The 72089-nt window shown below is 43.1% G+C and overlaps 1 protein-coding gene across 1 annotated transcript; it reads right to left on the bottom strand.

Annotated features, from left to right (window-relative positions):
- Positions 1–21697: 21697 nt before the first annotated feature.
- Positions 21698–47546, bottom strand: chmp1b (charged multivesicular body protein 1B). The gene is made up of 8 exons (XM_067996846.1): positions 47439–47546; positions 41133–41230; positions 38263–38409; positions 33899–33967; positions 31669–31776; positions 29318–29361; positions 26119–26191; positions 21698–22544 (listed from the first exon to the last, which is right to left on the bottom strand). Exons 1-8 carry the CDS (start codon positions 47455–47457, stop codon positions 22500–22502), a joined length of 603 nt encoding a protein of 200 aa, XP_067852947.1. The 5' UTR covers positions 47458–47546; the 3' UTR covers positions 21698–22499.
- Between the last annotated feature and the right edge of the window lie 24543 nt (positions 47547–72089).

Genomic DNA, 72089 nt, shown 5'->3' with positions numbered 1-72089 from the left:
GTTACAGGGATAGGAGGACAGAACGGGCTTGGAGTGAGATGGAACAGAAAGTGATGGGTACAATCCTTTTATTTAAAGATTAGTTCACTTGCAGTATAGCAAGGGTGCAAAAAACCCTGTTTTCTAAAAATGTACTTCTCTCTTTCTGTTGGTGGCACTTTCGCCTCTAAGCCAGAAGTTGTGGGTTCAAATCCCACTCTAGAGACTTGAACTCCCAAGGACACCTACATACTTGCAGGCTGCGCCCATCAGCAAGGGCTGCCTGGTTCCCTAATGGACTTTCACAATGTCCTTCACTCAGCTATTGAATGGTTAGAACACTTAGACTAAGACACATGACAGTCCATGTAAACATGATAAATAAAATATCACATTAAAATGTGAAGACTTATTCAAAATGATTGGGTTTGCTTTCCTATCTTGGGATTTCTGGAGTGGAGTTTAGATCTAGGTCTAGATTAAAGGCAAGTTAAATGCAAGTTGTAGTAATAGTAGCAGCAGCAACCTCAGTAGGAGAATTCTCAGTAGTGGTAAAAGTAACCTCAGTAGTGGAGGTCTCAGTATAGTAATAATAGATCTGTAAGAGGTCTCTGTAGGAGAGGTCTCTGTAGTAGTATTATTTGTAATAGTAATGTATCCCATTTAGAAATGGTCTCATTAGTAGTAATAGTAGTCTCTGTAGGAGAGGTGCCAGTAGTACTAATAGTAGCCTCTATTGGAGGGGTGTCAGTAGTAGTAATAGTATCCTGTGTAGAAGAGGTCTTAGCTGCGTACGTATTAGCATCTTCAATGACCTGGTGCTTTGGAACTGTAATAGTCAGCAGTTGAAGCACCATCAGGGGGACTTGGAATGAAGATTTAAACTATCCATCTCATCCCATGCTGAAGCATGATTTGATGTTACTGTACTATCTTCACCCCGCTTTTTACTGCTGGCAGCAGGAACTTGAAAATTAGCAATGGATCAACTTTGTAAAAAGTATCATGTCTGAATGAATAATAGGTCAAATCCCATTCTTTCAGGTGCCTAGTGTCCCTGGCATTGGCTAGGCATATCTTCCTCATAAAATCTACAAGGAATTAGAATATAACAACTTGCATTTATGTAGTATCTTTAACACAGTAAAACATCCCAAGGCTCTTCACAGGAGCATAATCAGACAAAATAAATTGACACTGAGTCAAAGAAGGAGATATTAGGACAGGTGGGCAAAAAGTTGGTCAAAGAGGCAGGTTTTAAGGAGCGTCTTAATGTAGGAGAGATGGAGAGGCAGAGAAGTTTAGAGAAGGAATTCCAGAGCCTAGGGCCTAGACAGCTGAAGGCACGGTCGCCAATGGTGGGGCGAAGGGGATGCACAAGAGGCCAGAATTGGAGGAACACAGAGTTCTCGGAGGGTTGTAGGGCTACGGGAAGTTACAGAGATAGGGAGGAGCGAGGCCGTGGAGGGATTTGAACACCAGGATGAGGATTTTAAAATCGAGGCGCTGCGGGACCGGGAGCCAACATAGGTCACCAAGCACAGGGGTGATGGGTGAACAGGACTTGGTGTGAGTTAGGATATGGGCAGCAGAGTTTTAGATGAGTCATAGAGTCATAGAGTCATACAGCACGGATAGAGGCCCTTCGGCCCATCGTGTCCGCGCCGGCCATCAGCCCTGTCTACTCTAATCCCATATTCCAGCATTTGGTCCGTAGCCTTGTATGCTATGGCATTTCAAGTGCTCATCCAAATGCTTCTTGAATGTTGTGAGGGTTCCTGCCTCCACAACCCTTTCAGACAGTGAGTTCCAGACTCCAACCACCCGCTGGGTGAAAAAGTTCTTTCTCAAATCCCCTCTAAACCTCCCGCCTTTTACCTTGAATCTATGTCCCCTTGTTATAGAACCCTCAATGAAGGGAAAAAGCTCCTTAGTATCCATCCTATCTGTGCCCCTCATAATTTTGTACACCTCAATCATGTCCCCCCTCAGCCTCCTCTGCTCCAAGGAAAACAAACCCAATCTTCCCAGTCTCTCTTCATAGCTGAAGCGCTCCAGCCCTGGTAACATCCTGGTGAATCTCCTCTGCACCCTCTCCAAAGCGATCACATCCTTCCTGTAGTGTGGCGACCAGAACTGCACACAGTACTCCAGCTGTGGCCTAACCAGTGTTTTATACAGCTCCATCATAACCTCCTTGCTCTTATATTCTATGCCTCGGCTAATAAAGGCAAGTATCCCATAAGCCTTCTTTACCACCTTATCTACCTGTTCCGCCGCCTTCAGGGATCTGTGAACTTGCACACCAAGATCCCTCTGACCCTCTGTCTTGCCTAGGGTCCTCCCATTCATTGTGTATTCCCTTGCCTTGTTAGTCCCTCCAAAGTGCATCACCTCGCACTTTTCTGGGTTAAATTCCATTTGCCACTGTTCCGCCCATCTGACCAACCCATCTATATCGTCCTGCAGACTGAGGCTATCCTCCTCACTATTTACCACCCTACCAATCTTTGTATCATCAGCGAACTTACTGATCATACCTTTTACATTCATATCCAAGTCATTAATGTAGACCACAAACAGCAAGGGACCCAGCACCGATCCCTGTGGTACCCCACTGGCCACAGGCTTCCAGTCACAAAAACAACCTTCGACCATCACCCTCTGCCTTCTGCCACTAAGCCAGTTTTGTATCCAAAGTGCCAAGGCACCCTGGATTCCATGGGCTCGTACCTTCTTGACCAGTCTCCTGTGGGGGACTTTATCGAAGGCCTTACTGAAATCCATGTATACCACATCCACTGCGTTACCCTCATCCACACGCCTAGTCACCCCCTCAAAAAATTCAATCAAATTAGTCAGACATGATCTTCCCTTGACAAAGCCATGTTGACTATCCCTGATTAATCCTTGCTTCTCCAAGTGGAGACTAATTTTGTCCTTCAGAATTTTTTCCAATAATTTTCCTACCACTGATGTTAGGCTCACTGGCCTGTAGTTCCCCGGTTTTTCCCTACTCCCCTTCTTGAATAATGGTATTACATTAGCGGTTCTCCAGTCCTCTGGCACATCCCCTGTGGCCAGAGAGGTTCTGAATATATGTGTCAGAGCCCCCACAATCTCCTCCTTTGCCTCACACAGTAGCCTGGGATACATTTCTTCCGGGCCTGGGGATTTATCCATTTTTAGGCCTGCTAAAACCGCCAATACCTCCTCCCGCTCGATGTTAATATGTTCGAGTATATCACAGTCGCCCTGCCGTATTTCTATGTCTACATCGTCCTTCTCCATAGTGAAAACAGATGCAAAAAATTCATTTAGAACCCCTCCTACATCTGCCGGCTCCACACACAGATTGCCATTTTTGTCCCTAATGGGCCCTATTTTTTCCCTAGTCATCCTCTTACCCTTAATATACTTATAAAACATCTTAGGATTTTCCTTTATTTTGCTCGCCAGTGTTATTTCATGGCCCCTCCTTGATCTCCTAATTTCTTTTTTAAGTATCCCCCTGCACTCTTTGTACTCCTCTAGGGCTTCCTCCGTCTTTAGCCTTTTGTATCTGCCAAAAGCCCTCCTTTTTTTCCTAATCCATTCTCGTATATCCCCTGACATCCAAGGTTCCCTGGAGTTCTTGGAACCACCCTTGACCTTTACGGGAACATGTTGCCATTGTATGGTCTCAATCTCCCTTCTGAAAGACTCCCATTGCTCCGATGCGGATTTTCCTACAAGCAGCTGATCCCAGTCCATTTTGGCCAGATCCTGCCTTATCCTATTAAAATCAGCCTTCCCCCAATTTAGAACCTTTATTTCCGGCCCCTCCCTGTCCTTTTCCATGACCACCTTAAATCTCACCGAATTATGGTCACTGTCACCAAAGTGCTCACCTACTAGCACTTCTTCCACTTGGCCGGCCACATTCCCTAGAATTAGGTCCAGTACCGCCCCCTCTCTTGTAGGACTTTCTACATGCTGGCTCAAAAAGCTCTCCTGGATGCACGTTAAGAATTTTGTACCCTCTAAGCCTTTTACACTCTGAGTATCCCAGTTAATATTGGGGAAGTTGAAATCCCCCACTATTATTACCCTATTATTTGCACAATTTTCTGAGATTTGCCTACATATCTGTTCCTCTATCTCCCCCTGACTGTTTGGGGGCCTATAGTACACTCCCATCAAAGTGCTTGCCCCCTTTTTGTTTTTAAGCTCCACCCATATGGCCTCATTAGAGGAACCTGCTAATATATCATCCCTCCTTATGGCAGTAATTGATTCTTTAATTAATATTGCGACCACCCCTCCTCTTATACCTCCCCCTCTGTCTCGCCTGAAGATTCTGTACCCCGGAATATTGAGCTGCCAGTCTTGCCCCTCCCTCAACCATGTCTCTGTGACAGCAACAATATCATACTCCCATGTGTTTATCAACACCTTCAGTTCATCCACCTTATTCGCAAGACTCCTTGCATTAAAATAGATGCCATCCAGCCTTGCCCTCACATATTTGCCCTGTCTTCCAAGCTGACTTCCAAGCTGACTTGTTTTTTTCTCTATATTTGGCTGCACATCACCCCCTATTGTAGCTCCACTCTGTATCCCATCCCCCTGCCAAGTTAGTTTAAACCCCCCCAGCTAAAGTTCATTGAGCAACTTGCTTGGAAAGTGGAGAGTGGTGGGGGGGGGTGGGGTGGGGGGGGGGGGCAAGGTCAAATATGCTCCACCAGCAGTAATTTTAAGGGTGCAGTGCACCCACAATCTGACTCAACTTGCAGACCCTGATAATTACCTCAGTTAAGGTTATGTTTGCTCCCCAGCACCACTCATATATGAGCTGGAGGGGAAGCCTGAGGAACCAGGAACCAGCCTTCACTGCTCTCTCTCTTTACATTATGGGTGTGGAGGGGGAGCTCCAGAGTAACTTTTATTGGTGGACCTCTCAACGCAATTGTGTCCCTGGAGTCTGCTTACGTGGTGATCCCTCAACAAGGTGAGCAAGTGTCTGAAGCTACTGTAGACCTGCACTGAGAGATCTTGGTATCTCTTTATTTTATGCTGTTGTCCTATTCTGCAGAGAGTTTCAAAGCAAATGTTAGGAGTTGATAAATTAAAAAAAAGTTAATGACAATATATATAAGTAAAACAAAGAAAGACTTGCATTTCTACAGTGCCTTTCATGATTGAAGGATCTCCCAAAGCCCTTTACAGCCAATGAAGTACTTTTTGGAGTGTAGCCACTGTTGTACTGTAGGAAACATGGCAGCTAATATGTGCACAATAAGGTCCCACAAACAGTAATGTGATAATAACCAGGTAACAGTTTTAATGGTGTTTGTTGAGGGATAAATATTGGCCAGGACACCAGGGAGAACTCACCTGCTCTTCTTTAAAATAAAGCCATGGGATCTTTTACATCCACCTGAGAGGGCAGAGGGGGCCTCGGTTTAATGTGTCATGTGAAAGACATAAGTAATTCAGCAATATTTTTTGCTGGTGTTGTTTGGTATTAATATTGAGCTGGGGAGTACGTTTGAATTCATTTCACATAGTCGGATTGATGTTTGGAGTATTTTCTCTTCACCTTGTATGCCACATTTATTGGAGTGGGTCTGATTAATAACGTCTGCTGCTCCAGCATGTACAGCACCTCAATTCTGCTCTCCAATATTGAACACAAGTCAATGCCTTTGCTTATTGTTTGTTCTGGAGGCCTGGTGAGATAGCAGCATCTCAAGAAGCAGAAGAGGATAGAGAGGACATTTTTCCTAAAAAAAATCCAGAAGCCTTACTAATGTACAGCTGTGTGATCCTCCAGACAATCCTGAGGAATGGAACAGAGAAAAAACTGGTCTGGAGCAACAAACAAAAAACCCTGAACTCAATTGGAAAGGAATAACTTGAGCCGAAAAGATAGAGATAGAGATGTTTGAAGATTGTGAGTGGTATTAAAGCTCAGACTGAACTTTGTCCCATCTACATAACCAGAGATTCTACATCTAGTACACATCCATCCCATCACACATTGAAGGCATCACACCTTAAAAGTAAGACAAAAATTAGTGAATGCAAAATGAAGAAATATCCAATTTACTAAACATGAACTAATTAATTAGATTCAGTCAATAACTGCCACTGAGGATAGGTAAACAGGAGGAAACTAAATAGTTAGATTAGTCATTTTTTTTTCAAGGCTACCATTCACTAAGCAGCATGCACCACAAAACAGACTAATCAAATTGCTCAAGTAATTCTTTTGGATTTCATCTGCCATTTTTCTTGCTCACTCAGGTGAGTGATCAGAACTCAATTAAAGGAAGTATAGGTGAGAGCATACAATTAGGAATAATATTAAAAATTCTGCAATTTTCCACTAAACTTACCGATAAAATTGGTTAGTTAATGTTTGAAATGCAGGGTATCAGGGTAACCCCAGCTAGCCCTACCCTTCTTCCTGGAGCATAGGGTTGGAGTTGGAAATTGCTCCTGCACTGAGAGAGATGCACCTTGGGACTTGTTTTAACCTTGGTCCTGTGGAAAGTTCTCGCTCATGTGAAAAAATTCTGTGTGAAAGGCATGCATCACGGGAGTTGCAGTTTTCACCTTACTCCTTTGGCAGTATAATATCCCAGACGCACTGTGACCCAGGAAAAACATTTCAAATAAAAGTTACAAACTGTGGGGTGCAAGCAAAATATTTCATTTTTGGGAGGTTTTATTCATTAAGCCATGAATAAATTGAGTTAACAGTTGATCATACTGAATTTTTTTGTGTCACGAGACAAATTTTTGTACCAGAGAAAAAATTTTAGATCAGCCATGATCTAATTGAATGGCGGAACAGGCTTGAGGGGCTGAATGGCCCACACCTGGTCTTATGTTTCAAATCCTGACCTTCAACACTGCAATTGCAGTCAGTCAGCTAGGCCCAGGCCATGGTGAATGACCACCTGCTCAGATACTGGTCATTGGAGATCCTACTGTGTGAAGAATGTCTTTGAGCAGTGCTACATCAATGACAGCTTCAGCAACAACTCACAGGTCCACCATGGGGTGTAAGGTATCTTTTATACTGAGGTAAATAACAGAGAAGAAGGAAGGTTTTAAAGAGGAAAGAAGATGATGATGTGAAGGAAAAAAAAAATCTTCTCCAAAAATGAAATGTAGGAGGTCCAGGTAAGAAGTAAAGATTACAAAGTGGGTGCTGGCACTGCAACTGATAACATAGTTAAAAATGAGCATTATGATTTGCCTGGAAAGTTATTTATTTGTGGGACTTAAGTGAGTCATGTAGTACAGGGAGAGTCTTGTTCTCAAGGTCACAAGATAATTATGGATAAGGAAGGCCATTTGCCATTAAGCCCATCTTAGTTCATCTATGTAGATAACCTTAAAGTCATCCACTGCAACAACCAATTGGTTCTTAAATGGTCCTTGCTTCCACTATTGTATTCATGAGTCCATTCCAAGTGTTAATCACTCTTTATGTGAAGAATTTCCTGATATCAGTCCTAAATTTTCCTTGTGCTAGTTTGAACCTATGTCCTTGTTCTACTCTTGTAATTTAAAATAATTTTCCAGATTTATCTTTTCCATACTGTTTACTACCTTGTATACTTCTGTAAGATCAGCTCACAGCTTCTTTCAAGGCTGAAAAGCCCAAGTCTCTCTTCATAACTCTAATACTATATCAGTTTTGTGGCTCTTCACTGCACTGCCTCCATCACTTAAATGTCTCCCTTGTGCCTCAGTGACCTGAATGGGACAAGGGCTTCCTCTGACTTGTATTCTAATGTTCTGACAATATAGTTCAAAATTCGATCGGCTTTGTTGATTGCTGCTCTGCATTGGACAGTCATGTTAAGCATCAAGTCTATTAAGACTCTCTGGCCACTCTCAACTTCAGCCGTATTTATTTTAACACCATTCATGTAGTATGTGTGTTGCCCATTTTTAATCCAATAGGTTGTTAGAGAGATCCACTTTTAATACTGACTTTTTAAATCAAACCCAAATTTATAAGAGTAACTAGTCTCATTATGTAGAGCATATATTTCACTCTATAAAATACTGTATATATTTGTCTGTGGGAAATTTGTAGTCACTTTAAAGATTCCTTCAACCACAAAAACTGCTTCTGAGAATTTTTATTTTGACTGACCTGGGAAGGTTGCTCAAGAATTTTCTAGTGTTTTGTTTAAAAAAATAGTTGTGAATGTTGTCATGTTGTTACAGGCCTTATTACCGGGAAAAGTTGGCAGATGGAGCTGTGACTGTGTAACAGAATTAATAAAAACATAACTGCACCACATCCTTAGCTATCTCTGTAGTAAACCCAAAAATGAATACTTCCACCACTGGCATGTTGAGAATATGAGGCTGCAATTAGCATTTGTGAAGAATTCATATCCAAAAGGGAGCGGTAGTGAAGGAAAGAGGGGAGGGGAAGAGGGAAGGAAGGAACGGAAGGCAATGAAGGTAGGAAGGAATTTATATAGTCTTATCACATTTCTCAGGGCATCCCAAAGGATTTCACATTCAATAAATACATTTTTGAAATGGAGTGTTATAGGCAAACAAGGCAACCATTTTGTGCACAGGAAGATCCCAAGACAGTAATGAAAATAATGACCAGTTAATCCAGATCTGCATGTTGGAATGGCCTGTACATATAGATCTGGATTTCTGTAGATCACTATACTGTCCAAGACGTTTTCAATAACAATACTATGTATCAATGTATCCTAAGTATTCCTTTGATCTTTTAAAGTCGTTCACACCACACAACAAACTATGGGAGAACACAGAAATCCAGCCTCCTGTCAAATAGGCATCTGTCATACCGCAAAGAACCATTCATCAAGTCGTTAAAAGATCCCCATGCAGCCAGATCTGCATATTTTGACAACGGGCATCTAAATTTGGAATCAAACTGCCACACGAAAGTTTTTATGGTGTAAATATAGCTTATTTACACTTCATCACTCTGATGTACTTGGCTTTGTGTGTCTCAGAAAAGGGACTCTTTTTATTCCGTATCCATTTGGTACAGCTCATTAAAATCTCTTACAAAAGGTTTCAGTGATGGCTGGTTAGAACTACAAATGTGAAGCTTGAAATACAGGGATTTTATTTATTTATTAACGGTCAGGAGGCAATACAAATAAGGATGGCCAGCTGGAAAGAACATGGCCATGACTTTTATCCGGACAGCAAATAAATAAATGAGAGTCAACACCAAAATATCAGCTTGTCTGCACTTCCGGTTTCAAACCAGCCCATTCATTTGGCAAGTACACATCAGCCAAAGCTCTGAAGATAATATCAGTACCAGGGTCTGGGAAGTGTTTAATGAAAGTTGGCAGTTACTCTAATAGAAGCTTATTATCAGTTACACCCCAGTCCTCATTTTCCATTTTCTACAACCAAGATACATTTCTTAATGTGACATTCTAATATAACATTTGACAAACTGCATCTTAAATCAACCAATCTCAATTCATACATTTTGGAAAGGTTAGATCAAAAATGAGGAAACACGCTGGAGTTGAGCGGCATTCATTTCAAATTTGGTATTAATGTATCGCACAGAAACTCTGAATGAGCAAAGGTCACTCATCAGAAAGGTCACCATATTATTTATGACCTACGTAAAAATACACAGATGTTACAATACAGAAACAGACCATTTGGCCCAACCAGTCCATGATGGTGTTTACCCTCCACATGAGCAAATAGTGTTAGTTATATCGACCCATTATGTTCCCATATCCCTTATCCATCATCCTTCTTGTTCAGGACTTACCCTGTCCAACCAATTTTATCTTCCTCTTGCCCTAATACCAACACTGTACAGTTCCTGAATCAAAAATCTGTCAGTGTCAACTGTAACATTTAGCAGAACTAAATGTGAAGAAATTGCTCTTCAAGTATGATCATCATATTGTTCCCTTAGTTTATTGCATGGCCACCAGTTCCATTTTTATATTGGGTTTCCCTAGTCTCCTCCATCACACATTAACCTTTTTTTCCCTATGGTAAGCCAGCATCACCTTCAGAATACGCATCTTATAAATGAACATTTTCATTATGATATTAATCATAGAGCAAGTGGGTGAATTTCTAATTTACAACTAGTGGCTGTTAATATTCACAGCAAACCTATGGAGTGCTATTTTAGTGGTGGTGTGGGGGGGCTGGGGACATTGCTTAGGTATTAATAGAATTTACATGAATTTTATTTGTGAGGAAAATTTAGCCAAACATAAGAAATTAGATTTATTTTGCAACTTCAAAAATGTTGTAATAACCCAAATACCTCCATATTACCAAATGAACTGATTTTTCACATGACTGCAGGGGAGCTTACAGGGGAACATATTGATGTTCCAATAGCTTGTACCATATTGCTATTTGTGTGCTGCTGCAATGCATGAACATAAATAAATATATATATATCTACACAGATATGGAAATATTACAAAAATATAGTTGCCAAAAACGATATATCTTCAGGAAAAATCAATAGCATTGTGTGCGTGTAGCTATGTGTATAATATATATATATATAATAGATATAGCTGATCAAACTTGTTACGTGACCTTTAACAAAGGTTTACCAAATTTAAGATTTTGTTGAAAAAAATGATCCAGTTCTCGTCTAGTGACTGTAATTTTTTTTTTAACACTTCTTCACACCATCTTATCCCCATTTCTATGATCACCAGAGCATGCTGTTTGGTTCCATAAACATTGCATTAGAATACTGAGTATATCATATGAAAGCATTGCTAAACATGCACGTGTTTAAGACATTTAGAATCATAGAATCATAGAACGGTTACAGCACAGAAGGAGGCCATTCGAGCCCGTGCTGGCTCTTTGTAAGAGCAATGCAGTTAGTCCCATTCCCCGCTATTTCCCCGTAGCCCCCCAAATTTTTTTCCCTTCAAGTATTTATCCAATTCCTTTTTGAAAGCCATGATTAAATCTGCTTCCACCACCCTTTCAGGTGGTGCATTCCAGATCATAACTACTCGCTGCTTAAAAAAGTTTTTCCTCATGTTGCCTTTGGTTCTTTTGCCAATTACCTTAAATCTGTGTCCTCTGGATCTCGATCCTTCCGCTAATGGGTACAGTTTCTCTTTATTTATTTTATCTAAACCCTTCATTATTTTGAACACTTCTATCAAATCTCCTCTTAATCTTCTCTGCTCTAAGGAGAACAACCCCAGCTTCTCCAGTCTATCCACGTAACTGAAGTCCCTCATCCAGGAACCATTCTAGTTTATGCACCCTCTCTAAGGCCGTCACATCCTTCCTAAAGTGCAGTGTCCAGAATTGGACAAAATACTCCAGTTGTGGCCGAACCAGTATTTTGTCAAGGTTCAACGTAACTTCCTTGCTTTTGTACTGTATGCATCTATTTATAAAGCCCACGATCCCGTATGATTATTTAACCACTTTCTCAATCTGTCCTGCCACCTTCAAAGATTTGTGCCCATATGCTCCCAGGTCTCTGTTCCCTCTTTAGAATTGTATCATTTAATTTATATTGCCTCTCCTCTTTTTTCCTGACAAAATGTATCACTTCACACTTCTGTGCGTTAAATTTCATCTGCTCATTCCACCAGCCTGTCTACGTCCTCTTGAAATCTATCACAATCCTCCTCACCATTTACTACACTTCCAAGTTTTGCGTCATCTCCAAATTTTGAAATTGTGCCCTGTCCATCCAAGTCCAAGTCTTTAATATATATATCAAAAAATTAACTGAAAACAGTTAGTAAAAGCAAACAAAAATATGGCAAATCTGGAGTAATCAGGGCTTTAAAAAAAAAATAGGTACAAAGCAAAGTGGTGCATCTAAAGGCAAGTGTAGTAAGGACATTGCTTCCTTAGCTTATGGTCCCAGGTTCAATTTTCATGAGGGTCAAATATATGATATTTTCAAGTTAGTGCACTTGGACTCACAAAACAGTGTTACATATAAACTTTTCAAAAATAAAGTTTTGACCAAGATATTCAAACTTTTACATGATTTTTGTTTGATGATATTCTTCAATCATATTTGTAACAGCCATGTGGGAGTAGACTCGCTTTGTGCACCAGGTGTAATAGAATCTTTATTAAGAATGGGCTCACAACTTTGCCACACAACACACAGATCAAACTGTATAGAGCCTTGTCAGACCCTATCTGTAGTATTGCATTCAGTTTTGGGCACCGCACCTCAGGAAGGATAAGTTAGCCTTGATGGGGGTGCAGTGCAGGTTCACCAGAATGATTCTGGAGCTTAGAGGGTTAAATTATGAGGACAGGTTGCATAAACTTGGCTTGTATTTCCTTGAGTTTAGAAGATTGAGGGCTTTAAAATGTTAAAAGGATTTGATAGGGTAGAGAAACTAAATCCTCTGGTGGGGGAATTAAGAATGAGGGGACATAATCTTAAAATTAGAGCTAGGCCATTTAGAAGGGAAGTCAGGAAGTACTTCTTCCACACAAAGGGTAGTAGAAATCTGGAATTCTCTTACCCAAAAGTTTGTAGACGCTGAGACAAGTGGAGCTTTCAAGACTGAGATCGATAGATTTTTGTTAGGTAAGGATATAAAGGGATTTTGGAGAATTGGCGGGTAAATGGCATTAAGGTACAGATCAGCCATGATCTAACTGAATGGTGGAGCAGACTCGAGGGGCTGAATGGCCTACTTCTGTTCCTATGCTCCTAATTCCATCTGTGGATAATATTTAACAGGAATAATTAAGAATCACTCTTGTGCAACCCCTTTGTGCCTGTCTTGTGTGCGCATTTACCTATCCTAGTGCTCCAATGAAGTTGACCCCATTGACTACAGCTTTGGATGGTGGGATGCCAATGAGCTCCCATTGAGGATACTGCAGATGACTGCGGTAAGCGACCTTGAGCAGCTTTAGGCCTTGACGGCTCAGCGGCAGACTTTTTGTTTTATTCGTTCTTGGGATATGGGCATTGCTTATGGCCCATCCTCAGTTATCCTTGAGAAGGTGGCATTGAGCTGCCTTCTTGAACCACTGCAGTCCTTCTGGTGAAGGTACTCCCACAGCACTGCGAAATAGGGAGTGATAAGGAACGATAATATATGCCCAAGTCTGGAAGTGTGTGACTTGGACATATCTTGGTGTTCTTGTCCTGCTGCACTCGTCCTAGGTGGTAGAGGCCACAGGTGTATGGTGGCATCAAAGCAGTCTTGGTGAGATGCTGCAGCCTTCAGATAGTACACAGCAGCCATACTGCGTCGGCAGCGGTGGGAGTAGATGTTTAGACTACATCATCTGTTTGGTCCAGCTGGCTGTGTGGCACTAACAAGGCCATGGGTGGAGTGGGTGGTGGGGGAGCAGGCATGCTAGCATCCTGAGAGAGGACAGCAAGTGCCTCTCCCATGGAGCCAAGTCTACTCACCTGGGACTACACCTCAGCTCTCCTACAGCTCTGTGCAAGAACAGAGTGTAGGAGTGATGTGATGCTCCGGAAGCCCCTGTCAACACTGGCCCCGAGAGCCAAGTTGGCAACTGTAAGCTTTCATGCAGCAATGTGAGCTGCCACGGAAGATGTCAGAGCTGTTATCGGAGGCTCCATCATGGTGCCCACTGTCGTGTTCATGGAGCTGACCACTCACTCCACGTTGGACAGAATGGTCTCCATGGTCTGTGCGAAGCCCCGACACAAGTTGGAGATGGACTTCTCCATACTCTGAGTCATTGTGGGCATGGCAGGTGTCCCAGAGCACCTACCATTTCCTGCTATATACCAATCAGCCTTCTTTGTTAACCTTGAAGTCAGAATCTGAGTCCTCTGCAGCAGAGCTAGTATGCGCTATCGCCCTCTGGCAAGCTGGCACCTGTGGCGTCCTAGCCTCCTGCCCGAGCTCCTGCACACTTGTGGCCGGTGACGGACGAGGTGAAGACCTATGCTCTAGGCTCCAGTCTCAGATAGGTCCAGATCGAATGATGCTGTATCTGCAATACGGCCCGCCTCCTCTTCCTGAAGTGGCTGGTGAAAGCAGCTACCGTTTGTCATGCAGAGTGTGCAGAATGAGATAGAATAAAGAAGGGAAAGAGGATAAGGTGTGAAGAAAATCTGTCCCAGGTCGTCTCAGGTCCAGTCTGTGATTCTCAACTTCGCAGTAACAACTCAAACAGAACAAGTTTAGGACTAAATAAAGCCAATATTTTGCACTGACTCTCTCCTTTTCAGAAAGGTCTTTTATGTTCCCTTTAATCAACAATATATTAAAGATAATGAATACCTTTAACTTAGATGGAAAAAAACTCAGGATTACACAATACAGCAAAGTGTTGAATCTTTGCTCTCTTCTTTAGCCTTGGTATCTGACCCCAAGATTTAATCATCAATTTCAATTCACCGACTGATATTTGCTGTCGCCTGTACTTGAGTTTTCCTTACGCTACTTTTCATGCCGCTGCAGGACAACATTTCCATCCTACAGGCTTTAAGACAAGAAGGAAAAATTGGGTAAATTCAGCACTCCCAGTGAGGAGCCTTGATAGACGGGAAGATGGGTCGGAAAATCATCATTAGCGTTGTAGCTCGAACTCCGACCTGCACTCCGTCAAGCAGCTTCCCGCAGGTATTGTGGAATTTATCTTAACAATTTATCACTCAATTACTTTATTACACTTAATAATAGGAAAATTCACCACCTTTATGTCATAACCTATTCTTTTTAAAGGAGTAAAACTAATAATGAATTATCTTTGTTTTAAAGTCTCAGTTAAGTAGCTCCCAAAGAGTAAAACTTATATCATGGGAGTTTGTAAATATCCTTCCAATGCTCTACGACTGACATTGTACCAGCTTACAATGAATGATTTGACCACAAATTAGAGCATCCTTCTGAGAACCACAGTTCCATCATTCAAAGCAAGACATTGCGAGCATATTATCAATTAAATTGTCTTTTCACATTAAACAAAGTGTAGGTTATATATAATAAATCAGTTAAAGGGTGTAATCTAGCCTGCAGGTTCAGAGAAAGTTTAGAAGCTGCGTGAGCTTCAGCATGACGTTTACACCATCTAAATCCAATGACTGGTTAAAGTCCTGTAATTCACTCTCCTCCGTCTCTTATTCTAAAGCTTAATAAGCCCTCAGTTGTTGATGCAGTTAGGTGCTTTCTTGTTCAAACAAGGAGACAACTTATCTGTGGTGTTTCAGAAAGATTTCACAATCTCTGAATAAGGCAATTTGGAGTTTTAAAATGATACATCAGCCAATGTAGCATTTTATGTACATTTATAATGCTAAAAATAATGTAGTAGAATCAATTTAAAAGTACCAATTCTTAAATTTCAATAATTTTTGAATTGGAGTTCAACATGTGGTAAAGGTATATTATTACAGCCCTCAACAGGTTAATTGGTTCATTTCCATCTAAATAGCTAAGCAAAGCAAAAACTACCGTTATAAGTGATTCCATGTTGTAATTTGAAAGAGATACAAAAATCATACTTTTAAAATTAAAAGTGTAATAGATGCAAATATGCAGACTTTATACTGCAATACCCCAGCAGTGCTATAATATGTACTTTACTCAGACCACTAAAAGTGCATTCAAGGCTTAAAATTAATCTTTAAGTGAGATTTACATCGTGCTCAGAAAGGCTTTGCATTTGTTTTTGATGTAGCTTGACGTTTTGAAAAATGAAGTACTACATATCAGAAACTGCCAGGAGCAGAAAAGCTGCTTCTTCCAGCCATCTGGTGAACATTTTCTTAAGGAGGGCTACAGTGCAAAGATTACAACTGTCATTTAATCTGCAGCCTCAGGATGTGGATCATGTCTTCCATAGAAATGAAAGGCTTTATTTATTGCCAGCCTATCAGTGCCTACTGTTCACACAAACAGGAACCTCCAAAAAAGCACTAAGGTCTGGGACTGTGTTGACATTGACGAGCAATTGTCTCAAGATGCCATAAACTATCAAATAAGTAGGGGGGGTGGGTGCGGGAAGCAGAGCCTTAAACACCTGACCTCAAAGAAATACATTGGTGACAATTTAGTAATTTTTCAAAGCAGTTTTCTGGCTTCACTGAAAAGCTTTAGAACAAAGACCAGTTCCTAGAGGATGCTGACTCAAGGTGCAAGTCCTATACATTTAAAAAGATATATATCCATCTACAAACAGCTTATAGAATTGCCAATTTAACACTATTATTTGAATAGATGGCTTCTATTTTGAGATCTTTCTTTAAATCCTCTATCAGTTTACCATAAAAGCTACAGACTGATAAATCTACAGTAACAGCATTAATATGCAGACATGCGGACAATTAATATACGGATTTAGTTTATGAAGGGTACAAAACCTCAAATTAAGGCTGCAATATAAATTGAAACAATATACACACACACACATTTACATACCCACATAAATAAAATCAGCTATCTATTTCAGGGCAGTAACTTAATCTCAGGGTTCAGATGACTTATAAACCATTTGAGCTTTGTTTTTGTGGTTCTTGAAGTTATTGGACTCCTTGGATTAGATAACTGATTTACAGTCTCTCCCATAAAATCCATCACACCACCCCCCACCCCCCCACAAAAAACATCTATTTCATTATGTAAAATGGGAACATTTCCATTTAGTAGGAAGACTTAAGCATAACCCAGTTAAGTGAAACTTAATACGAGCTGCAGCACTATTGAATTCATGGACATTATCACGGCAATATTAATCTCACACATATACTCAGATATTCCAAATCAGCTTATAACATAATAGCTACAAATTCAACAGCAAACTTCAAAAGGACTGGACCATACGATGGGTTCAATACCTTTCACCTCCCAGACTGTTGAGATGCAAGTTTCCCACCACTACTGGCTGTAAGGGTTGTCTTACTTAAACTAAATGAATCAGAACTGGTTCAATCTACTACCTAGCAGGTGAGATTTTTTTTTTTTTTATTCGTTCACGGGATGTGGGCGTCGCTGGCAAGGCCGGCATTTATTGCCCATCCCTAATTGCCCTTGAGAAGGTGGTGGTGAGCCGCCTTCTTGAACCGCTGCAGTCCGTGTGGTGACGGTTCTCCCACAGTGCTGTTAGGAAGGGAGTTCCAGGATTTTGACCCAGCGACAATGAAGGAACGGCAATATATTTCCAAGTCGGGATGGTGTGTGACTTGGAGGGGAACGTGCAGGTGGTGTTGTTCCCATGCGCCTGCTGCCCTTGTCCTTCTAGGTGGTAGAGGTCGCGGGTTTGGGAGGTGCTGTAGAAGAAGCCTTGGCGAGTTGCTGCAGTGCATCCTGTGGATGGTGCACACTGCAGCCACAGTGCGCCGGTGGTGAAGGGAGTGAATGTTTAGGGTGGTGGATGGGGTGCCAATCAAGCGGGCTGCTTTATCTTGGATGGTGTCGAGCTTCTTGAGTGTTGTTGGAGCTGCACTCATCCAGGCAAGTGGAGAGTATTCCATCACACTCCTGACTTGTGCCTTGTAGATGGTGGAAAGGCTTTGGGGAGTCAGGAGGTGAGTCACTCGCCGCAGAATACCCAGCCTCTGACCTGCTCTCGTAGCCACAGTATTTATATGGCTGGTCCAGTTAAGTTTCTGGTCAATGGTGACCCCCAGGATGTTGATGGTGGGGAATTCGGTGATGGTAATGCCGTTGAATGTCAAGGGGAGGTGGTTAGACTCTCTCTTGTTGGAGATGGTCATTGCCTGGCACTTATGTGGCCCGAATGTTACTTGCCACTTATCAGCCCAAGCCTGGATATTGTCCAGGTCTTGCTGCATGCGGGCTCGGACTGCTTCATTATCTGAGGGGTTGCGAATGGAACTGAACACTGTGCAGTCATCAGCGAACATCCCCATTTCTGACCTTATGATGGAGGGAAGGTCATTGATGAAGCAGCTGAAGATGGTTGGGCCAAGGACACTGCCCTGAGGAACTCCTGCAGCAATGCCCTGGGGCTGAGATGCTTGGCCTCCAACAACCACTACCATCTTCCTTTGTGCTAGGTATGACTCCAGCCACTGGAGAGTTTTCCCCCTGATTCCCATTGACTTCAATTTTACTAGGGCTCCTTGGTGCCACACTCGGTCAAATGCTGCCTTGATGTCAAGGGCAGTCACTCTCACCTCACCTCTGGAATTCAGCTCTTTTGTCCATGTTTGGACCAAGGCTGTAATGAGGTCTGGAGCTGAGTGGTCCTGGCGGAACCCAAACTGAGCATCGGTGAGCAGGTTATTGGTGAGTAAGTGCCGCTTGATAGCACTGTCGACGACACCTTCCATCACTTTGCTGATGATTGAGAGTAGACTGATGGGGCGGTAATTGGCCGGATTGGATTTGTCCTGCTTTTGTGGACAGGACATACCTGGGCAATTTTCCACATTGTCGGGTGGATGCCAGTGTTGTAGCTGTGCTGGAACAGCTTGGCTAGAGGCGCAGCTAGTTCTGGAGCACAAGTCTTCAGCACTACAGCTGGGATGTTGTCGGGGCCCATAGCCTTTGCTGTATCCAGTGCACTCAGCCGTTTCTTGATATCACGTGGAGTGAATCGAATTGGCCGAAGGCTGGCTTCCGTGATGGTGGGGATATCGGGAGGAGGCTGAGATGGATTATCCACTCGACACAGCAGAAAACTACAACCACCAATACTAAATGCATACATCTCATTCAGAAGCCAAAGAGATCACATTGGCCTTATTAGCACACCTTCTGCATCAATGTGTCAGCCGTGGCTCAGTTGGTAGCTCTGTCGCCTGAGTCAGAAGGTTGTCCCACTCCAGGGACTTGAGCACAAAATCTAGGTTGACACTTCAGTGCAGTACTCAGAGTGCTGCACTGTCAGAGGTGCCGTCTTTTGGGCGAGATGTTAAACTGAGGCCATGGCCCTATTTCAAAGACGAGCAGGGGAGTTCTGGTCAATATTTATCCCTCAACCAACATCATAAAAACAGATTACCTAGTCAATATCACATTGTTGTTTGTGGGAGGTTGGTGTGTGCAAATTGGCTGTTGTGTATCCTACATTACAACAGTGAGTGCATTTCAACAGTATTCATTGGCTGTGAGGCACTTTGGAATGTCCTGTGGTCATGAAAAGGTGCTATATAAATGCAAGTTCTTTCTTTCTAATGCATACTGCCAATGGCATTATGGGATTAAGGGGTGATTTGATCGAAGTTTAAGATATTAAGGGGAACTGATAGTTTCTCTCTATCTACCGTATTTCCACTGGTTGGGGAGTCGAGGACTAGGGGATATAGCCTAAAAGTTAGAGCCAGGACTTTCAGGAGTGAAGTTAGGAAACTTCTACATGCAAAGAGTGGGAGAAGTTTAGAACTTTCTTCCGCAAACGGCAGTTAATGCTAGCTCAATTGTTAATTTTAAATCTGAGATTGATAGATTTGTGTTAATCAAAAGGTATTAAGGGACATGGGGCTAAGGCGGGTATATGGAGTTATGTCACAGACCAACTATGATCTCATTGAATGGCAGAACAGGCTTGAGGGTCTAAATGGCCTACTCCTGTTCCGGATAGCATATTTAGTTTTATAAATAGGGACAAGAGCAAAGAGACAAGGATAGATTTGTACAAGACAATGGTTAGGCCAGTTAAGAATGCTGCATGCAGTTTTGGACACCCCACTATAGAAACAAAAGTTAAAGCATTAGAGTCCGTACAACATAAATTCACCAGGATGATGCCAGGGATGGGAAACTATAGTCATGAGGATAGACTGGGATTATTTGTACTGGAGCAGAGAAGGCTAAGGGGAGAATTAATTGAGATTTTCTTTTAAGTATGAAGGATTTTTATTTGTTGAAAAGGGAAAGATTATTTCCTCTGTTCTAGGAGTCAGTGATGAGGGGGTCAACAATTTAAAATAAGAGTTGGGAGAAATTTCTTCATGCAAAAAACTGCTGGGAGTATGGAATGTTTTGCCACAGGATGAGTTGAGGCAGAGATAATTGCTTCTTTTAAGGGAAAATTGGATTAATATTTGAAGCAGAAAATAGAGTTAATAAGAAAGAACAGGGCAGTGGGATTAGTTTGGAATTTCTCTAGAAGAACCATTACAGATACAGTGGGCCAAATGTCTAAGCACAATCAAAACAGACTATTAAATGCAGGGAACCTTGGGTATTTTTCTATGGAGCTGGAAGGTGGCAGAGCTCTGCATATCCATACACCACTTGTCTTTATGGTTATAAGTTCAAAGAAGTCTGCTCTTTTCAATTTAAATGGCCGGTGGGGAACAAAAACAAAAATACCTAATTGGCTGAAAAGCACTATATAAATGCAACCCCTTTCTTATGGTTCAGTTTCAAATAACCCCCAAGCACCATCAAAACAGAACCTTCTTAAGGACTTCATAATTACCAGGAGGATGATCGACAAGGCCAGCCAGCAGCAATCCGATTGAGACCAAGTCAAGCTGCAAGGATAGAGGAGGCAGAGTAGCTAGGCTTCACATTATTGCATGCCGTGTAAAATATGCTTGGTAAAACAGAAGTGCTTTTTAAACTGTCAGCTTATGGTTGATAAAATGTTATTTGCCTTAATATTCCAGGCAATTTGTGCCATGCTTAAACAAATTATAAAGCAAACAAAAGCATGGGTTTTAAGTTACTGCAGATAAATTTCTCAAAACGTAGCAGCTTTGATCACATCAGTACTACATGAATAGAAATTAAAACTTAATAAAAAGATTACTTCACATATATGTTCAAAATAAATTTACACTGATCTGCATGTTGTTACAAGTGAAGATTAGAAAAGGAAGCGCTGGTTCCTTGTGTAAATTAAAATTGGAAACATATGCTGCAGTAATTGTACACAAGTGATGACAGAAGTGCATGTGCGATTAGCCAGGAAACAATTCCAGATCTTAAAGCCAGATCCACATGTCAAACAAAGAACATCCTAGCCCCTTCAATAGCTTTGTGTGCAAATGCATTGTTCAGAGTAGGAAAGACCCATACAGACCAGAGAATCCCAAGTTCGATCCTTGGTCTGTGTTTGGCAAATTCATCTCAATCAAGGCAGTGGTTGGGGTACTATAGTTGGAGGGGGAAGGGGGAAAAGTCAGACAAAGTTTCTGCTTCCAATCACTATCCAGCGAACCCTGCTGGAAAGTGCACAGGTGCCGACATCAGACAAGGATGGGACGATGCCTCCCACAAATGAATAGTCTGCCAATACACACAGCTCATGTGAAGAATGGCTATTTGGGCTAGAAATATTGAAACCATACCCAGCACGAGTCAATATTTGCAGAGGGAAGTAAATTGAAAAGAAAAGAAAGTGCATGTGGAGAATACTACTTTGATGTCCTCCAAGTTATTATTTAAGAAAGAAATGGCAGGGCAAGAAAAAAAAATCACTGGTCCATGTACCACTCTCCTATAAATACATTTAGACTTCAGCTTCTAATCAGCAAAATCACAGGCGAGATCATATTAGTTAGTTTGTGGACTTAGATTGCAGCAAGAAAATGGCAGATTGGGATAAAGTTAAATAAATTCTCACTTCCATTAACCCTTTTGTTTTTAAATTGTCAAGTTTATTCCATAGCTCTTTTTTTTAAAAAGAAACAGGTCACTGCCCTTAGGTTAAGAAAATTAGGCCTGCAATTTGAATGAATGGCTGTTGGTGAAGGAGGATTCGGAATGGCCGAGAACCGTTTCAATCCACAATAACACACACATTTTGGCTCAAAGAACCTTTAATTGTGGGGTCAGAGTACAACGGAAGAAACCCAAAATAAAAATCAAACCGACATGAAAATCCCATACAGACACACAAGCCCTGCAATCAGTGTGTGACCATCAGGAGATTTAGTACAATAGTGCTCATTTTATATCCCTCCCCATTCATGTTACATCTCTCAAAAATGAACAGTTTTGTTCAGACTCCTTAAATAGATTCAATTTTTTACAATATAGTCAGAGAACATTCTGGCAACTACAGCAACTGCTGTCCATAAGTTAAATTAAAAGCAGATTTAAAAACAAGACCTCCCACGGTGTGGTGAAAATTGGGTAAACATACCATAGTACAAAACATATTTTCAATCATCTTTTAATCCAAATTTCTGTTTTGTTCATGATGCGATCTGAATTTTTAAGATACAATTTTTATTAGCAAAATTATAATACATTTTAGAGGGAAAACCACCTCAGCACAGATCATGGACAGTTTTTTTTCCAGATAGAAAAGTGCACCTGAATTTTTTTTCAAAATAAATTGGATTCCCAGATTATACTGGGAAATGCACTGTACAAAAGATAATGAAGGAAGCTATGTGAATGACTTAATGTATTAACCATCTTATAGATTTACTTCTACCCACTGACAAGGTTGGTGACAGTGTACCAGGAACTGTACTACAAAGAAAATCTCAATAAACTATGCAACACTACACAGGTATTCTTTTCCATACGGAGATATATCTATCAAACTAGGAAATTATTCCTAGAATAGTAAGGCCAATAATTTTCTTCTTATCTTTACACTTGATCTCGGAGCCTTGAAAGTCTTTGAGAAAGATCATCCTGTATAAAGCAATGGAACTGAATTAATTCAGTGGCTAACTGTGTTTAAAAAAAAGTAATTTATGGAAACATTTCAGTCCATGATACATTTAAACTCTCAATGGGTTGAAGAGTACGGTAGCATGGTTGTGATGTTACTGGACCAGTAATCCAGAGGCCCATGTCCTGAGAATTAATTTTAAAAATGACAATTTGCCTGGGATCACGACAGTTTAGCGGGAAAGTGGAGTTGAGGTAGAAGATCAGCCATGATCTTATTGAATGGCAGAGTAGGCTCGAGGGACTGTATGGCCTAATCCTGCTCCTATTTCTTACATTCTTATGATACCAAAATCAGTTTCCTCTATTTTGTCTTATGCTACTTTGATTCTCAAGAGGGCAAAGGTACTTAATGACAATTTCATAAACTCAATCTGATTGATCCCTAGGATTTGCATTTCAATAGTGTTGAAATGGGCAGCATCTTGGCATTTCCCACTCTGACACACCACCTAGTGGCTCTTGAAAACAAAAGCCATCTACTACAGGTATGGCTAATAATAACCTTTTAAAATATTGCTTGGATTGCACAGGCACAATATCTGGGATTACTTTCTTACTAGTGAGTCTGGGAATTCTCATTTTCCCCTACACTCGTTGCACACAGTGGCCCAGCTGGAGGGAACTGGTTATGTAGAGGGGGAGGGAGAGCAGGAACAAAATCTGATGCCAAGTTTAAAGGGAAAACCACTGAAAGGTAAGTGGGCACAATTTTGTGGGGGGGGGGGGTGCAAAAACACTCTTCCAACTTTTAGAAAGGCTGAAAATAGTTTTAAAACATTTGTCAGCCTTTTGAAAAGCAACATGGGGGACCAGGGTGAGAAGTAGCGGCCAAAAGTCAGGAAAAGGCAAATCCACTGCTATGGGCAAGTGGCACAGCACCCAACCTCTTATCTGATGGCTGGCAAAGTGGACATGCATGAGGTGGGTTTGCCATATGGTACGCCCCTAAAACAGGAGCTCACCATAACTGGCAGAAGGTGATGGCTAGGCTTATTTACAGGAGTCAGGGATTTATGTGGCAGAAGATGGGACATTTTAAAAAACCTGGCAAAGTAAGACTATCCAACTGTACCATGTACCAGGTGAATGGCCCAAGACTTCATGCCACAAAATGTTGCCTGTCAACCTGCCTGGCATGTACCATTCACCTATGCCAAGCCCTCACACAGCCCTATAGCTCTTTCAATGCTTCTCATGCTCCAGCAGGGCACACAATCAAAAGCCTGGCCCCACACACACCAAATGATTTGAACACACACATGGTCATTTATTGACACCTAGTATGGGCTTCAGGTTGGCCAATATGACAGCTATGTAATTTGGGAAATACAGCAGTGCAGTGACATTAAGAAGCCACATCATGCTATTCAGTAGGAAAGGAATTTGCAGTGCTGGCTATGCCGAGTGAATGATATTGCAATTCTAACTGAGGCTGAGCCATAGGTCTAACAGTTGAGGACAGTGGTGACCTCATCAACCACTAGCAATGCTTTCCGTGCAATGCAACACGGCTGCGGGTTTCCATTCTGCAGATGGCGAAGCTCTAACTGGATCCCTGCTGATCCACAGCAAGCTGAGGTAGTTGTACTTGGTCACTGGCAGGTAGGTATGCTAAGGTCTGCAGGTACGGTTTGGTATCCGATCTCCCTCGCATGCCTTTCATCTTGTACCATATCAACTATGAAATAATGTATTTACTGAGGCAATTAAAAAAAAACTTTTGAGTTAAGAAAAATTCACATCAAATATCTCAAATTTTAGAATGATCAAAAATGTCCAATAAAAGGTACTGCAAACAAAATACAAATCCCACAGCAATTTCAAAGCTCCTTCACCCATGGAGCTTCCCTTGCTCCAATTTCAAATGGATGTGAAAGGAAAAAGAGCAAACCTTGGGCAAATCATGTAGAATTGTGCAAGGTGTTCATTTCCGCGTTTAATGAGGCTGAAGCACAAAATGGGCACAAGCACTCAGTGCACAAAATGCAGCAAACCACAGACCTGAAGCCCCGTAGGAAATGTGCAAAGGATCTGCTCTCCTCATTCGATGCTCCCCTTGCACAAATGTTCTCCTGGCTTACAGCACCACAGAATCTACATAATGAATTCGAGGCCATAATCCTTATGGTACTACTCATCTCAGCAACACAGTGAAGGCCACTGTGTGTGGAAGTGGAAGTATTCAACGGGCATTGTAACTTTCAATGACTTATGAATGAGCAGCAATGCTGGCAAGAAGCACTCTCTCCCAGGTCAGGTATACCATAAACTAGACGCAGACTTCAGGGTAGAGATTCCGCTTTGGGTGCAATTGGGAAATTGTGCTGGTTAGGTTATAGTTTAAGGTTCCGCTAAAATATATTTGCATAATCACAAACTTCCACGAACCATCGCAATTGGGCAGCGTAATAGAACGTTTCTTTTTTTTTTCCTATTTTGCATTAAAAATGATTTATTGATGTATTTAAGAGTGATAACCTGGTGCGGTTTTAATACAGCTGAAAATGGGTTTATCACAAAAAATAAGCATTTTAATAAGAGTGTCTTGTGCTTCCACCTGTGAGTAACCTGATTCTAAATCACTGAAAATGACTTAAAAACTATACTGAGCCATTTACTAGTTTCATTGGTGTATACTGGTCAGTTTCTTAGTAAATTAAATATTTTTTGATATGTAAATACTTTTAAACCGTGCCTACTAGTGCCTGTGCGCCTAAGAAAACGAGCGCAATTTGAAGAGCCCTCCCAAACCAGTGCAATTGACCTGGGACCGTGGTCTGTTTTGTGGGCAGGGCCTGATCCAGGCGGATTGAATCTTACATCAGTGCAAAAGATTGCAGAAAATACGAGGGTAAGTGGTTTTGGGCGTAACTCACTCACGTTTAAAATTCCCCGATCTTTTGCGCTGGATCGACCGATTACATCTGGATTGCGCTGAAATAATCATAAACAAATGGAAACTCAACCCCTTAATCTCCATCTGTGCTGCACCATCAATACGTCTTAACCACAGCCTCAGAAGAGCACCCTTCTTGCACCAGTATGCTTTGCATCCACTCCCTCTATAAACTATCATTGCGGCGTTTGAGAGACAGCTAGTCTCTGCTGACTTGTGAAGTGGCCTTATCCTACCAGCAATTGTATTGAGACTGCCTAAAAATGTTTTACATGGGACTCATAGGCAGCAGACCAAAGATTTTCAACTGAACAGTCGGGGCTGCACTGAATCCAAGCTCCAGAGGCAAAAGGTCAGCTTGCAAATCGATTGCATCATCTGGTTTCCAGCAGAGATGATATCAGTCTGAGGTGAATTCAACACCCATGCATTTTGCAGATCAATAAGTGATCTAGTAAAATGACGGAGCAGTTTAAAAAACATTATTCCAAATAAAGAAAGTGCTATAGTCAATAATTATTTAGTTCTAAATAGGGCACCTTATAATGAAATCAGGTATATAGTTAAATACACAAAAATAATTTTGTTGCAGTAATGCTTTCTAAAATGGGAAGTTGTAAACTTAACAGATTTTACCTGTTCTGCTGATGCCACACTGGTGCCAACTGATCCCATCTGGCCTTCAGGAAGCTGCAGGTTCAAATCAAGTCTAGAAAAAATAACACCCTATATTAGACATTGCTCATCATCTTTACTAGAACAGTGACTACACCATTGGAAGTTTGCACTAAGCTTTAAAAGAAACTTAGCTCTAGTTTGGAATTTTAGAACCTCGTTGGAAGTGACTAACACTTTTGAACTCAGTATAATTATCAGATGGGGTTCGTCACTGTAGTGTTTCCAGACAGGTTTCTCTTCAACACTATGGCACAAAAACAAGGACTGAATGTAACTCAATGAGTTGATTCCCTAAAAACAGACTATTCTGTAAATTTGATAAATGTGCACAACTCCAGGCTAATTTTTTTTTAAAAAAGTACAAATTGGCACACTCAAGCTATTACTGTACCCGAAATCCCATTGCATATCACAGGTGTGCACACGTATGTGAAATGCATTGCCTGAGCAATAAACTCTTGTGGTTTGCAGTACTTACAGGGCATGTCATACGGCGACTAATACAGGAGATGGCGCTCTTTTAAAGCTAGGTTGAACTGCAACATTTCACTTCAATGCTAAGTTACTGACTTGGTGACTGTGTTCAGCATGTGATGTAGTCATGTAATGCAGGAGGTGAAGGTCTCAATCATTTTATAACAAACTGTTTTGTCAATTGGAATTATGAAGAGTATAACTGAAAGAACAAAATGGTTTTAGTAAATGTCTGACGTAATATTTTTTTTAAAAAGAGTAAATTAAACAAATTCAGTAATCAGCTCTTTCCTTCAGTTAGCAGCAAAAAAATGCCACTTTCAAGCTGTAATTTGCTTCGGCAGTGAAATGATGTGCATTAGACCCCAGCCATGAAGAGGCCTGAAGATTCATTTATTAACAGTGTCATGATGTAGCTTGTCCAAATATTAACACTTGAAATACGTTTCCAGTTCCTACATGAACCCAGAATTTTTTTTTTAAAAAGACTACTCAAGGGGATATCCATTATGACAAGCCACCTTAATAACACATCTGAATACTGCACTAACTTGAAGTGCTTTTATATGAATTTCAATTACAGGGATGAAGTCTACTTATGAGACAATGACAATAAATCTGCTATTATGCCAGAATTTCACTAAAGCAGCCACTAGCTGTGTCTGGACAGGGCAAGTGCTTCTATATTTTATTACTACACGTCAGCCCAGCTAGCAGTGATTGATTTCCCTGCCCGGACACAAAATCCAGAGAATTAATCATAAGCAGGAAAATGCCATATTGCACTGATCTTGCAACATTACCCCAGTAGGCAGGAGCCATCTACACTAGACCTGTCGCGTCTCAGCGTCACGCAGTTCAGGTACCAACAACTAGCATGCTGTGACCATATTCGCTGGAAAAACGCTTTAGCCTTTAAACAGTAATGGGGTTACAGGAACTTTGTACTGAAACAGAAAAGGTAATAAAACTTGACCACAAATCACTGGGGGTTCTTTGTACAATTCCCAATGATTGATAGAAGGTCAAAAGAATGTATACCAGATTAAAAATACAAGTCTACTTCCACTGGGTTAGCTGTGGTGTTAGCAGGACACACCTGTCATCACACATTTTATAATTCCAGGTGCCAAACCAAGAAAGGCTTCAGCTCTTTACTACACTTGCTGAGGAGCAGAATTTGCATTAAAGTGAAAGACACCAAGTTCAATAATGAGAATATATATAAATCAAAACCGAGATCAGCATCTGTTTTAATAATGTTGCGCTTAATCAAAATTAAACTTGTCAAGCGGGAAAGATATTTCCTACTAACGGGGTGCAGAAATGACATGTATATGCCATTTTCTCAAATGGTACCAGAAATAAATGCAAGTATCTGCACTGTAGTTTGCAATAATTATCAAAACATCATTTTATGTACAATAGATAAGGTTAGAACTCAGTGATTCAGTGATAAACATTCTAAAGTACCAATTCTAATTAAATGGAATGACACTGCCGTTACACTAAAACTACCCACTTCGTGAAAAATCAGAAAACTATCTTATGCCAGATAAAAAATATTCTGAAGAAGCTGGCAGATCATGTCATACAAAACATTATACAATGATTTGGCAAAATTAGTTGTGGATAAAAATGTTGATGTTCCTCTCTATTAAGCTGTACTGCTCAGGTCCGACCACACCGCGAGTACTACTGCCAGTTCTGGGCGCCGTGATATAACGGAGACATTCATGCGCTGGACGCAGCGCAGAGAAGAGCCACCAGGCTGATCCCTGGCATCAAAAGTCAAGTTATGAGGAAGACTGAAAAAACTTGGGTGTTTCAGCCTGGGGAAAGGTGCTTTGAGTGGTGATCTTTTGGAGGTATACACGATAGTTAAGGGTGTGGAGTAGGTAAATCGAGGAATATTACTTTAAATTACGAGAGTAGAATAAGGGGACATGGGTTTAAACTAGTAAAAGATAAATTTAGGAATGATATTAGGAAAATCTTCTTCACAAAGTGTGTGATCAGTGTATGGAACAGACTTCCAGGAAGAGTAGTGGAGGCAGAAATCCTGGAATCTTTCTAAAAAAACTGGAAGCTGAAACAAGGGGAACATTAGGATCTTTCTGGATGGCTGAATTAAGATGGCCGAATGGCCTATCTCATCTGTAATTATCTTGCACAGGACATTCATTGCGGAAAACATATTTTGAAAAATTAAAACAAACTTGAATTTCTTTAGCTCCCTTCATGTCCTTGGGACGTCCCAGAGCGCTTCAACAGCCAATGAAGTACCACAAACAGTAATGAGTTAAATAACCAGATAAATTGTTTAGTGGTGTTGGTGGAAGAATAAATGCTACCCACGTCATCAGGAGAACTCCTTTGAATACTATCATGACATCCATCAGGAAAGGCAGACATTACCTCGATTTGATGTCTCATCTGAAAGACGGCACCTTCCTCAGAACAGCACTGAAGCGTCAGCCTAGATTATGCGCTCAAGTCTCTGGAATGGAGCTTGAACCCATAATCTTTTGACTCAGGTGAGTGCGCTGACAGAGGGTTCGAGAACAGATGGATCATCAGTTCAAAGTCTAAGTCACAGTCACACTGTGAGAAGGCAGTAATTGAATAAGAGCTCTGCACCATCAAAAGCTCTACTGCTAAGAAAATCTCCATCCATACTAACCCAGCTTCATCGGCCATTTCATGCAACAGTGAATCCACTTGGTGCTGGAAGAAAAAAAAATGAAATATAAACTTGAGTGTACACTACTAAAACAGAACTTGCATTTATACAGTGCACAGTCTATCCTCCGGACATCTCAAAATACTTCGTGAATTACTTTTGAAGCGAAACCACTATTGTTTTGTAAGCAAACAAGGCGGCCAATATTCGCAGGATTAGGCCATCTGGCCCCTCAAGCCTGCTCCTCCATTCAACAAGATCAAGGCTGATCTTCTACCTCAACGCCATTTTCCTGCACTATCCCCATATCTTTTGATGCCTTTTAGTTGCCAGGTTGTCCACCATCATTCTCAATTAAATGCAATACAGCTACATAGCTTTGTTCTGATCTATTGGTCATGGGATTGCTTAGCTTTGTCTATAGCCGGTTGCTTTTGGCATTTAGCATGCAGCTAGCCCTCTGTGGTAGCTTTACCAGGTTTGCACCTCATTCCAAACCATGTCTAGTGTTGCTTCTGGCATATCGTTCTACATTCCACACTGATCCAGAGTTGATCTCCTGTTTGACGGCGACCAAGAAGTGAGGGATATGCTGGGTAATAAAATTACAGATTGTGGTGATATACAACTCTGCTGCTGCTGATGGCCCACAGCACCTCATGTATGCCCAGTTTTGCACTGCTAGATTTGTCTTTACGTCAGGAATACCACATTACACAATGGAGGATATCATAATGGTGAAGACTTCACCGGGATTGTGCAGTGGTCTCTTCTGCCAATGCTATTAGGGACAGATGTGTCTGTGAAAGGTTACAATCTCACATTGGTTCCCTCAATCTGTCACAGACCCAGCCTGGCAGCTGTGTCCTTTAGTTCAGTCAGTGGTAGTACTGCTACGGAGTCATTCTTGGTGGTGGACATTGAAGTTCCTGAACCTGAACAAGTATGGCATATCTGCCATTTTTGATTTCCTGTGGAAAGGTCTTGCCCTAGAACATGCTGAGTGACTGGAATGAATGCATGCCCTATATATTCTAAAGTGCAGAGTGTGGGTTGATGGCAAGTGATTCATGCCCGTGTGTCTTTTAGACTCCTTAGGAGACTTCCTGCTCTACTGGGCAGTGAATATATATGCTTCCCTCAAGTGATGTTCAACATGGAGTACTGATTAATTAGTTTGGGGGGGGGGGGGGGGGGGGGTGGAGGCAGTAAGTGCTTATAAGTATGACATTGTTTCACCTGAAGCCTCAAGACTTCATGTGGTCCAGAATCAATGTTGAGGACTCCCCAGGCCACTCCCTGCCAGTTATACATCACTGTGCCCCTACCTCTGGTGGGTCTATCTTACTGATGGGACAGGACATACCCAAGGATAGTGATGAAAAAGTCTGAAATGTTGGCTGATAGATATGATTGTAAGTAAGATGTCAGATTGTTGCCTGACTAGTCTGTGGGAAACCCCTCAACTTCAGCACCAGTCCCCAGGACTTTTTTTGGGGTTGACTGGGTTGAGATTGGTTCTCCTTCATTGTACATGCAGTACTGTGCCAAAATTTTCCACTAATCAATGGCTAGGTTTTTCACCTGTTTCCAAGCTATATTCTTAGAGCCATATACTGTTAGGGTAAATTATATATTCACTGCCCAGTAGAGCAGGAAGTCTCCTAAGGAGTCTAAAAGACACACGGGCATGAATCACTTGCCATCTACCCACACTCTGCACTTTAGAATATATAGGGCATGCATTCATTCCAGTCACTCAGCATGTTCTAGGGCAAGACCTTTCCACAGGAAATCAAAAATGGCAGATATGCCATACTTGTGAAAGCCATCACCAGCAAGATAGTCTCCATTTTGCCAATAACTGTGCTATCAGGTGAAAAACAGAATTACCACTGGTGATAATGGCAACAAGTCATTAATAGCAGACTGAAAAGACACAATCACATTAAAGGACTTTTGACAATGCCAAGGCTCCAATGGAGCCAATACTACCTAAACGCGCTCTCATTTAGCCAACTGGCTGCAACCACATTTTTTTTTACAGAAATGCTACAAACAGAATGCCAGGCAGGTTGCTCCACATCTGATACTTTGTGCACAGTTCACAAATAGAACTTTCCGTTCTACTTTGCAAACTAGAATAATCAAACATAACAGGAAGGATATAGGCCACAAGTTGAGCTTTCTTCAATATTATTGTAGTATTAAATGAGAACATTTTCTATAATTCATTTTTGTATTACCAATAGATCCTCAAAAGGAAGACATCCATTATCTGTATCATATCACACCTACGATGTTACTTGGACCACTCCATCATTAAAATGCGAATTATATCGATTCCTTACCTGTGGTGTGGTTAATGTTGTGGTGTTGCTCATAGTGTCCTCCATCTGCTGGGTCTGCACATCTAATGTCTCAAATTGGTGCTCAAATTTATCCATTAGAGCAGAAATCTGTAAGAGTTTATAACATTGCAATATGATTGTCTGGACCTCCACTGAAGCAATTTAAAGGCACTCAGGAAGGTATATACACAAATTACTGCAGAAAAGATCTCCGTACACCCATTTCCTTATTTCCATAACTCTTTACGACACAGGGTGGCACAGAAATAAATGTATTACTATTTTTTGTTCTGCTATTCCTTTTACTAGAGGCTTATGCTGATTCAAAGTGAGGATCCTCATCCATATGCAAGCATGTCTGTAATGATGTGGAGATAACAACTGCACTATGATTCAATAAAATGCAAGATTTGGGGAAAAAATAATTTTTCAAATTGTATCATCTTTATGGCACCTCTCAACTGTATTAAATTTCTGCCATAGACCTGTCCTCTTGCACATATTATAATTCCTTGCTTGCTTCATATCTACTGCCTCCTTCCTCTCCAGTTTAGATCCTCAGTGGATGACATTGGCATGGTTTCTCTTCCCTTTGGTTTGTTCCTAGCAGCTAACAGGGCTAACTAGAATACACATGGAAGAGCAGCTGCTGGTCATTATGTTCAGATGTGCTGCAATTTTCAACTGCCTGGTATACCTTCACTTGCATTACAGCTGGTGCTGTGCTCTGTCAGGATACAACAAAAAAAACTTGCATTTTAAAAACAATTATTAGAATAAGGTTACAAGATTATATTTTAGGCTTCCTATCCTTATTAAAACTTATTCCCATTCAGATGGACCTGCAGCTCTCCCACAAAGGTAATTATCCTTCCATTCCATACAGGCTTTCACAGGACAGGGCTGGATGGTCCCTTGCTTCTCTTACCTTTCCTAGGTAGTCAGTCTTTTACAAAAATATCCTTCTCTGTCCTCTATACTGATTTCAAGTACTCCCATTGTACATTTCCAGAGTCATATTCAAGCAATTCAACTAATCTCTATCACCCTTCACATATAATAGTATGCAACTTTGCACTGGGCTCAAATGTTTAAACAGCCTATCATACTGGATCAGTCTCCGAGTCATGAATTGCTATTCCATCAGATTCATGCTCCCTTGGATAGTAATGGAATAGCAATGGCACAATATCCCTATCCCCAAAGCCAATTCTCATTTACCTTTCAAATAATGCAGTTCCTTTCCCCTATTGACTCTCCCTATTCACTTGGACAGTGTATCAATAACTGGATAACTGATATTTTTCTACATTCTAGTGGGTCTGGTAATTAATTTTTACATGCAACTCTGATATCTCCACACAAGAAACTGGCATTACAAGGTGGCTTTTGATGCATCTCGCCCCTTTTGTATAAGAAATCTGTCTGATCATACAAGAGCATTTAAAATGACCGCATTGGCTTCAAGAAGGCAACGTGAATAATGTTTTATTTTGTACCCTCTGGAAAGAAGGCCTCGACATTCTGAATCCTCTGCATCTATCACAATCTGTTATTCGATTTATGAGTGCCAGTCACTTGAGAGGTATAAGGGCCAGATATCAATAAACCAGAGAAGGAATGAGAATATTTGACAGGTTCATTCATAATAGAGCTAGTGCAGTTTTGTCTGGGTGAAAGGTTTTATTAATGGCTGGATTATATTGAGCGTGTTCTACTTCCAAGTCTGCAGAATCAAATTTGGACATTCACTCAAATTATATTGGCGCTATTTGCAGGCAAATTGGATCAAAACCACGACTTAAGAAACACCTAAAAAGCATAGCCTGAGTTATAAATTTCATTTTTAGGGCATATTATGGGATAGGTGAGCAACTATCATGGCTGATGTAACACAGAAATTTTCTTTTGGTAGAATGTGACTGAACCAATCAAATAAGACAAAGAATGATTCTGGGATCTAATGAGCTCCCAGTTCCAGGATCTGATTGAATGAAGGGACAATGGACTCTACCGTCTCATTGGTCGAAGGAACTCCACAATATTACATCGCGGTATGAAAATTATACACAAAAAAAACAGTTAACAGTTGTAAATCCATTTCGGTTTGAATGCAATGTTATTTAAATAAATAACTGAAAGTTGTACTACTTTGAGACACACAGCGATGATGTCTGGAAAGGATAAAACAATAGGTTACTGAACTAAAGTAGTCTAGGTTAAGTGGTACCTTTTCCAGGTTCATGCTTTTCAAGGTGCTGTCCATGGATTTGACAACTCCGGCCATTGATTTGGTTACCTAAAACAAAAAAAGTGTCAATTTGGCTAAACGCAGAAAATAATTCAGTCATAATCAATCTGTGCAATAAAGCTGCTACTCAACAGCCCCATATATAGTATCCTTTGTATGAACACACAATGCAAGGGCATAGCTCTTGTCATGCAGTTACAAGTTGAAGAAACTTGCATTATCAGTGGCATTTTAGTTTGACATAATAGCTTTTTGTTATTGCACACCTTGCAATATTATGTACCAACACCACTTATGACAAAATTATTTGAAGTTTGGTCAAATGAGGGAATGTGTGGGTATCGATAACAATCTTGATTTTACTGGGGTTAGTTGGCTTCTATTTTGCTCATGTTCTAAATCTTTGAGTCATTTTTGCAATAATTTGTTGTGTGGCTCCAGCAAGATGTTTTGTTTTGCACAGTTAATGCTCCAGTGTGTTAGGGGCAATCATAATGGGGAAGTTGGCTCTATCTGGCAGACAGTGATGTCCTTCCTGAAGGACATAGCTACCAGACTGGGCCTATGGCAGGTGGTGAGCGAACCAACACGAGAGAAAAATCTACTTGACCTCGTCCTCACCAATCTACCTGTCGCAGATGCATCTGTCCATGACAGTATTGGTAGGAGCGACCACCGCACAAGTCCTCGTGAAGACGAAGTCCCGTCTTCGGACTGAGGACACCATCCAACGTGTGTGTGGCACTACCACTGAGCTAAATGGGATAGATTCAGAATAGATCTAGCAGCTCAAAACGAGGCATCCATGAGGTGCTGTGGGCCATCAGCAGCAGCAGAATTGTATTCCACTACAATCTGTAACCTCATGACCCGGCATATTCCTCGCTACCATTACCAACAAGCCAGGGGATCAACACTGGTTCAATGAGGAGTGTAGAAGAGCATGCCAGGAGCAGCACCAGGTGTACCTAAAAATGAGGTGCCAACCTGGTGAAGCTACAACACAGGACTACATGCATGCTAATCAGCAGAAGCAACATGCTATAGACAGAGCTAAGCATTCCACAACCAACAGATCAGATCAAAGCTCTGCAGTCCTGCCACATCCAGTCGCGAATGGTGGTGGACAATTGAACAACTAACAGGAGGAGAAGGCTCTGTAAACATTCCCATCCCCAATGATGGCAAAGTCCAGCACGTGAGTGCAAAAGGCTGAAGCATTTGCAACCATCTTCAGCCAGAAGTGCCGAGTAGATGATCCATCTCGGCCTCCTCCTGATATCCCCACCATCACAGAAGCCAGTCTTCAGTCAATTTGATTCACTCCACGTGATATCAAGAAACGGCTGAGTGCACTGGATACAATAAAGGCAATGGGCCCCCGACAACATCCCGGCTGTAGTGCTGAAGACTTGTGCTTCAGAACTAGCCGTGCCTCTAGCCAAACTGTTCCAGTACAGCTATAACACTGGAATCTACCCAACAATGTGGAAAATTGCCAAGGTATGTCCTGCCCACAAAAAACAGGACAAATCCAATCCGGCCAATTACCGCCCCATCAGTCTACTCTCAATCATCAGCAAAGTGATGGAAAGTGTCGTTGACAGTGCTATCGAGCGGCACTTACTCACCAACAACCTGCTCACCGATGCTCAGTTTGGGTTCCGCCAGGATCTCTCGGCTCTGGACCTCATTACAGCCTTGGTCCAAACATGGACAAAAGAGCTGAATTCCAGAGGTGAGGTGAGAGTGACTGCCCTTGACATCAAGGCAGCATTTGACCGAGTGTGGCACCAAGGAGCCCTAGTAAAATTGAAGTCAATGGGAATCAGGGGGAAAACTCTCCAGTGGCTGGTGTCATACCTAGCAACCTAGCACAAAGGAAGATGGTAGTGGTTGTTGGAGGCCAATCATCTCAGCCCCAGGGCATTGCTGCAGGAGTTCCTCAGGGCAGTGTCCTAGGCCCAACCATTTTCAGCTGCTTCATCAATGACCTTCCCTCCATCATAAGGTTAGAAATGGGGACGTTCGCTGATGATTGCAGTGTTCCGTTCCATCCGCAACCCCTCAGATAATGAAGCAGTCCGAGCCCACGTGCAGCAAGACCTGGACAAGATACAGGCTTGGGCTGATAAGTGGCAAGTATCATTCGCACCAGACAAGTGCCATTCGCACCAGACATGTGCCAGGCAACGACCATCTCCAACAAGAGAAAGTCTAACTGTCTCCCCTTGACATTCACCGGCATTACCATTAGCGAATCCCCCACCATCAACATCCTGGGGGTCACCATTGACCAGAAACATAAATACTGTGGCTGCAAGAGCAGGTCAGAGGCTGGGTATTCTGCGGCGAGTGACTCACCTCCTGACTCCCCAAAGCCTTCCCACCATCTACAAAGCACAAGTCAGGAGTGTGACGGAATACTCTCCACTTGCCTGGATGAGTGCAGCTGCAACAACACTCAAGATGCTCGACATCATCCAGGACAAAGCAGCTTGCTTGATTGGCACCCTAAACATTCACTCCCTTCACCACCGGCTGCAGTGTGTACCATCCACAGGATGCACTGCAGCAATTCGCCAAGGCTTCTTCGACAGCACCTCCCAAACCCGCGATCTCTACCACCTAGAAGGACAAGGGCAGCAGGCACATGGGAACAACCATCTGCACGTTCCCCTCCAAGTCACACACCATCCCGACTTGGAAATATATCGCCGTTCCTTCATCGTCACTGGGTCATAATCCTGGAACTCCCTTCCTGACAGCACTGTGGGAGAACCTTCACCACACGGACGGCAGCGGTTCAAGAAGGCGGCTCACCACCACCTTCTCAAAAGCAATTAGGGATGGGCAATAAATGCTGGCCTTGCCAGCGACGCCCACATCCCATGAACAAATAAAAAAACTACTGCACAATATATCTTAAACTGTTTGAACTCCTGATGATAGTTAGGGTCAGGTTATGACTCATACTTGGAACAAATTCTGATTTCCACATATGAAAAATAATTAGCATACACCACCTGCTGTTCTGACCACATGCATTAGATAAATTATAAGGCTCACATGAACAACTTACATTTATATATTGTCTAATGCAGAAAACTTCCCAAGGTGCTTCATGGAGACGTAATAAAAAATGAATGCTGAGCTAAAGGAAGAGATATTAGGAAAGGTGCCTAAAAGCTTAGTGAAAGAGATCGCTTTTAAAGAGGGTGTTAAAGGAGGAGAAGTAGATGGAGAGGCGGAGGGGGTTAGGGAGAGAATTCCAGAGCGTGGGGCCTAGGTGGCTGAAGGCATGGCTGCCAAAGGTGCACGGAGGGTGGAGGATGAGAGGCCAACCAGGAGAGCATTGCAAGAGTCAAGTTTGGAGGTGACAAAGGCATGGATGAGGGGCTCAGGCAGACAATGTTACGAAGATGGAGGGTCTTTGCGATGGAGAGGATATGGGGTTAGAAGCTTGTCTTGGGGTTGAATTGGATGCTGAGGTTATAAAACATTTGGTTCAGCCTTAGACACTGGCTAGGGAGAGGGACCAAATCAGTGCCAAGGAAACGAAGCTTGTAGTGGCAGCGGAAGATAATGGCTGCATTCTTCCCAATATTGAACTGCAGCTCATCCAAGACAGGATGTCGGACAAGCAGACCGACAACACGGAGGCAGCTGAAGGGTCGAGAGAGGGGTTGGAGAGGTAGAGTTGGGTATCATCAGCATACATATGGAACCTGACCCCAAGTTTGCAGTGACATCGCCAAAAGGCAACATGTAGATGAGGAAGAGGAGGTGGCAAGGATAGATCTTTGGAGGATTCCGTGTGTAGTGATGCAGGAGCGTGAAGAGAAGCCATTGTTGCAGATGCTCTGGCTACAATTTGACAGGTAAGAGTGGATCAAGTGAGGGCAATCCCACTTAGCTGCACAATGGTAGAGAGTCTTTGGAGGAGAATGGTGTGGTCGAACATGTCAGAGGCTGCAGAGATGCACCATGGTCACAGTCACAGAGGATGTCATTTCTGACTTTGGTTAGGGCCATTTCAGTGCTGTGGCAGTGGTGGATACCTGAATGGAGCGATTCAAACAGGGAACTGCATAAAAGATGGGCATGAATTTTGGAGGCAGCAGGTAACAGGCTTGTTCACGATACAAAACCATTATGGGGCCACTTCTCAGTAGACATCCATTAAGCACAGATACAAGACTGTCACCGGACAGCCTCACACCCAACCACGATATTCAAGAACTGAACACATGCCAAGTCAAATATGACATTTCAAATATTTTTCTATTGGCTCACATCCAAGTATGCTATCTGGATGTGTAGATATTAGAAGGATACATTACCTTGCCCATTGTAACTGCACTCTGAACACGCGCTGCTACAGCATCCACTCTAGCACTCATTCGCAGAAAGTTGATAGACTGGTTCTTTTGCCGGATAGCATTTTCTGCATGTATTCTTGCTACTTCCGTATTACCTTTCTGAATTGCCTGTAAATAATCGTATAAAACGTGACAAAGCAGACATTTCAAAATACATAAGTTAAGCTTTGTTGTTAAAAGTAACTGTCGTAAATACAACCGGTGTATTTATTTCACATTAAATCTGCATCAGTCTTTCCTTTCAATCCCCCACCCAAGCCTGTTTTGTTTTTACTGCAGTGCAATTACATTTACAAGCCTCTCCGATCAAAATCTGTGCATATCATTCCCCTTACGCAATGCAAATGAATGACTTGCAAAAACTGCATTGTCAGTTTTAAAAGTAGTTAATTTGATGTCAAGTGTCAAATTTATATTAAAAATCTTACATCTGTGTACATTTCCTGTCTACAAAACTTAATGCTATCATGTTTGCATCACACTGATCAACTTTTTTTCCATTACACTTGCTACTCTTGATTTGACCACTTATATTGGATGCTGAACACAATTCTCAACTTCCGTACAACTTCTACTTGCCGTCGATTCATCAGTTGCAACACTGGAACAGTACCTCAAATGATCCACAAGCAATATAATAAATTAACTACAAAAATACATCGTTACCAAATCCAATTGGGTTCAATTTGCACAGACATTTCATCATAACTATATTAATATCATCAAGTTAACGATCTTGGTAAATAACACTGCCATCTGTAGTTTACCTTGGAGGGATTACAAATTAGTTTATCCTATAAAATTGTGTCAATCTACTTGACAGAAATCTCATCAGAGAATGCCTGAATGTTATGCCAAAAATTAACAAGTAAGAAGTTTTCCTTGACTATTTCTTCAAAAATCCGTTGAAGGTAAAGGAATTCACTGCATGCCTTACATTTGTGCGCTTAATTCTCGCCTAACAAAAGCCTGTTAAATTATTTTTCTCTATGGAACATTTCAAAGTTTGCAGTTGCCATGGATGGATTTTCATACAAGTGTAAAATGTGACCACCCCTCTGAATTTACCCACAGGGTTTAACATTTAGAACAGTTAAGACTGTAAAATTTATTACTCAATGTCATGACCTTGATATGATTCAGAAAAAAAGACGTAAACTAAACGGGCACTATGTTTAACTGGTGCCCTGCATGTTTGTGTTCATTTTTTTTTTGCACAAGACAGTTGCTCAATGCAGTTTTAGAAAATCTATCACCCAGATCCAACCCAAGACTTCCAATGAAACTCAGGCAGCTGTAGATATTTCTCTCCCACATTCAAAAAAACAAAAACACATGATACACCATGGCATGGAACATCTAAAGTTGTTTGTGTCCTACAGAATGCCATACATCGGGCATGTAAACAACGGGAATTTGCAGTCTTCACAAATTCCATAATTACTTGCCGTGTTTTTAGTCTTCACTTTGCCAAAAACCACTCCTGCAAGCTAAAGTATGACTTTATACACAGTATCTGGTAATGTAGCATTGCCCAAAGGTTGAACAGAAACCTTTAATGTAATTGCCTTCTGGAATTGGTACCGGCTCCCTCGTATTCTCCGAGTCTAGCTGTAGAATAAGCATTCTATCAGATCATTCAGTTTAAGCTATAAACTATGGATCAGATTTATTAAAAGTAAACATTGAACAGTAGCATGAAGTAGATTCTACTCAATTGCAAAAACTATCACGGCGAATTAGTGTTATGGCAGCCACATCATCGGTTTGCAATGCTACACCTACAAAATGTTATCATTTGAATTGTGACAAAACTTGTATTCATCATGTCCCTTAGAGAAAATGAGGAAAATACTGGTTCGGAGTACTTTGGCATATTTGCTCATTTTTACAAGACTGGCATTGACATCGTTGGTGATGCTGCTCTTCAATTAAACCTGACTCATCACTAATAACACACCTAAATAAGTTAAATAAAAGTAAACCATCTTGTTCTTAAAAGAGCAGTTACAAAATTTTACAATCCAATGAAATATTTGCACTCTCTCCATGTTGGGCAAGAAAGAAATCTTTTAAGAAGCATTCCATAAATAAAATGGCTTCTGGCCTTGCTGTAGATTTGGGAACTTGTAACTGAAAAACGACGTCACTTTGAAGCTATTTGTTGATGTCATAGATTACAGCACAATTGTTATTTCTATTGGTCGCCAATGGCAGCCAATGAATTTGCCACAAAGTATCACTCAATGAACTAGAGGTAGATAGATTGATGATGACAAGAATATTTTCAGTGAAAAAGATGTAAATTCACAAAAATTAGATTTCCCAACAGAAACCCATCTGAAACAATGAACAGCAGTTTGCAGTTTTTGTAAGTGACTTACAAGATGTTCCAATATACAGAAAACTGACAATTGCAGATCATTAGCATTGGTTTGAGATTTTAAACACCTGCCTTATTGTGCTGATTGTCATGTCTGGGTGTGATCATGTTCCATGGTTGACATAGTGGGGAGCAACCCTTTCCTAATTTCACACATTTTTGGTGATAGAGGTGGTCTGATGTGACTTGTTGGATGTTCACATTTGATTGGCTGAAAAGATAACCTTTGGAGAAGAAAGCCAGGAGGTAACGTGTAACAGATGTCTCTTTTTAAAGTAAAATTTGTCTGAGGAAGATGTGAATGAGGGCTAAAAGGAAAAGAGCAAAACAAAAGTACTAGGCGTGCATGGTGTTTCACACCAATGTTTGCTAGCTGCAAACTGACCAGCTCAGTACCATGCAATCTCTCTCACCTGCCGGCTGTACAAAAACACTGATAATTAAATACCTTTTTGATTTTGGCCTTCTCTGTTTTTTCTTCTTTATCACATTTCTTCGCACTTCTGGCAAGATCCTTTGCAGCAAACTTAAGGTTAAACAAGTTTTCTGAAAGAAATGTTAAGGATGTATTGTCCAAAGTGGTCACTGCTGTCCTACACGGCACGCAATAGCTGAAGAATAGTAATGGGGGGAAAAAAATCCTGATTTAATATTTATTGTAGCTTAGATAGGTTAAGAGATTCAAGGTGATTTCCTTATCTATTCAATGTCATAAGAAACCCCAAGTTAAAAGCAGTAACAGTTGCATTCCGAAAGTAAATATTCTATATAATACATAGGCTTTTAACCAGACTAAACAGGTATAAAAAAATTTCAACCAGACTATTTTCTTACTGTAGATATTAAGGATGTGTTAAACTAACAAAGGCACTGAATGGCTTAATTTGTTGGCATAAGAATAACACACTGATTCTTTCATTTTTAGAATACAGTGGGGTAGCATTTCTACTATTTTGCAGATGGGTGGTCTGAGCAAGTTGCAGTTGCAATGTTCCAGCCCACTCCGGTCAAACAGCCATGTGTAGTATCAATTGTATAACCCATTATCCTGCCCGTCATGCTGGAAGGCAACAGGACCAAGTGCAATAGAAAACAATGTTTCATGTCTTGAAATTTTTTTAAATAATGCACACCATTCTTTTACATTACAAAAAATATCAGCTGCGAAGTGTATACCAATGGGTCGCATCAAACAATGAACATCCCACTCTTGGCACTGAAGTTGTGGGGGGGGGGGGGGGGGGGGAAGTGGTGCAGCACCTGTGGAACTGTACCCCATCATGACATAATGCCTTCAGGGGAGCCTTCAGGAGTGAAGGAAAGAAAAATGGGGAACAACTTGATGTCGTGACCTTCAGAAACCAAGAGGCGTCGATACAGAAACTCAGTGTTTTGCTTTTACCAATCTTGCTAACAGTACTACAATCATTAGCAACACTTTCAGCAAATATCTCAATTGCTTCTCATCACCCAAGTATTCAGGGCTTCATTCAGATCACTATAGCCATTAGCATCAATGCAAGGTCAGATTTACTGGTGGAGCAAAGAATATACAAGACACAACCATAGCTAAAATGTTACATTCCAGCACATCCCTTTTTACAACTTGTAAACACTGTGACTAATAAAATCTGAAAATTGAATGTTTTCACATTTCATAATATCTTTAGAATGTCACGTTAATAGAGGGCAACACATTTTCTACCACAGGATGTCTAGAGTATTTATTTTCCTCTCTGGATAGATTTAGCTGTAAAAGCTGGTTTCTATTTACTACACAGTGAACATGGAACTTTCCAACAATCAACAACATTTCTGTTAGAGGATGGTGCTTCAAGGATAAGTTAAGCTGTTCTATTTTTTCAGCAGAACTCATGATGTAACGCGCTTTCTGGTGTTTTGACAAGTGTTAGAAGGTCTAGCCCCGGACCTACAGCCATCATTGGGACACTAAAAATCAAAGAATCACAAACCTTAAGCAAACTTATTTCCTTATAGATGAATGATCAAAGATTCATTTTCTCTGCATTACTAGTGTAGTTTTTTTTTTAAAAAGCCACCTGATCGTTTTTTTTAAATTCAGCTTTTTAAAAAACATCTTCCTCCATAGCTTTTCTCTTTCATTGTATTTTCTTATATGATTTCTTTCCCTTTTCTCTCCTCCCTCTGCCCACTCAGATGCTGACTTAAGCTGGGGGGGGGGGGTGGTTTACGGTTTCACACCCACATGGCGATTCTTCATGTATCAGCATAGAGGGTATTGCAATGGCATTCAACTTCACAGGAGAACATAAGAAATAGGAGCAGGAGTAGGCCATCCGGCCCCTCGAGCCTGCTCTGCCATCCAAGATCATGGGTGATCTTCTACCTCAACGCCATTTTCCTGCACTATCTCCATATCCCTTGATGCCTTTAATATCTAGAAATCTATCGCTCTCTGTTATGAATGTACTCAATGACTGAGCCTCCACAGCCCTCTGGGGTAGAGAATTCCAAAGATTCACCACCCTCTGAGTGAAGAAATTTCTCCTCATCTCAGTCCTAAATGGCCTCCCCCTTATTCTGAGACCATGACCCCTGGTTCTAGACCCCCCAGCCAGGGGAAACATCCTCCCTGCATCTAACCTGTTGAGCCCTGTAAGAATTTTGTATGTTTCAATAAGATCACCTCTCATTCTTCTAAATTCTAGAGAATACAGGCCTAGTCTACTCAATCTCGCCTCACGTGACAACCCTGCCATCCCAGGAATCAGTCTGGTGAACCTTTGTTGCATTCCCTCTATGGCAAGTATATCCTTTCTTAGGTAAGACGACCAAAATTATACACAATACTCCATGCGGTCTCACCAAGGCCCTATTTAATTGCAGTAAGACATCTTTTCTCCTGTACTCAAATCCTCTTGTAATAAAGGCCAACATACTATTTGCCTTCCTAATTGCTTACTGCATCTGCATATTAGCTTTCAGTGACTCATGTACAAGGACACCCAGGTGTCCCTTCGAACATCAACATTTCCCAATCTCTTACCATTTAAAAAATACTCTGCATTTCTGTTTTTCCTACCAGAGTGGATAACTTCACATTTTTCCACATTATATTCCATCTGCCATGTTCTTGCCCATTCACTTAGCCTGTCTATATCCCCTTGAAGCCTCTTTGCATCCTCCTCACAAATCACATTCCCACCTGGTTTTGTCTCATCAGCAAACTTGGAAATATTACATTTGGTCCCCTCATCCAAATCATTGATATAGATTGTGAATAGCTGGGGCCCAAGCACCGATCCCTGTGGTACCGCACTCGTCACAGTCCGCCAATCTGAAAAAGACCCGTTTATTCCTTCTCTCTGGTTAAAAGACAAAACAATTTTTCAATCCATGCCAGTATAATACCCCCAATTCCATGTGCTCTAACTTTGTTCACCAACCTCCTTATGGGACCTTATCGAAAGCCTTCTGAAAATTCAAATACACCACATCCACTGGCCTCCCCTTATCTATTCTACTCGTTACATCCTCAAAGAACTCCAATAGGTTTGTCAAACATGATTTCACTTTCATAAATCCATGTTGACTCTGCCAAATCCTATTCTTTTCTAAATGTCCTGTTATCACATCCTTTATAATAGATTCTAGCATTTTCCCTACTACTGTTGTCAGGCTAACAGGTCTGTAGTTCCCCGTTTTCTCTCTCCCTCTTTTAAATAGTGGGATTACATTTGCCACTCTCCAATCTGCAGGAACTATTCCAGAATCTATGGAATTTTGGAAGATGACAACCAACACATCCACTATCTCTATAGCCACCTCTTTCAAAACCCTGGGATGTAGATCATTAAGTCCTTAGGATTTATCGACTTTCAGTCCCATTAATTTCTCTAGTACTGTTTTTTTTTTATTAATACGAATTTTTTTCAGTTCCTCATTCTTGCCAGAGCTCGTCAGGAGCTATCACAGCTGAACCTGATCATGTCTTTAACCAACATAAGAAAGTTATTAAAAGACGAAGATGATGCACCAGCTTAGCTTGAAAGAGTTAAAAGGACCGGTTAACCACTTCAGGACACTGGGACATCCTTGTAAGATTCTAATTGAGGTGCACCTCCCTGGATAATGCAAGCAGGTCAGGGATGCAGGAAATTACTGTTCATTCGTTTGAACTTTTTGAACCTGTCAAATTGAATCAGTAGAGTAAGAATCTAGATAGACATGTTTTCTAGCCAAGCGATAATATTTGGATGAACAAACAATTGGCAGATGAAACATTCAGTTTCCACTCTCAATACATTCAACTTAGGTACTGACAAAGGAAAGATTGATGGATATCTGGGAGTGTGTACCAGGAAATAATCTTACTGAACTATTCAGATGACATCAGAAACCATAAGGGTGAGGCTTGGGAAATCCTTAACAAGTCACATGATTCCCAAAGAGACTACTGCTAAAATCATTCCCAGACACCAATGTGTATTTTAAGAATGTACACTGCAGAGTTTGTAGGACAATGTAATTCTAATTTCATTGCTGCAGGCATCACAGCAAACACCAATAACCAGTCCACTCTTGTTAAAGCACAATGCTCTCAAAAGCATGATTAACAACTGTGATGCAATCACTACAAGTTTGATAACCAACAGTTCCAAGGCTTCAGAGTTAACATGCATTTTAGGGATAGAACGAGTAAATTTCCCAGTGCTGCTCAAAATTAAAGTGTCACTCTCTTCCTGCAAGTTGCATACAACAAACATGCATATACGAAAGTTTGATTATTTCACATTACAATACATAATACCTCATTTGTCTACATTGGCAGCACTGTTTTGTTGCTACAAGAATGTCAATAAATGTGGAATATTTGAAATCTGAATGGAATGTTTTACACACAGTATGGTTCGGTGAACATATTTGGCAAACGGTAGCTGACCATTTCAACTGTAAATGTGTGCAGATGTAAACGGAATGATCAGGTAACAAGATCAGTGAACCTATGGCACATCTGTAAAGATAGGCATCATAAATACAAACATCACTTTTTAAAGTGAATCTTTTTGATGATGCAGATAAACCAAAAACTGTTTAATTATGCACATTTCTTCAAGCACATCTGGATGACAATACCCTGAAACAGTCCAGACATTCAGTGTTTTGGTTCAGCAGATTACTAAAAGCATTATAAATTTACAAGCAGAATGTAGGAGTGAGATGTCATGAAAACATCAGAGGACAAGCTATGCACACATAAGGTGGCAGTGAGAAGCACTAACTGCCCATACAGAGCCAGGGAAGCTGGAAAGGAAGATAAAGGTAAAAACTGCCAGCTCCAGAAAGAAAGCCAAACTTGAAATCTAGGTCCTGATTAGGAACAAACCTGAGTGGGGAGAAGTTGGTGCAGCAAGTTCCAAATGGTCATTTTTTAAAAGAAAAATTATGTGCTTTTTTACTGCATTTCTTCTAAGTGTTAGAAATATATATTAATGTGGTCAGAAATCAACACAGCCACTGAAATGACTTCAAAAAAAATTTAATTTTGAGTGATTCCATCAAATGGTGTTTTGATAGCTGCTGGTTAATGGCACAATGAAATGAGGGTATTTGCTTCGCTTTATATGGATTGGTGGCTCCTGGTCAGTAGTGGTAGCATTTCTTAATGTAAGAACTGTCTTTATTTGATCAAATCAGCATTGTGAACTAAACAAATGGCAGCTATTTTAAGTTAATTAGAACAATACTACTGAACATGTAACAGATTTTTTTAATCATATAGTCAGATAATGGTGGGATCAGACAGTAAAAACAAATGCAAGATGCTATATACAGAGCAATGATTGGCAGTTTACAGATACAATCTGAAACAGTATGTTAGCACTTTAACAGATCCAAACATGATTTTTCACAAAATACAAATCCAATTTTTGTAAGGTTCCCCATTGCTTGTATATTCAATTTTCACTAATCATATTTTCATTATGGATTAATATTATGAGAGAAGTGACAGGGTTACAAAATCACTACAATGCTGGAAGTGCTTTAAAGATATTGGTTACCAGGAACAGAGTGTTACTACATACGTACATATAGAAATACACATATTGTAAATAAACTTGAATCAAAGTATCGTCCCCAGGGACACTCTTGTTGACCACCCATTGGTTGATTTGCAGAGCCACCAGTAAAAGTTTGAGAGCTGGTCACCTAATGCCACGGTCACATTTGAAGTAAAGCTATGAATGATCATGATTAACTCAGCAATGCAGCATCTCCCACAGAACGTGTCAGACTCAGGTGAACACCGAGCCCAAGTATTTCTGATCAAACTCCCTCACGCTGCCTGTACACACAGTTCAGGTGATCCAGCACTGTCCACAAGTCTCAGTATTACTGCCCGGGTTGCTGGGGGTCTGTGTGGGGCACAACGGGCCGTCACACCCACCCAGACCCTGTGGACTCTCTTCGGTCACCGGCAGGGTGTGGTAGCAGAGCCCGCGGGACGGGACGGGACAGGCCAGGCCGCAGCAGTTCTCGGGCGAGGGCCGCGTTAAACAACCTCACCACCCGCGGGGGGTCTGGGCTACTCCCGGCTGACGAGGGCTGGCACCGTGGGACGAGCCCGCGGCCTTCCCGGAGTCGGAGTACAGGCGGTGGGGGTGGGGGGGGGGGGAAAGAGTTCAACGCCACCCGAGCCCTGGCAGACCTACCCCGGCCCCGCTGTGGGAGGCTTCCCGGAGCCCGCCCCTCGGTCAAGGTGAAAGGATACTCTCCAGACTCGACGACATCTTGAGCAGCGAGTCAGCCCTCGGCCCGCTCACAACAAACAGCGCGAGCGCTTCCGCTTCCGCCTGCCGCGTGGGGCGGGACTGTTAATGACGTCACGGGCAGACTCGGGCGGGACCGCCAATGACGTCACGGGCAGACTCGGGCGGGACCGCAAATGACGTCACGGGCAGACTCGGGCGGGACCGCCAATGACGTCACGGGCAGACTCGGGCGGGACCGCCAATGACGTCACGGGCAGACTCGGGCGGGACGGCCAATGACGTCACGGGCAGACTCGGGCGGGACGGCCAATGACGTCACGGGCAGACTCGGGCGGGACGGCCAATGACGTCACGGGCAGACTCGGGCGGGACCGCCAATGACGTCACGGGCAGACTCGGGCGGGACGGCCAATGACGTCACGGGCAGACTCGGGCGGGACCGCCAATGACGTCACGGGCAGACTCGGGCGGGACCGCCAATGACGTCACGGGCAGACTCGGGCGGGACCGCCGATGACGTCACGGGCAGACTCGGGCGGGACGGCGTGCCCCTGTCAATCATCCAACAAACCTATCATTAACCCTGCCCCCGACACAACTAATAGCCCATCAACTGCAACAAAAACACCAGACATTAATAAACTTGCCCAATGGGCATGTAATTGGCCAATGGATTTCAATACAGGCAAGTGTGTGGTGGTGCATTTTGGTCGGAAGAATAAGGGGGCCACATACTGCTTGAGTGGGGCTAACTGGGGTAGAGGAGCAAAGGGATCTGGGGGTACAGATTCACATAACTAAAAGTAGCACCACAGGTTAATAAGGCCATAATAAAAGCAAGCCAAGTATTGGGGTTCATTTCTAGAGGGATAGAATTAAAAAGCAGAGACATTATGTTAAACTGTATAGAACCTTGGTTAGACCACACTTGGAGTACTGTGCACAGTTCTGGTCTCCATACTATAAAAAAAAGGCTTGGGCTCATAAGTGGCAAGTAACATTCGTGCCAGATAAGTGCCAGGCAGTGACCATTTCCAACAAGAGAGAGTATAACCATCTCCCCTTGATATTCAACGGCATTACCATCGCCGAATCCCCCACCATCAACATCCTGGGGGTCACCACTGACCAGAAACTTAGCTGGACCAGCCATATAAATACTGTGGCTACGAGAGCAGGTCAGAGGCTGGGTATTCTGCGGCGAGTGACTCACCTCCTGACTCCCCAAAGCCTTTCCACCATCTACAAGGCACAAGTCAGGAGTGTGATGGAATACTCTCCACTTGCTTGGATGAGTGCAGCTCCAACAACACTCAAGAAGCTCGACACCATCCAAGATAAAGCAGCCCGCTTGATTGGCACCCCATCCACCACCCTAAACATTCACTCCCTTCACCACCGGCGCACTGTGGCTGCAGTGTGTACGATCCACAGGATGCACTGCAGCAACTCGCCAAGGCTCCTTCGACAGCACCTCCCAAACCCGCGACCTCTACCACCTAGAAGGACAAGAGCAGCAGGCACATGGGAACAACACCAACTGCACGTTCCCCTCCAAGTCACACACCATCCCGACTTGGAAATATATCGCCGTTCCTTCATTGTCGCTGGGTCAAAATCCTGGAACACACTTCCTAACAGCACTGGGAGAACCTTCACCACACTGACTGCAACAGTTCAAGAAGGCGGCTCACCACCACCTTCTCGAGGGCAATTAGGGATGGGCAATAAATGCTGGCCTCGCCAGCGACGCCCACATCCCATGAACGAATAAAAAAAAATATAGAGGATGGAGAAGGTGCAAGAAAGTTCCACAAGGATGATACCGAAACTAAGAGGATATACTTACCAGGGAAGGCTGAACAGGCTGGGGCTCTTTTCTGTAGAAAAGAGAAAGCTGAGGGGTGACCTGATAGAGGTCTTTAAGATTATGAAAGGGTTTGATAGGGTAGACGTAGAGAAAATGCTTCCATTTATGGGTGAGACCAAAACTAGAGGTCATAAATATAAAATAGTCACTAATAAATCTGATCGGGAATTCAGGAGAAACTTATTTACCCAAAGAGTGGTAAGAATGTGGAATGCGCTACAAGGAGTAGTTGAGGCCAATAGCATAGATACATTTAAGGGGAAGCTGGATAAGCACATGAGGGAGAAAGGAATAAAAGGATATGCTGATAGGGTTAGATTAACCTTGCCCACTACCCACTGAGAGTCCCTCATCTGGACTAATGCAAACTGCTATTAACCCTGTCCCCTACACAGCTTAGAGCCCTCAACTGGACCAATGTAAACTCTGAGTAACACTTTTCACTACTATCTACATTAGCATTAGTACAAGGGAACGTTGCACAGTCCTTTGGAAGACAAAGTCCTGTGTACACAATGAGAACATCCTCCATCCTGCAGTGTGGTACTACCATCGTGCTAAGTGGTATCTGACAATGTGGAAAATTTTGTATGTGTATCCAATCCACAAAAAGCAAGACAAATCTAACCCGAATGACTACAATTGAATCAGAATCCTCCCAACCATCAGCAACGTGCTGGAAGAAGTTATAAATATTGCTTTTAAATGACACCTGCTCACCAATGCTCAGTTCGAGTTCCGCCAGAACCACTTGGCTGCTGACCTTGTCACAGCCTTGATCCAGACATGGAAGCAAGAGCTAAATGCCAACGGAGAGGTGAGAGTAGCTTCTTTCATCATCATGGCATCATTCAACTGAATATGGCACCAAGAAGCCCTAGCAAAACTGAGGTCAGTGGAGCCTCAATGGTTAGATTCATATCTGGTACACAGGAAGGTGGATGTTGTTGTCAGACACCAATCATCGCAGCCCTAGAACGTTGCTGTAGGAGTTCCTCAGAGTGGAGTCTTGGCTGAATCATCTTTGACCTTCCCTCCATCATAAGGCCAGGAGCGGGGCTACTGGCTGACAGTTCTTTAGTGTTCATCAACATTCACAATTCTTCTGATAATGGAGCAACTCATGCTAGCCTTTGGCAGCACTTGGACAACATCCAGACTCTCCCTCCATCACTCTCTAAATCTCCATCATTCTCTCTACATCTTCATCTCTCTCTTTGCACCTCTCCCTCCATCACTCTCTCTCTACAGCAATATCTCTTTCTGTACCTCTCTAAGGAGGGAGAGTTGCAGAGAGAGGTGGAGATGTAGAGAGAGATGGAGGGCAAGAGGAGGGAGGGAGAGGTACAGAGGAAAGAGAGATGTCGAGAGAGAGAAATGGAGATGTAGAAAGAGAAATATAGAGAGATGGAGGGAGAGGTACAGAGAGATAAATGGAGGGAGAGGTACAGAGAGAGATGGAGATGGAGGGAGATAAAGCCCTCGACATCTCCAGCACTCTCTCTGTACTTCTTCGTCCATCACTCTCTCTACATTTCCATCTCTCTTTCTGCACGCAACCCTTCAGCACTCTCTCTGCATCTTAATCTCCTTCTGCACCTCTGCCTTCATCACTCTCTCTGTATCTCCATCTCTCTCACTCTACCTCTCCCTCCATCACTCTCTCTACATTTATATCTCTCCACATCTCTCCCTCCATCACACTCTCTACAGCTCCATCTCTTTCTCTGCACCTTCCCTCCATCACTCTCTCTACATCTTAATCTCTCTCTCTGCACCTCTGCCTCCTTCACTCTATCTACACCTCCATCTTTCCCTCTGTACCTGTTCCTCCATCACTCGCTTTACATTTATAGCTCTCTCTGCACCTCTCTCTCCACCTCTCTCTGTACATCTCCACCTCTCTCTGCATCTCCCCCTCCATCACTCTCTCTACACCTCCATCACTCCCACTGCACCACTCTCTCCATCTCTCTACACCTCCATCACTCCCACTGCACCTCTCTCTCCATCCCTCTACACCTCCATCACTCTCTGCACCTCTCTCTCCATCTCTCTACACCTCCATCACTCCCACTGCACATCTCTCTCCATCTCTCTACACCTCCACCACTCCCACTGCACCTCTCTCTCCATCTCTCTACACCTCCATCACTCCCACTGCACCTCTCTCTCCATCTCTCTACACTTCCATCTTACTGCACCATTCCCTGTATTTTTATTTTTGTTACTCCATCTCTCGCTCTGTGTCTTTCTTTCTATTTATCTCCTTCTACTACTCTGTCGTTCTGCATTTTTTTAACTCTGTGTCGGTATCTCTCTCTCTGTCTCGGTATCTCTCTGTCTCTGTAGCTCTCTCTCTGTCTCGGTATTTCTCTGTCTCGGTATTTCTCTGCCCCGATATCTCTCTCTCTCTGTCCCGGTATCTCTCTCTCTGTCTCGGTATCTCTCTGTCTCGGTATCTCTCTGCCTCAGTATCTCTCTGTCTCGGTATCTCTCTGTCTCGGTATCTCTCTCTCTGTCCCGGTATCTCTCTCTCTGTCTCGGTATTTCTCTGTCTCGGTATCTATCTCTCTGCCTTGGTATTTCTCTGTCCTGGTATCTCTCTCTCTGTCTCGGTATTTCTCTGTCTCGGTATCTATCTCTCTGCCTTGGTATTTCTCTGTCCTGGTATCTCTCTCTCTGTCTCGGTATTTCTCTGTCCCGGTATCTCTCTCTCTGTCCCGGTATCTCTCTCTGTCCCGGTATTTCTCTGTCCCGGTATCTCTCTGTCTCGGTATTTCTCTGTCTCGGTATCTCTCTCTCTGTCTCAGTATCTCTCTCTCTGTCTTGGTATCTCTCTCTCTGTCTCGGTATCTCTCTGTCTCGGTATCTCTCTGTCTCGTTATTTCTCTGTCTCGGTATTTCTCTGTCTCGGTATCTTTCTGTCTCGGTATCTTTCTGTCTCGGTATCTCTCTCTCTGTCCCGGTATCTCTCTCTCTGTCTCAGTATTTCTCTGTCTCGGTATCTTTCTGTCTCGGTATCTCTCTGTCTCGGTATTTCTCTGTCCCGGTATCTCTCTGTCTTGGTATTTCTCTGTCCCGGTATCTCTCTCACTGTCCCGGTATTTCTCTGTCTCGGTATTTCTCTGTCCCGGTATCTCTCTGTCTCGGTATTTCTCTGTCTCGGTATCTCTCTCTCTGTCTCGGTATTTCTCTGTCCCGGTATCTCTCTCACTGTCCCGGTATTTCTCTGTCTCGGTATTTCTCTGTCCCGGTATCTCTCTGTCTCGGTATCTCTCTGTCTCGGTATTTCTCTGTCCCGATATCTCTCTCTCTGTCTCGGTATTTCTCTGTCCCGGTATCTCTCTGTCTCGGTGTTTCTCTGTCTCGGTATTTCTCTGTCTCGGTATTTCTCTGTCCCGGTATCTCTCTGTCTCGGTGTTTCTCTGTCCCGGTATCTCTCTGTCTCGGTGTTTCTCTGTCTCGGTATTTCTCTGTCTCGGTAGCTCTCTCTCTGTCCCGATATCTCTCTCTCTGTCTCGTTGTTTCTCTGTCTCGGTATTTCTCTGTCCCGATATCTCTCTCTCTGTCCCGATGTCTCTCTCTCTCTATCTCGGTATCTCTCTGTCTCGGTGTTTCTCTGTCTCGGTATTTCTCTGTCTCGATAGCTCTCCCTGTGTCTCGGCACCTCTCTGTCTCGATAGCTCTCCCTGTGTCTCGGTACCTCTCTGTCTCGGTAGCTCTCTCTCTCTAGCTCTCCCAGTATCTGTTTTCTATATCTCTGGTTTCCGGATCTCAGTTTCTCTCACTGGTTCTCTGGGGATTTGGGAGAGATGAAATGGGAAAGTGGAAGGTTTTTAATTTAAATAGGAAAACAGGCTGCGAGGGGGACCCTGGGTTGCATTCTGGGACCAGTAACACTGATTCACGCAGAGACTGTATAGTTAGAGACATCTGTCCTGTGTGTACACATTGGGGTTGACTTTCCACTGCGATTCTCCTGATAGTCCAATGTAACCTGTATATTTCTCCCTCTACTTCTCCATCTCTCTTTTTCTCGACATCTCCATCTTTTTCTCTCTCTGCTTCTTTCTGCATCTCTCTACCTCTCCATTGCTCTCTTTGCATCCTCACATTTATTTCTGCATCTATCTCTATTCATATCTCTATGTCTCCACATTTCTTAATATTTCTTTATCTCTCTCATTCTTCATATCTCAGTATCTCTCTCTTTATATGTATCTGTTTTTATCTATTTCTCTCTTTCTATAAATCTCTGTATCTATCTTTATGTCTCTGTACCTCTTTTTATGTATCTCTCTTTATGGGCTTGATTTTAAAAGTAAATAGCGGGTGGTTTGGGAGTGGGGGGGCATTGAAATTTGCCACCATTTCAGACCCGACCCCAATCCTCCCACCCTGTTCCTCCGACGCCGATCATCCGACCTCGATCCCTTGACCCTGAACCCCCGAACCTCCCTCTCAATGATTGCGGACCCCCACACTGACCCCTGATCCTGCACCCCCGTGACTGACCCCGATCCCATCCCCCATGATGTGCAGCCCCCGTGCCCACCTATGCCTTTTGCCCACCCGTGCCTCTTGCCCACCCGTGCCCCTAGCCCACCTGTGCCCCTAGCCCACCTGTGCCCCTTGCCCGCCCATGCCCCCTGCTTCCCCACCCCCCCATGCAAACAAAGACTCACCTGCAGATGTCCTCTCCCTGGCTGGTCTCCTGTCCGACTGAGACCAGCCTGTCAATCAGCCGGTCAGTCGGAAGGGAAACAGTCCAAAAAAAATAAGACGTCCTTACATCAAAATCATAAGGACGTCCGGGAAACCCGTACTAATGGGTTTCCTGTCCTCAAATTGACTCCATCGCCCTCTTCCCAGCCCCGTTTGAAAATTGTGCCCTACATCTTTGTACCTCTCTCTTTATAGATCTGTACCTCTCTCTTTATATCTCTGTACCTCTCTCTTTATATATCTGTACCTCTCTCTTTATATATCTGTACCTCTCTTTATATCTTTGTACCTCTCTCTTTATATCTCTGTACCTCTCTCTTTATGTCTTTGTACCTCTCTCTTTATAGATCTGTACCTCTCTCTTTATATCTCTGTACCTCTCTCTTTATATCTCTGTACCTCTCTCTTTATGTTTTTGTACCTCTCTCTTTATAGATCTGTACCTCTCTCTTTATATCTCTGTACCTCTCTCTTTATATCTCTGTACCTCTCTCTTTATGTCTTTGTACCTCTCTCTTTATAGATCTGTACCTCTCTCTTTATATCTCTGTACCTCTCTCTTTATGTTTTTGTACCTCTCTCTTTATAGATCTGTACCTCTCTCTTTATATATCTGTACCTCTCTCTTTATATCTCTGTACCTCTCTTTATATTTTTGTACCTCTCTCTTTATATATCTGTACCTCTCTCTTTATATATCTGTACCTCTCTTTATATTTTTGTACCTCTCTCTTTATGTCTTTGTACCTCTCTCTTTATATCTCTGTACCTCTCTCTTTATATCTCTGTACCTCTCTCTTTATGTCTTTGTACCTCTCTCTTTATAGATCTGTACCTCTCTCTTTATATCTCTGTACCTCTCTCTTTATGTTTTTGTACCTCTCTCTTTATATATCTGTACCTCTCTCTTTATATCTCTGTACCTCTCTTTATATTTTTGTACCTCTCTCTTTATGTCTTTGTACCTCTCTCTTTATGTCTTTGTACCTCTCTCTTTATATCTCTATACCTCTCTCTTTATGTCTTTGTACCTCTCTCTTTATAGATCTGTACCTCTCTCTTTATATCTCTGTACCTCTCTCTTTATATCTCTGTACCTCTCTCTTTATGTCTTTATACCTCTCTCTTTATATCTCTGTACCTCTCTCTTTATGTCTCTGTACCTCTCTCTTTATGTCTTTATACCTCTCTCTTTATATCTCTGTACCTCTCTCTTTATGTCTCTGTACCTCTCTCTTTATATCTCTGTACCTCTCTCTTTATGTCTCTGTACCTCTCTCTTTATAGATCTGTACCTCTCTCTTTATGTCTCTGTACCTCTCTCTTTATGTCTCTGTACCTCTCTCTTTATATCTTTGTACCTCTCTCTTTATGTCTCTGTACCTCTCTCTTTATATCTCTGTACCTCTCTCTTTATATCTCTCTGCATCTTTATCTGTCTCACTTTGTAAATCTATGTGTCTCTTCTTGCCATTTTTATCTCTTGCTGTCTACTCATCTCTCTCTCTTTCTGAATGTCTCTGCCTTCTGGTTTCAGTTTCTCTCTCTCTCTGGTGATCTCCCTCCCTGTATTTCACTCACTTCTGACCCTCTGCTTTCTGTTTCTCCGTCCCTCTCACTTAACTTTGAACAATATTGTAAAACAGGTGACAGTGAATTGGGAGCCTTTCTTACATCTCTTCCGAGTTTTTTTCCTATTGATATAAAAATGGGGAGAGATGTGAAACAGGTGGGGATTCACTGGGATTCTCCCGATAGTCCAATGTAACCTGTATATTTCTCCCTCTACATCTCCGTCTCTCGCTTTCTCCACACCTCCATATTTTTCTGTCTCTGCTTCATTTTACATCTCTTCCGAGTTTTTTTCCCCGTCGATGTAAAAATGGGGAGAGATGTAAAACAGGCGACCCATTCGCTATCACTCGGTTTGCACTATCGCACAAAGTCAAAATCTACCCCACTGCTTACTTCATTCTCTACACATCTGCTCAAGGGGCTGAATGGCCTTCTCCTGTTCTAATATTTGTGTATCTCTTACCTCCTCACAGTTCTCTTATCTTTTTCTGTTCATGAGTAAGGGACACCAAGCTGGGTGTCTGTGATTCCCTGTAGTGATAGGAGAAACACCTTTCTGCAGTGAGGGATATGTCTGGGACTGGGATCCTCCAGTGTGTAAAGGTTTAGAATTCCAGTCAGGCTCTGTATATCTCTGTACCTTTTGCTCTGAGTCTGCCCCTCAGTTTGTCTAATTTGATTGTCCTTATCTCTTTTGTCTTTTTCTGTAACCCCCCGCTCTCTGTCTCACTCCTGCTGTATCTCTAGGCTTCTCTCCCTCTCTCTCCGTGTAGGTTCTAGCCAGTGATTTAGCATTAGGTGAGGGGCATCAATTTAGTGTTAGGTGCAAGGAGCCCAAGTAGTGTAAGGTGCAAGGCATCCATTTTGTTGTGTTCCAGCTGTGCTCTATTTGGTCCAATTCATGTCCAGAGAAATTTGCAGTGCGACGAATCCATGGCCAGAAGAGATCCAGGTCAGTGATATTTAAATCTTTATTAGGCCAGGAGGGGCATTACAGAGTGGAGGGGGGGAGATTACACACAGGGAGGGAAAATTACACAGTGGGGTGGATTACACAGAGTGGGGGGAGAATTACACAGAGAAGGGAGATTACACGGAGGGGGGGGGAGATTACACGGGGGACGGGGAGATTATACGGGGGACAGGGAGATTACATGGTGGGGGGGAGATTACACAGTGGGGGGGAGATTACACAGTGGGGGGAGATTGCACAGTGGGGGGTGATTACACAGTGGGAGGGGCATTACACAGTAGTGAATTACACAAGGGGGATATTACACCGAGGTTGGGGGGGGAAGGTGACACCAGGGGCGGTTCACAGGGGGAAAAATTACACCAACGGGTGATTACAGAGGTGGGGGAGTTATACTGAGGCGTGGACCACAGGGGGGGAAATTACACCAGGGGTGGGGCACAGGGGGTAATTACACCAGTGGCGGTACACATGGGGGAAATTACACTAGGGGTCGGCCCAGAGGGGGAGAAATTACACCGGGGGCAGGTCACAGGCGGAGAAATTATACTGGGGGGAGATTACACAGTAGGGGAAATTACACCAGGGGGAGATTACATGGAGGGGGTGGGGTGTACAGGGAGATTAGACCGGAGTGGGGGGGGTTGCTGGTCACAGGGTGGGGGGAATTACACCGGGGAATGGGTTACGGCAGGAACTTACATGCTGGGGGGGGAGCAATTTATACCAGGGGGAGGTTCACAGAGGGGAAAATTATACTGGGGGAAATTATGCTGGGGGGGTCATGGGGGAAAATTAGACTGGAGGGGGGAAATTATACCAGCGGGAGATTACACGGTGGGGTTGGTCATTCGAGGCTGAGGGGGGTAATAGATGGATAGAGACGGGGATGGAGGGATAGATAGAATATATAGACAGGTAGATTGTTAAATATTAAAATAGAGAGATAGATAGAGAGGGGGATGGATGGTTGGACAGAGTACAGAAGCTCGAGATTGGGGTTTGGAGGGGGGGCGATCGATCATGGGGCAGGTGGCTCGAGATCGGGGGTTTGGAGAAGGGAGGTGATTGATTGTGGGGCAGGAGGCTCAAGATCGCGGGTTTGGAGAGAGGAGGCGATCGATCGTGGGGCAGGTGGCTCGAGATCGGAGGATGTAACTGGTAGAATAGGTAAGGGAGAACCAGTGGATGTGGTTTATTTGGATTTTCAGAAGGCCTTTGATAAAGTCCCACATAAGAGGTTATTATGCAAAATTAAATCACATGGGATTGGGGGTAATATACTGGCATGGATTGAAAATCGGTTAACAGACAGGAAACAAAGGGTAGGAATAAATGGGTCTTTTTTGGGGTGGCAGGCAGTGACTAGTGGGGTACCGCAGGGAATAGTGCTTGGGCCCCAGCTATTCACAATATATATCAATGATTTGGATGAGGGAACCAAATGTAATATTTCCAAGTTTGCTGACGACACAAAACTAGGTGGGATCGTGAGTTGTGAGGAAGATGCAAAGAGGCTTCAACGCGATTTAGACAAGTTGAGTGAGTGGGCAAATACATGGCAGATGCAGTATAATGTGAATAAATGTGAAGTTATCCACTTTGGAAGGAAAAACAGAAAGGCAGAGAATTATTCAAATGGTGATAGATTGGGAAATGTTGATGTACAAAGGGACCTGGATGTCCTTGTACATAAGTCACTGAAAGCAAACATGCAGGTGCAGCAAGCAGTTAGGAAGGCAAATGGTATGTTGGCCTTCATTGCAAGAGGATTTGAGTACAGGAGCAAGGATGTCTTACTACAGTTATGCAGGGCCTTGGTGAGACCACACCTGGAGTATTGTGTGCAGTTTTGGTCTCCTTAGAAAGGATATACTTGCCATAGAGGAAGTGTAGTGAAGGTTCACCAGACTGATTCCTGGGATGGCAGGACTGTCGTATGAGGAGAGATTGGGTCAACTCGGCCTGTATTCACTCGAATTTAGAAGAATGAGACGGGATCTCATTGAAACATATTAAAAAAATTTTATTCGTTCACAAGATGTGGGCTTTGCTGGCGAGGCCAGCATTTATTGCCCATCCCTAATTGCCCTCGAGAAGGTGGTGGTGAGCCGCCTTCTTGAACCACTGCAGTCTGTGTGGTGAAGGTTCTCCCACAGTGCTGTTAGGTAGGGAGTTCCAGGATTTTGACCCAGCGACGATGAAGGAAGTGCAATATATTTCCAAGTCGGGATGGTGTGTGACTTGGAGGGGAACATGCAGGTGGTGTTTTTCCCATGTACCTGCTGCTCTTGTCCTTCTAGGTGGTAGAGGTCGCGGGTTTGGGAGGTGCTGTTGAACAAGCCTTGGCGAGTTGCTGCAGCGCATCCTGTGGATCGTACACACTGCAGCCACAGTGTGCCGGTGGTGAAGGGAGTGAATGTTTAGGGTGGTGGATGGGGTGCCAATCAAGCGGGCTGCTTTGTCCTGGACGGTGTTCAGCTTCTTGAGTGTTGTTGGAGCTGCACTCATCCAGGCAAGTGGAGAGTATTCCATCACACTTCTGACTTGTGCCTTGTAGATGGTGGAAAGGCTTTGGGGAGTCATGAGGTGAGTCACTCGTCACAGAATACCCAGCCTCTGACCTGCTCTTGTAGCCACAGTATTTATATGGCTGGTCCAGTTAACTTTCGGGTCAATGGTGACCCCCAGGATGTTGATGGTGGGGGATTCAGCGATGGTAATGCTGTTGAATTTCAAGGGGAGGTGGTTAGACTCTCTCTTGTTGGAGATGGTCATTGCCTGGCACTTGCCTGGAGCAAATATTACTTGCCACTTATCAGCCCAAGCTTGGATGTTGTCCAGGTCTTGCTGCATGCGGGCACCGACTGCTTCATTATTTGAGGGGTTGTGAATGGAACTGAACACTGTGCAATCATCAGCGAACATCCCCATTTCCGACCTTATGATGGAGGGAAGTTCATTGATGAAGCAGTTGAAGATGGTTGGGCCTAGGACACTGCCCTGAGGAACTCCTGCAGCAATGCCCTGGGGCTATGATGATTGGCCTCCAACAACCACTACCATCTTCCTTTGTGCTAGGTATGACTCCAGCCACTGGAGAGTTTTCCCCCTGATTCCCATTGACTTTAATTTTACTCGGGCTCCTTGGTGCCACACTCGGTCAAATGCTGCTTTGATGTCAAGGGCAGTCACTCTCACCTCACCTCTGAAATTCAGCTCTTTTGTCCATGTTTGGACCAAGGCTGTAATGAGGTCTGGAGCCGAGTGGTCCTGGCGGAACCCAAGCTGAGCATCGGTGAACAGGTTATTGGTGAGTAAGTGCCGCTTGATAGCACTGTCGACGACACCTTCCATCACTTTACTGATGATTGAGAGTGGACTGATGGGGCGGTAATTGGCCGAATTGGATTTGTCCTGCTTTTTGTGGACAGGACATACCTGGGCAATTTTCCACATTGTCAGGTAGGTGCCAGTGTTGTAGCTGTACTGGAACAGTTTGGCTAGAGGCGCAGCTAGTTCTGGAACACAAGTCTTCAGCACTACAGCTGGGATGTTGTCAGGGCCCATAGACTTTGCTGTATCCAGTGCACTCAGCCGTTTCTTGATATCACGTGGAGTGAATCGAATTGGCTGAAGACTGGCTTCTGTGATGGTGGGGATATTGGGAGGAGGCCGAGATGGATCGTCCACTCGGCACTTCTGGCTGAAGATGGTTGCAAACGCTTCAGCCTTGTCTTTTGCACTCACGTGCTGGACTCCGCCATCATTGAGAATGGGGATGTTTGCAGAGCATCCTCCTCCCGTTAGTTGTTTAATTGTCTACCACCATTCACGACTGGATGTGGCAGGACTGCAGAGCTTTGATCTGATCCATTGGTTGTGGAATCGCTTAGCTCTATCTATAGCATGTTGCTTCCGTTGTTTAGCATGCATGTAGTTCTGAGTTGTAGCTTCACCAGGTTGGCACCTCATTTTTAAGTACGCCTGGTGCCATGAGGTTACAGATTGTGCTGGAATACAATTCTGCTGCTGCTGATGGCCCACAGTGCCTCATGGATGCCCAGTTTTGAGCTGCTGGATCTGTTCTGAATCTATCCCATTTAGCACGGTGGTAGTGCCACACAACACGTTGGATGGTGTCCTCAGTGCGAAGACGGGGCTTCATCTCCACGAGGACTGTGCGGTGGTCATTCCTACCAGTACTGTCATGGACAGATGTATTTGCGACAGGTGGATTGGTGAGGACGAGGTCAAGTAAGTTTTTCCCTCGTGTTGGTTCGCTCATTACCTCCTGCGGGCCTAGTCTGGCAGCTATGTTCTTCAGGACTCGGCCAGTAGTGGTGCTACCGAGCCGCATTGAAGTCCCCCACCCAGAGTACATTCTGTGCCCTTGCTACCCTCAGTGCTTCCTCCAAGTGGTGTTCAATATGGTGGAGGACTGATTCATCAGCTGAGGGAGGGCAGTAGGTGGTAATCTCGTAATCAGCAAGAGGTTTCCTTGCCCATGTTAGACCTGATGCCATGACGTATCAAGGGGTCCGGAGTCAATGTTGAGGACTCCCAGGGCCACTCCCTCCTAACTGTATATCACTGTACCGCCACCTCTGGTTGGTCTGTCCTGCTGCAGGGACAGGACATACCCAGGGATGGTGATGGAAGAGTCTGGGACGTTGGCTGAAAGTTATGATTCTGTGAGTATGGCTATGTCAGACTGTTGCTTGACTAGTCTGTGGGATAGCTCTCCCAATTTTGGCACAAGTCCCCAGATGTTAGCGAGGAGGACTTTGTCGGGTCAACTGGGCTTGGTTTGCCTTTGTCATGTTCGGTGCCTAGTGGTCTGTCCGGTTTTATTCTTATTGTGACTTTTTTTAAGCGAGATTTTACAACTGAGTGGCTTGCTTGGCCATTTCAGAGGGCAATTAAGAATCAACCACATTGCTGTGGGTCTGGAGTCACATATTGGCCAGACCGGGTAAGGACGGCAGGTTTCCTTCCCTAAAGGACATTAGTGAACCAGATGGGTTTTTACGACAATCTGGTAGTTTCATGGCTACCATTACTGATAACTAGTATTTTAATTCCAAATTTTATTTAATTAATTGAATTTAAATTCCCCAGCTGCCGTGGCCAGATTTGAACTCATGACTCCGGATTATTAGTCCAGGACTCTGGATTACTAGTCCAGTAACCTAGCCAATATGCTACCGTACCCCCAAAATTCTGACAGGGCTAGATAGACTGGATGCAGGGAGGATGTTTCCCCTGGCTGGGGGGGTGTCCAGAACAAAGAGGTCACAGTCTCAGGATACGGGGTAGGACATTTAGCACTGAGATGAGGAGAAATTGCTTTATTCAGAGGGTGGTGAACCTGTGGAATTCTCTACCACAGAAGGCTGTGGATGCCAAGTCACTAAATATGTTTAAGAAGGAGATAGATAGATTTCTGGACACAAAAGGCATCAAGGGGTATGGGGAGAGAGCGGGAATATGGTATTGAGATAGAGGATCAGCCATGATCATAATGAATGGCGGAGCAGGCTCGAAGGGCCGAATGGCCTACTCCTGCTCCTATTTTCTATGTTTGGAGGAGGTGGGGGGTCGATCGATTGTGGGGCAGGAGGCTCGAGATCAGGGTTTTGGAAAGAGGGGGTCGATTGTGGGGCAGGAGGATCAAGGTCGGGGGTTTGGAGAAAGGGGGTCGATCATGGGGCAGGAGGCTCGAGATGGGGGGGTTTGGAGAGGGGGGTGTCGGCCGATCATGGGGCAGTGAGGAGAGATTTGCTTGAGGGGCTGGGAGGGAAGCATTCCTGGTCCTCCTGCTCTGCCTGCCTCACAAGCAGTGCTATAAAATGTATTTACCTCCTGGATCCGGCTGCTCCCGCCCCCATTTAGCTGTCGGGTTTCCCGAGCTCTGGGAAACCCGGCCGGCCAGCGTTAAATTGCAATCAGGCTCCCAACTACACTCTAGGAGACTGATTGAAATATTATAATGAAGTGTCCTACCTCTTGAGAGTGGGACACAGGCACATGTCACAACCCACTGCCATCACCAGGTGGGATGGTGGTGGAATGGAATTCACATTTGACCATATTTAATTTTTAACCCCCCCTCCCCCGACCCTCAGGGGGGGTTGAATATTAATCTGATATCACAGCAGACTGCTCTGATGTCACCGTAATTCCCACATAACATCAGGAAGCAGCTTCAATCCCTTCGGAGTCCACTTCCTGTCAACGCACAAATAAAAACAGTGGGAATCATTTATTCAGAGTGTGAGGAACGTACAAACCCACAATGGTGTTTACTCAGGAATGATCAAATCATCCCTTCTAGTCAAATGCAAATATTCCATATGATTTGAGACTATCCAAGTGGAGAGAAGGAGCCTTATTACCTGGACTGGAAATGAGGCTTTCCCATTCCCACCTCAAAACTAGCTCGTGAGTTCACAGCTTTTGTTTCTAGTCTGTTTAAAATTGAATTGAGACTCTTGAACATCCCAATTTGGGGGCAATCCTGCTAGAAATGCCTGCCCTCCACTTCGATTTCAACATATTTTGGCACCAGTACTTTGACAGTCTGTGGTTCGATAGGTTCTTTATTAGGAACAAACATTTGCATAATCCAAGATGGCTGTCAAGGATTGCCCTTGTTGCCTTGTCAGTATGGTCTGTATCTCAGGTCTGTGCCTTAACCCCCACTCACCTTAAGTTGCCACAAGCAGCTGGCAGGACTTATATGGGCACACAGCCCAGGGCCACATCACAACTGAGGGGTTACGTGACCGGGCTTCACAATGAAACCCAGAGACCGGAGGGGTGGAGAAAATACAGCAAAGTGGCACAAACTGCGCATTTGTGCATGAGAGAGCAACAAGGGGAGAACTTAAAGACAAGTGCGTTCAACATATCCATCCAAATCTCGGAAGATCACCGGACAGCAGATTGGGAACACCGAGCAAAGGAACAGTGTTAATTATTGGAGAAAGACGAATCAGAGAGGAAAGAGTCACTGAACCAGAGATCTGATTCCAGACTGGGAGTTAGTGAACAAAGACAGGCTTTAATTGATAAATAGTCACAGAAACTATTTGCTTAAAACATTTCTTCACATTGAAGAGTAGTAGAAGTTAGAGCAAAGAACAGGACTGAGCTGCTGAGAGTGTAGCAAACAGTTTAGTGAAAGGGCAGTAATAGTCTCTAATGCTGAAGTAAGGAATTCTTAACTTCCAGTGGGCTGTGGAAAGACTGCTAAAATGTACCTCAGTGTGGAATCATTCTCAGTTGCCCTGGAGAAGATGATTGCTAAGGAAGATGCAAATTGTCAGCAGAAAATATCAGGCACCCTCCACAGACTGGGGCGTCAGAACCCAGAAATAATGTTACTGACCTGCCATGACTATCTGTCCCAGCACACCATGCTGACAGCTCCAGAGGAGGTTGTAGTATTGGAGAGCATGGCGAGGATCATCAAGGACACCCTTGATCAAATTAGCCAAGCACTAGCTGAGAAAGTCATCTCTTTGGCTGCACTGTGGACGACGACATTAGCAGGAGCACAAACTGCCAGCCATGAAGCTGTGAGCAATCTCCTAGTTATCATGAGATTCAGGTTCATAAATGAAGTTGTCCAGTTGACAACAAATAATTTTGAACAGGGGCAGCTTCCTCATGTGTACATGGTGAAGACCCTGACCAAATTGTCATGGGAAAATGTGTACAACATGGTGCCTTTTCTCAAATCTATTTTGGGGACCATGATTCCAGTTCTCATTGGAGTTAAAGAGGCTGAGCTGAAACCTCAGCTTGGGAAGTTTTAGCGAGAGCATCCTGATCTATCTGGGAAATGTGGAGAAAGCCTTAGACCCTGCAGTGACTAACGAGTCTTTCTCCAGCGCGATCAACATTGTCTATAGTCTGTTTTTCAAGGTGTGACTTGAGAAGGAGTCCTCTGAATTGAACATCCCAATAGTGGAAGCTTTAGGCTATGTCAGTTCCCTGCTGCCCAAGGACAGACTGGAGGAAGAGTTGCCTGAGTTAATACCTGGCATCCTGTCTCTCTACAAGAAACAAAGAGGTCATCTTTCCATCACAGAGTGTTTGTGCCAGGTACTGGATGTTGCCACAGAGATGAGGTATCTAGGGCTGAAAGCACAGTCTGCTTAAAAGTCTCCACCAGCAGATTTGTGTTACGTTGGGATCTAATACAATCTTGCTGTGAAGGGGCACAATGAGATCCTTTACTGTTTCATAGTTCTGGCCCCGGCTTATGCAGACTCATTGGTCGAATTCCTACTCCCCTAGTTAGAGAATGCTGACCAACAAGTGAGAGTAGGAACACTCAGTGTACTGAAATACCTCATCTTGGTCTCCTCGCACTTTGAGAGGAAGAAGCCTCGGATTGTGGCAGCCATAAAACCAATGCTCCTAGACAAGACCAGCAACCAGGAGAAGAAGCTGATTGCCCAGGTAATATGTACCATGGGCCAGCAAGGTTACCTTGAACCAAAGGGAGGGAAGACAATGGTGTAATTTCTGATCCAACAGTGTGCTGCATCCGTTGATTCAGGGACCCTGGTAGCACCCAATCATCAACCAAACCAGGTAACAGATGAAGACTTAGTTACAGTATGTGAAACAGTGATGTGTTTGATCACAGCTGCAGTGATGATGGAGGATGTCCTTGGGCCATTCTTACTGGAGTTTGTCACCATGGCCCAATATACCAAGGCTTTAACAACAATCTGTAATTGTGTAGCATATCTTGGGAAAAGGAAATTGCAAGCTGGTAGTGAAAGCTTTTTCCTTACTTACAATGAAGATGCCAATCTCCCTAAAGCCCAGGCTCTGCTAGCCCGACACCTGCTTGTGTCTTGTTGCCCATATCAGGGAGGAGGCAGAGAAGCTACTGCACTGAGGCTAATGAAAATCCTAAGCCTCAATATTCACCCAGGCTCAGTGAGAGGGTGGGAAGAGGAGTTTCCTTCATTGGTTGACCATTTATTGGAGAATTCAGAGGAGTCTGTGGCCCAAAGGGAATGGGAGGAGAAACTGTTGCTGCTCTTGTCCAGGACTCTGAATAACATTGACAAGGTGGAATGGACAGGTCAGCTTGGTGATGAAATATAGAAACAGATCAACACCAACCATCATTCCCGTCAAGAGATGGGCTTTCCCTATAAATCTCTTGGGAAAGTGCTCCCTCAGGTCCCCAGTAAGAACATAAAGGAGGAGCTTCACCAAATGCTGCTGAGTATGCAGCACAGTGAGAGTGCACAGAGAGAAGGGGCAGCCGTCGCCATTGGTTTCAGTTCCATGACCTACTTTGATGATACCCTCAGTAGCCTGGAGGGGTTTGCTAACTCCAACAGCTTTACAAAAAGGAAAAGTTTCCTCAATATTCTTCGGCTCAAGCCTGATATGGACTTGGATGAAGCCAAGAGTACAATGGGTATGAGTTATAGGAACACATTGTTCTATGCACCTGAGGAACTAGTGATGACCAGAATTGAGACCCACATTCTGCCAACTGTGGTTTGCCAATTCATTACAAGTGGGCAGTGGATAAAGGCTGAATCCAGGATCTCACACTGAAGCTCAGCCTAATAAAGACCGTGACCCTGATAGCCAGATTCCCACATTCAAATCGCCAGAGAGTTTCCATCAACTTTTTCAGAACAAGGGAGCTGCTGAGATACATGCCGAACTTGATCGAGGCTGAATCACCAGAGCTGCTGCAGAGCCCTGTTCAACAGATAGCCATGAATGCCTGCAAGTACCTCATCCAATTAGACATTGAACCAAACCAAGCTGACACCGGGCAATTGATTGAAACCTGTCTGACCAGCACCTTCAGCTTGGTACCTTCAGAACTCGACAATGACAAAGACATAAATGGGAACACAAAAGAGACTGCGACACTTTATACCCAAACCATGAATTCCCTGCAAAACCTTCTGAAGCAAATATTACTTCAGGACCCGTTCCCTGAAGGTCTTGAGGCCATTTCAATCAGGTAGAAGAGTGGATCATTTCAGCAAAAGCTCATGAATGAGAGAGAGCCATGAACACTACCTTAGAGCTTCTGAAATGTTACTTGGAGATGCTCCACGTTAGTAATGTAGTGCCTGGAAATAAAATGGGCCCTGACATAATCCTCACCATTCAGTTATTTTCTCAAGGCACTGATCTGGATCAGCAAAAGGAGCAGTTCGAGATTCTGAAAGCAGTCAGAGAACAGTTAGTTAACCCTGACAGTTCAGTCCTCCATCAAACATGCTGTCAGATCACAGAGGTCATTTCCAAGTGTTTGCCCCATGACCGGCAGGGAAACTTGCTTTTTGTGGTCTTCAGAGGACTGGCCGATCAACAGCCCAGCTGTTCCAGTGCAGCTGCCACCCTCATGAAGACCATCATTAAAAGACGTGGCAGTGAACTTTGGGACCAGGTCGAGGAGGTACTTGATGTGCTGAGGGTTCAGTTGAATTCAGTTCCTTATGAGGAGGTGAAACTTTCCGTTCTGCAGAGTATCAGCATTCTGGCTTCACCAACAGTTGTGCCCTATCTCCTCACTTACCTCATTCCTTTGGACAAGTACGTCAGTGATGTGTGGAGATCACTGGCAGAGGAGACAGAATGTGCTATAAATGTAATGAGGCAGCTGCTGGACATACTGAACAAAATGTTACTATTTGGGATAATCAGAACCTGTCCCGTCAGTGAGAACACGACAGGGTATTCCACTTCCAAATCCCTGGCTGCTGTTTGTGGGCTGCATGAGTTGATAGTCACACCCGAGTCGGCAAAGGCAGTAACACAATTATTCCCACACTTATTCAGTATCCTGCTGACTCATCTCAACTTATGCGTCAATGATTGTCTGCTTGGTCCTAATTCCAAATCCAGTGAGAGAGAATTCACAGTTGAACCTCAGACATCTGGATGTAGGGATGTGTGTGTGAGCTGTGCGGAGACACTAAAAGAGCTGCTCGATCGGACCAATAATCAAGCAGTGGTAAAGGCCATGGTGGAAAGTGGAGGATGGAACCACATGTTGGACCTCAGCAAATCTGACAAGGGGGATGTCCTACTGGCCAGAGTAGTGGTCAGATATGCTGGTCGCAGTCTGACTGGCATTGTGGCAGGACAGATCCTAACATTACAAGCCTGTCAGACAGTCACTGTGGCTGCCTTCTTTGGTGAGCTCTTCAAATCTCCACTGGCTTCACAGCTGCAGCTCACAGACATCCTGGTGAGCAGATTGCTTCGATCTCAGCTTCATGCTTCTCCAGTCGCCCAGTTGCTCTGTGTCAGGGGCTTGGGCAACATTACAATTGGAGTCCATCACAAGACTGAAAGATCTTCTCTGAAAGTGACAGGGACAATGATTAGTCTGATGGGGAACCAGGAGAACCGTGAGGCACTAACGTTTGAGGTGCAGTCGACCCTCACGAAGCAATTAGCACAGTTGAGAGCAAACACCATCCGACCCTACTTAGACAAAATCCTCGCCAGGATTCAACCACTCTTTGTGGTCAAGTCAGATAAAGTGCAGGCTGCAGCATTCAGCGTGTTGGGGAAATTAGCCAAATGTGGAAACAGAGGATCCAGAACCTACTTCTGCCAACAGGTCCATTCCAACCTGGTTCGCTTATTTTTGCACCTGGATGGAAAGAGTGAGGAGGTGAGCAGGTCTTGTAGCTCAACACTGTGGTTGGTCCTCCCACTTATTAGGTCAGCCAAGGCATCCTCATTGTTCGAGAAACATCTCAGGGAGCCCACCGTGAGTAACATGGACTTGGTTCGACTGCAACCAGCAGAGACACCAAACCCCTGCTCAGGAGCCAGCTTCACCCCGTGTCTCTGAAGATAAATTGCCAGACAGGGCATGGCAATGGGAAAAGACATTTGGCATTGAATCCAGCATTTTAATCCAGCATTTATTGCCCATCCCTAGTTGTCCTGAAAAGGTGGTGGTGGGCCTTCTTGATCCATTGGTAGCAGTTTGATGCAACTGAGTGGTTTGCTAGGCCACTGCTGAGGGCAGTTAAGAGTCAACCACATTGGTGTGGGACTGGAGTCACATATAAACCAGACCAGGGAAGGACAGCAGGTTTGCTCTCCATTATTGGATCTGTTGGGTTTTTATGACAATCCGACAGCTTCATGGTCACTTTTACTGATACCAACTTTTTATTTCCAGATTTTTTAAACTGAATTCAAACTGCCACGGTGTGATTTGAACTCACGTTCTCTGGATTATTAGTCCAGGCCTCTGGATTACTAGTTCAGTAACATAACAACTACATTGAGCTGCAGCACATAGTTGGGCGAATGTGATAAATGGAGTGACTTGCTAAACAGAGTGAGGAAGAGAATTTGGTGAGAGTGGGAATTAGGTGCAGGGGGGAAGAAGGTGCTAAGTAATTTAAACCAAGGGGCAACAGTAAATAAGTAAATATATAAATAAATAAATAAGAGTAATTAATTAGATCTAATGGGATAAAATTAAAATTCATTACATTTAGGTTACCAACATTAAAAGGATCCGAATTGGTTTAAATAAAAATTTGGTATAAATAATAAATAAATAAGAAATAGGCGTTAAGGGGATACTAAAATAAAAAGTAAACAAACAAAAAGAATGACTAATTAGTTACAAATTAATCTGAAATCAAATTAAATCCATTTACTAAATATAATCTACATCTCAAGTAATTCTATCATATATAGAATTAAGTTACTATTAACAAATAATTAAACAAACAAATAAAGACTAGAAATGGCAGTATATGCTATGTGTTAGGACTGCACCATGTGGGAGTTTGTGGACAGCGAGACTGTCCTGGATTGTTACATCTGCAGTAAATGTCTCTGACTTGAGTCACTCCAACTCAGAGTTGTTGAACTGGAGTGCGAGTTAGAGACACTCTGACACATAAAGGGAGGGGGAGGAATTTTTGGATAGCTTACTCCAGAGTACAGTCACACCTCAGAGGAAAGCAAAGGTGCTGGAAGGGGAGAGTGTGACTGTCAGTCAGCAGGGTAGGGCGAACCGAGGGGAGATAATGTGGAAAACTATAAGCTTTGCCTTACTAAATTGACTTTCTAATACACTTAAACCATAAAGCTGACCATATTAATGTAGAAATATTGAACCATTATAGAAGCAAAGCATGATGGAATAAGTTGACCATGTTAGCTAACCAGCTGAATTTAATGAGAAGCTTGGAGTGTACACTTTCCCAGCAAAGACACTTTCCCAGCAAAGACACACAGAAGGGCTATTGTCTTTGCTTATGAGATAACTGTCTAACTAACAGAAATTAATGACCACATAACCTTGAGATTAGGACAGTCTCTACTGATAAGGGAGCTGTGTTGCTAAAGCAACGTACCTTTCCCAGATCCTGTGAGAGGCCACTGAGGGGGATGGGGGCCTGGGAGTTGGGTCCCTATTTTTGATTGACTAAAACACTTGAACCAATGAGATTGTACATGTACGCCTATATTCAATGATAGACAAACATTACTAAAGTAAGTGTATAAAAAGAAAGCTAAATCCTTTGTCTTTCGAAGTCGTAGCCTCAACCTTTGATTGAGGTGGACTTCCCTTGTATACAAGCTTCTTGGTAATAAATTCTTACTTGTCTGAAAATAAGTGTTTTGGAGTTAATGCATTGTGTATAATAGGTAATTAAGTTCTTTTCGACAATAGAGGAGGAGGTCCCACAGATATTGATCCTATCCAACAGGTACAATGTATTTGATACATGTGAGGATTCGGATGTGGGGTTCAAAACCCCTTTAACAAAAGATATTTGAAGAAAAGCGTTAACTATACCCCTTATAAACAAAGACATTTGAAAACCTACAAACACAGTAATGTGGTAAACTGTGCTCTCGCCAATCCTGTTTTTCCCTCAATGCCGCTGATGGCATTCGAGAAGTATGAGTTTCGAGATCGAAGACATTATACTGTATGGATAGATATCTAGATTATTAAATAAATAAGCTCGATAGATAATATTGAGCTTAAAGGATTGTTAGGCTTTTAAAAGACATAGATATTTGGAAATACAAGGTTTTCATTGCCGCAGGGGGTAATATATGAGAAGGCAACGTGTTGCATATATCAAAGGCTGTTTACAACAAGCTAGATATTGGGAAAGCAATGATAGGTGTGAAAAGGCATGAGGCCTATGGTAACCTGTTCAAAGAATAGGAGCTTGTAAAACATCAGATGGTGTTGCATCCAGCATATGGTATTCTATAAAGGCAAATGGTATAGGGAACAGATTTAAAACAATTGAAGCAACTAGAAATGGAGTAAAGACGGTTATAAAACCTAGTCTGTGTGTAAAGGATTAGAGGCCACATGTTTTGATCTCTGCAAGGAAGGTCATAAAAGAGTCTAAACAAAGATAGGAGGAGGGCCTCCCACAGTCTATGGTTCGAGTCACATGATCAAAGCCTAAACTGTCAATCATTGAAGTATGTTAATGATTGAGGCATAGCAACAGAGAACGATTGGACAAAAATAATGACACTCCGCCAATCCTATGTCGTATTGGTAAAAACAATGGGCCTGAAATTGCTTTCAAAATAACAGCGTTCACCATTGTTAGTGGCCAAATGCAAGAGCAAGTGCTGGTGTCCGCACATGCTCAGTCAAAGGTAGAAATCCAGGAGCTTGTTCTTCCGGGTTCGCGGACGATTTGACAAGTTCGAATTAAAGGTACATCGCCAGCTGGAATCAACACAGTCAATGGACCAGCGTCAATTTGCTCTCCTGCCCAGCTGGAAAGTAACTAATCTCACCACAGAACAGATACGTTCAGTTATATTAGGTCTAAACAAAGCTTAAACAGCACGGTAAGTCTTAATGACTGCCAAACAACTAAAAATTAACTTTTAAAAATGTAGAGTCTAATTACTCTTGATTTTAACAGTTTTTGGTCATTTAAAAGAAAATATTTTTTAATTAAAAAATGTTCAATTTTTTTTTACTTTTTCCTTCTGTCTGTTGGATATTTTTTTACCCTCTCTTTTTTCACTGTCTATAACCGTTTTTGAATGATTTTACTGTTGTATTGTTCCACTTCCTGCTTTTATCTGGTTGCAGCTTGCACTGACACTTCGTGGCTTGTCAAAAATGCTGCAATCTGATTAATGGAGGGGAGAGATCGATGCATTCGCCTCTCCCAGGGGTCCTAGCTTCGCTGGAGTTAAAGCTGGACTCTTTTCAGCTTGGCATTAGAGGAAGTTCCTGCAGTAAAGACCGTGGTAAGTTTGTGGGTGAGTATAAATCTATGGAGCAACAAGCGGTGTTCATTCACCGCTCACAGCAATTTCCAGCCCAAAATAAAAACAAGACCTGACGGTGAAAACAGTCTCCACCAAACTGCAGTCGAAAGGAACTAAGCTGCAGTTGGACTTCGCACAAGAAGAAGGGGAGCCTCATGCACTGTAGAGCTGATTGACTTCAGGCCTTGATGATGC

The sequence above is a fragment of the Heptranchias perlo genome, chromosome 15 (genome assembly GCF_035084215.1).
Source record: "Heptranchias perlo isolate sHepPer1 chromosome 15, sHepPer1.hap1, whole genome shotgun sequence".
NCBI lineage: Eukaryota > Metazoa > Chordata > Chondrichthyes > Hexanchiformes > Hexanchidae > Heptranchias > Heptranchias perlo.
This window is presented reverse-complemented; position numbering and strand designations above follow the sequence as displayed.

What these genes read in the sequence shown, in the direction of transcription:
- chmp1b (XM_067996846.1), bottom strand. An exon ending in AGAAGGCCAAAATCAAAAAG is followed by an intron (nt 38,410 to 41,132) that starts GTATTTAATTAT and finishes GATTATTTACAG; the next exon opens with GCAATTCAGAAAGGTAATAC. An exon ending in GTGCAGTTACAATGGGCAAG is followed by an intron (nt 33,968 to 38,262) that starts GTAATGTATCCT and finishes TTTTTGTTTTAG; the next exon opens with GTAACCAAATCAATGGCCGG.